Source organism: Erythranthe guttata, chromosome 3 (genome assembly GCF_056151865.1).
Source record: "Erythranthe guttata isolate IM_541 chromosome 3, IM_541, whole genome shotgun sequence".
NCBI classification, from domain to species: Eukaryota; Viridiplantae; Streptophyta; class Magnoliopsida; order Lamiales; family Phrymaceae; genus Erythranthe; species Erythranthe guttata.
In genome coordinates this window covers 11,732,529-11,804,617 of record NC_142535.1, presented here as the reverse complement: position 1 = coordinate 11,804,617, position 72,089 = coordinate 11,732,529, and the positions used below count along the sequence as shown (strand labels likewise).

Below are 72,089 nucleotides of genomic sequence, written 5' to 3'. Positions count from 1 at the left end.
GAGTAATATTACTATGTTGACCGTTCAAAAAAATAATAATATTGATGTTGTTCACAGTAATATTATTGTGTTTACAGTTATTTTACTGTCAACGACAGTAATATAATTACATTAACTTGTCAACAAATCAAACAAAATAAAAAAAAAAACAACAAAAAATAAACAATAATAATATTAAATTAATTAACTGGCAACGGCAGCACAATTACATAAATGTATTGTCAACGGCAGTACAACTACATTAATTAACTATCAATGACAGTATAATTACGTTAATTTACTGTCACTGAGAACACAATTACGGTCAACGTTTAGCGACGGACGTAGAAAAAAAAAAACAAACCAAAAAAAAAAAAAAAAAACCTTAAAAAAACACTAAAAAAAGTCAACGCCGGAGACCGCCGGAAACCGACGAAAAAATGCGGAAGAAAAGAAAAGAAAAAAGATAAAAAAAAAAAAAGTCAACGCCGGAAACCAGCGAAAAAATCCGAAATAAATTTTTTTTTTTTGAAAAGTCAACGCCGGAATCCGACGGCAAAAATTTTTTTAAAAAAAAAATTTCGGGTCAAAATTGAATAATTTGTGAAATTTGGGGTCAAATTGAGATTAAATTAAGTTAAGGATGAAATTGTAGCATATTAAATTATGCTAAAAAAAAAAGTCAAAATTGAATTTTTGTGGTCAAAATTGGATTTTTGTGGACAAAATTGATAAATTGGGGTTACAATTAATTAAGAATTGGGTATAAATGGTTGAAGGTAATATTGGGATATATATGAATGTTTCCTTTATTTATAATAAATATTAAAAGGATGGGCTTATTAGTGAAAGAGATATAGCCCCTAAACTTATAATAATAAACATGCTTGGTTGGCGACTTATGCACAAAAACCCCTAAAAAATATTGGAAGAAAACAAACAATTACAAAATCGCAACAATAACCAAAAAATTGAAGCTCTCAAATTATTTTCAAAATGTTAATTTCGGAAGTTTGAAATGTGATTGGCAACTTTCGATTGTTGATTTGTATATATATGGAAATTGATAATATATTTTTTATATAGTAATTAAAATAAAGAGATAATATGTTTGACACCCCTTAAGTCAAACTTAATTTGATATGAATGACAACCTCAAATGGAATATTTTAACTAAATCCTTAATTATAAATAAAATTTGTACCACATCCTTTGATTTTTATTTAACCCTAAAATACCTTTAATATAATTAGTAAAAAAATAGGGTTTTCTTCTTATCTTCTTTTCCCTCTCCTTTTTCTTTGCGCCGCCCCAACCCACCCACCCCACGCCTTCTCTCTCTCTTTGAATTCACCGTAACCCATTTCATTCTCTCTCTCTCTCACTCTCTCACTCTCTCTCTCTCTCTCTAATGCCGCCCCAAGCCCTCTCCCATTTTCTCTATTTTTGTCTTTTTTTTACAGATCTGAGTGTAAATGGCGGTCGAGCATACGGTGGGTTGATTATAAAGTCGAATATGGTGAGTGGCAACGACTTATATGCTGTTTTGAGACGGATCTTTGCTTGGTTATAGAAACAGTTGTGACGGGTGGTGGACCTGGCCGCGGTGGCTATTGTGATGGTGGGTATGAAACCGCCTATCATGGATGGGCGGGTATGGCGGCGGCTATGGAGTCGACCGGTATAGAGGCGGTTAGAGTGGTTGTGGTTGTGGTCGCGGATATGGTGGAGGGTGGGTATGGGATATGTAGGACGATGGCTATGGCTAGCGGGCTATGATTGCAGATATAGGATTTTGTTTTCTTACTAGCGTTTATGACTACGGGTGTCTACGGGTATCTACGAATTACTATGAGTGTCTACGATGGGTAGCGACTAGGGTTCAAAATGTGAGCTAGGATCTTAAGAGTATGTGACTACGAATTTCTATGATTCCTATAGACGACTACGACCGAATTTTTTTTTTAAATTCATATTTTCCAATATTAATAAACTATAGTATACCATAGTAGATCATAGTATGTTAAACTCTGCTATACTATTTAACAAAAACGTAAAAAAAAAATCGTAATTTTCAATAAAATGTTAAAAATAAGGAAAAATATTAAGTTGTTTAAAATAATTTAGAAAATGCTAGAGTGAAAAACAAAAAAAAATAAAGATAACAAAGTCCGTAAAAAATAAAATAAAATATGTTAGATAAAAAAAATAAGATATAAAATGCATAATAAAAAAATGATAAATGCAGTTTGTATTTTAATTAATGCAAATTTTGAATTTATGAATAGAAGGGTATTTTTGGAATGAATTTAATAAACGATGTGAAACAAAAGTTTAGTTTTACTTGTCATTTAGTTCTAATTAGTTTTGTCACCAAGGACCCATATCTTAAGACCCCTAAAATAAATGACGTGGATATAATTGCACTAAGTGTAATATATTTAATGATGACATGTTTTTTATGATTTATTTCAACCAATCAAGTTGACACATGGAATGAAATTGGGGACATGTCACCTAATAAAATTGACAAACGTCAAACAATTGAGGGTGAAATTCATCTTTTATATATTTTTATTATATAAAATATTTTACTCACCCAAGAAAATATTTTACTCCATATATAAGTATACCAAGGGGCCTCGTTAAACATTTTATGAGCCTGTGAATACCTCTAGAATTGAAGAATAAAAATTGGGAGAAAATGAGTTTCCTAACAATCCTACTAAAATTACAAGTTTAAAAAAGAAATGTAAAAAATTACAAAACTGGAAAGAAATCCTACAAATCCTAGTTTGTCTACTTCACTGGTTAGTTCACATGAAAGCCATAACACTTCACATGTATTTCTCCATCATGTTACCACAAAACATGTTGAACACTGTTCCTTCCATTTTTGCATTCTAATATATATTCTCACAAAAAAAGTATTGCCCATAAACTAGATACCATGTTACAAACTTGAGAGCCCAGAAGACATTGCATCGAAGCACTCATATTTGAAATACCCAGTCGATAGTCTCCGATACTTTTTGTTTTGTTGATTCCTGTGAAGTTAAAACTTTTAGATATAAAATGTTTTAGCTCATATCTATTAAGCTTCTCACAACTAAATTTACGGATGTGATACAATAAGAACGGCTCAAGAAGTTAGAGTGAATTGCATTTTCTACTATAGGAAGAATAGAAGAGGAGAAATAGAGAAATAATAATACGTAATATAATAGAAACCCCATTGTGTTATGCGTTGATTTACATGGAATATATATAGAGAAATAATACGAGGTAATAGAGTTTCACTAGGTAACTAGATCTTAACTAATCTAGGTAACTGAATCATAATAGAATCCTAATATTACAAGAGTTCGTATAATATAATATACTCCTCTAATACGCCCCCGCAGTCGAAACGTGACGAACGTGAAGACTGGACAATCCCTTGCTAGCACGCTCCCGCAGTCGGAACGAATAAATTCCAAACGTGGAGATTGGACAAGAGCCGCGAAACACAACGCTAGAGAAATCCTCTGAGAAAATATTTGCCCAAATGATAGAAAAAAAGAAAATAACATGGAGAGAAGAATAAATTGCTTTTTTTAATCGAGAGAGAAGATATGAGAGGGGGAAGAATAAAAATTAAAAGAATGATACAGATAAAAGAGAGAGAAAAGAAATTAACCGACTAAGAATAAGATGTCGGAAAGAAAAAAAAATATAATAAGTTACCACCACCGGTGGAGGGAGGAAATTGGGGTGATGCTCATGGAAAAGATAGAAAAAGAAAGATAGAGAGAAGAGTACCACCACCGGGGGAGGGAGAAAATTGGGTGGAGTTCATGGAAAAGATAGACAAATAAAGATAGGCTGCGGCTATATGTAATACTCATTCCACTTGTGCAAGACCAAATTAAAGAAATATTCCAAAAGATTCTATTTTATTAAGATGAAATGACAAATGTATTATGTACCCATAAATTAAATTGGGTTTTTATTTTCTCATGCAAGACCAAATACAAATAATGAGGGAAAAAAAACAAAAAAAGAAAACATAGAAGCGTGAATTAAAAAAACAAACAACCCCCCTTCCTGAAACCCTACCTATGCCCACCTTCTCCATCGCCCAAGCTTCACCGCCGATCGCCGCCCCCGCTAGCCCCGCCGCTCAGAATCATGGGTGAGCTAAATCTGCCCAAAAAAAGAGGAAAAAAAAAATAAGTTTGAAACTGGTAAAAATCGACACCAAGGTGTCGAAAAACTATGCTACAAATCGACACTTAATCGTCGAATTTTATAGGTAAAAATCGACATTGCCAAATGTCGAATTTTATACCTCAAAATCGACATCCAAATATCGATTTTTACCTATAAAATTCAACCTGGTACATGTCGAATTTGTTTGCGCGGGATTTGTTTTGGAAAAACGATATTCTAGCTAAAAAAACACATAAATGCATACCTTCTTGGGTTCTTCCACCGTAGAATCTTCTATTTTGATGTCTTCTGACTACATACTTGCCATCTTTATAAGATTTGTTGAGTTATGATTATTTTGAATGTTTAGGTTTTGTGGGTAGGTCTTGTGGGTTTTGGAAGATGGAGAAGATGAGAGTTGGTCTTGTGGTTTTGTGGTCTTGTGATAGGGTTCTTTGTGTTTTTGAATTTTTGGTCTTGCACATTTGGAATTTTCTATTTTTTTAATAAGTAAGGGTCTTATAGTATTTATACATTCAAAATTTTAATTTGGTCTTGCACAAGTGGAATTAGTCTTGCATATAGCCGTAGCCATAAAGATATTAGAGTACCACCACCGGGGGAGGGAGAAAATTGGGTGGTCATCGCCATGGAGAAGAAAGGCGGCTAGGTTTTCACCGCCATGGAGACGAAAGGCGGATAGGTTAAAAAACCTGGTGCTCTGATACCATATAGGAAGAATAGAATAGGAGAAAGAGAGAAATAATAATACGTAATATAATAGAAACCCCCATTATGTTATGGGTTGATTTACATGGAATATATATAGAGAAATAATACGAGGTAATAGAATTCCACTAGCTAACTAGATCCTAACTAATCTAGGTAACTGGATCATAATAGAATTCTAATATTACAAGAGTTCGTATAATATAATATACTCCTCTAATATCTACCCCTGTGAAATTCGCAATTGCGCGAAGCCCCCTATCATAAAAAAACATTGTAAAACACTTGAAATATAATTTTAAAGAGAAAACGTTATTTGAAATTTAATAGATAAAAATAATTACGATAATACAAAAATACAATTTTTAACATATTTTGTAGTATTCTAACAAGTCATTAACATTAAAATTATATTAGTAAAAGTAATTAATATACATTATCATTTATAAACTTATTATATTTTTATGTTTTTTATTTACACAATTGACTATAGATAAATCATGTTATCACTTATACTAATAAAATTCAGAAATAACAATAGTAAATAAAATCTAAGAATTCATCTAATCTCAATACTTATAATCAATCTTAGTCATGCACAACTTTTTGTTCTTATTCCTAGACATATTGATATTATTTTATTATTTTAAATATTCCTTTTTTAACATGATATCTACAATATGAAGAGTTCACCAATTTAAAAATCAAAAGTATATTAAGTTTCTTATTACGTCACTGAAAAAAAAAACACTTTATTATGAGTTTTATATTGAAATAAATTTTAATTAAAATTTTAAGAAAATAAACTTCCACTTATGGATGAAATTATAATACATGAAAAGATAATCATATTACTAATATAGCATAATATAAATATTATTACTGATTTATTTTAAAATAAATTTACTTCAAGTATCATAAAACAAAGGGATTTATTTTAAAATATTTTTTTACATATATATGCTTAAAATATATCATTGGTAGCTCTACAGATTTAGTTTTATACAAATAAATTACATCCAAAATTTTAATATATAGAAATAATTACAATAAGAAGAAAATAAACTCTCATCTTAGTATAAAAATAGCACATGGAAAGACATTTGATATTTAAATTAAATTATTAAGTTACTTAATTTATTATTTTCATTATTGTTATTAAACAATTAACATTAACTAATAAATAGCCTAACTTTTTTATACAAGGCATAATAGGAAGCACATAAATGTTAAGAAACAAAAAAACATTCATGCTTTTAAATAAACAAAGAATTTTATATGTTGATGAAATGTTGTACTTTTTTTGTACAAAAAATTATTATCCATGTCTTTGACCAAACTCCATAGATACAAATTGATTAGGTGAAGTTGGTTGTCCACCTGTGGATTCCGACTGATTTGAGAAACAAATTTAGAGTAGGCAACTTGGTATGTAATTGTTAAAAATATATATAGGAAAATTAGAAGCACCTCCCTCGTTTGAGAAAATCATGTGAGCTAGATCACCTGCACATAATAATTTGAAAAAAATCCATTGCCTTAGATATAACATTCCTATTTCCTCGCACATTTAAATTGCCCAATGTACCCTTCCAAACCCTAATCCTATTACTCCTTTCTCTTTTTTGTTTCGTCTCTCTCTCTCTCTCTCTCTCTCTCTCTCTCTCTCTCTCTCTCTCTCTCTCTCTCTCTCTCTCTCTCTCTCTCCCTTTTTTCGTCCAAATCCTTCTTTTCTCTCACCAGAGCAGGTAGTCGGAGGAAGAATTGTCGGCGCCCCTATCTTCGATGCCCTCATGGCGGCGCTCCAACGAGGTCAAAACCACCGCAGCGAGACTGCCCGGAGCGACAGCAGCGCCATCTCGCCATGAGAGATGACCTATTAATGGCGTCGGAGAAAAAGGAGATACATCTCCATGGGGATGAAATTAGACGGTGTTTTTGTGGTGACGACGGTATGGATGGTGATGGTATGGTGTGGTGGGGGTGTGATGACAATGGGGAGGCAGATCTAGGCGTTGTTTGGGTAAATCGAGGAGAGCATGACATGGGCGGAGAAAATCGCGCAGGTTGGATCCCTAATCGACTATGTTAAGTTTTGAACGACTTTGTTCAGTAGTCGATTGAGGTTTAATCGACTCTGTTCAGTAGTCGATTAATGTTAATTGTTAGGTTTTTTAATTCATTTTTGAATTTTTCGTTATTGATTCTCTATTTTGTCTTGTGTAGTCGGACTTGGGCCACTGAGGTAGTGTGTTTTTTTTCTATCCTTGTCAATCCATCATCCCATTTGTATAAATCAATGAAATTTTTGTATATTTGTTATTATGTTAAAAATAGTTGATTTTCATTTTCTTTTTGTAGTTTTTTTTGTTATTTGTTTCGGTTGGTTATTGTTTGGATTCTTTTGTTGAACTATGTTGAGTTTCATTGACAACATTATGGTTGTCTTTGTTACTTTAGTAGTAAATTTCATTATACAACCACGATTTCAGAAGTCAGTTCATTAATCAACTATGCCCTTTGTCAATTAATATATCCGATAGAGAAAAAAATATTAAAAAATAAAAAATAAAATAAAATTAAAAACTACAATTAATTGAAAAGGGAGAAAACGAAAATGGGGATGTTTGTAGTGGGAAAAATATAGTGGAAGGGCAATTTTGAGATTATTAAGGACGGAAAAGGAGAATGAGTTTATATCAAAGAGTGAAATATGGTTGGACCTCTCCCTATTAAAGGAAGCTTTTAGGGGTTTTCTCAAAGAGCCCCAAAATATATATAGCAAACTCCTGATTCAATTTTCTTTAATCCAAGTGGTGCTTTGGTTGTATAGTCTAACAGCCGCCACACTTTGGATGGGTAATTAATGATTTCGTATGGAGTAATTGTCAATTATGTGCATTCATTATTCCCTTGAAAGTTATTTACTACAAATCCTAAAAAAAGGAAGATAAAAGAGTTTCATACCTGTTTAATGGGATTTTTTTCTTCTTCTATGTTAGTATTACTTCATTATTACTAATCAATATTATCTAATTGTCCTTCAAATATTACCTATGCAAAGGAAATTTTTCGACATATATGAAATGGAAGGAACCACCTTAGAATTCGTACTTTTATAAGTAAGAAAAAAAAAATTAAATAAGTATAGATGTATAGATATATAGATATAGATTGATTGAGGTATCATGAGAATGTAAATAAAACCATGAAATAAAACATAACAATTTTTTTTAATGTGAAAATTGAAAGTTTTTTTCTAGGATGTGTCCACCATAGCAACCTTTCATTTGTTTATACAGTTATTCACTCTCAGGTCAATTATCAGCTGCAACCTCAGTCAGTTTGGTGCAGAATTGTTGCACCATCAGAACGGATACTGTGAATTCTGAAGAAATCAACAAGTTGACCACTGCAGTTCTGGATGTTCACCACTCTGGTTAAGAGCTGCATCTAATTGACCTTCAGGCATTCTTCCTACAGGTACCAGATTGCTATTGCGGTCATGCATGTCGTATAACCTCCACTGCCAGCGTAGCTTTTCTTGACATGCGAGAAACGACAACTATCCCGGCACTCTTTTCGATACATGCTGTAACTATAACCAACACAAGAAAAACCCATCACTGAGCCCCTTGAATGGTGGTTTTATTGAGTTTTGAGCCCACTTGGCACAAAAACTAATGGAACAAACAGATTGGTCACAAGATCCTCAACTTTTTCCACAAGAGCTCTGGCAAATGGTACCTTCTTTGGGATAACAACACCGAGTTCCAAGACCCCGAAAAGTGCATGGATTCCAATGTTGTCGGTAACTAACCCGGCAGCCAAAACGGGAGTCACCGTGGCACATATTTATATCTCGGCCACCATGTCATGGTCCATCCGTTTTGGCCCAGCCCTTTATCAGGTTTCCTTGGGTTGGAGCGGTTAAGTCCAATAATGAGCCCAAAACTTAGCCCAAATAGGGTTAAGCTCAAGTTGTCCAAATGTATATAGACCTAGTAGAGATTCTTAGAGGATTCTAGAATACCTTCTATAACCCTTCCTTTGTAAATATTTTGTAGGAATTCTTTGGAGTGTTCTAGTGAACAACTCATATCCCTTAGATCAAATAGATCTCCACCATCCATTGAGAAGGTGGTCTAGTATAAATAGGAGTGGGAACTTCATTTGTAATCATCCAAGAAATTCCAATAGTTCTATGTTTGTATCTGATCTGGCTGTCGTTTGAGCTGGCTTGTATATGCTCGTTACAATGGGCGTTGATATCAATGTTGTGAACAAATTCATCAAAACCATCTTTGGTCAGTCAGAACCTAAGAAAATATTCACAATATAAACATATACAAAATATACAAAAAATATAGAATACATATTTAATTTTGCTTACCGCTCTGTTGTTTCCAATATTGAGGGAAATGAGCTCCACTAAACCTTTAGTATTCACAAGAAAACCAAGAGTTATGGCCTCTCTAAAAGGAATCTTGCACATGCGAGAAACTACAATTATCTTGACAATCTTCCCGATACATGTTGTTACTATAACCAACACAAGAAGACTCCATTACTGAGCCCCTTGAATGGTGGTTATATTGGTCTTAAGCCCACTTAACACAAAATATAACGGAAGAAATAGAGTGGACACAAGATCCTCCTCTTTTTCGGCAAGAGCTGCACCAAATGGTCCCTCCTTTGGGACAACAACACTGAGTTCGAAGGCCCCGAAAAGTACATAGATTACAATTTCTAGTTATGCCCTAAAGCTAAAGGTCCTAGCATGATTCCTACATGTATTAGTATGTAAAAAAATAGTATATATTATCATGGAGTTTCCTAGGGTTCGAGAGGATTGTACTTCTCCGACGGTAATATATTTACTCATGTATGCACGGAATAGTTAAATTTTAATCCCATCCATTGATTATCTTGTATGACCTAGTATGATCTAGTACGACACTCGGGCTTTAAAAATAAATGTACGACCGCAATAAAAACTCATCGTACACCACTGTACACATGTTGTACTTTATATAAATTACTTAATTAACCTGATAATTTAAAATTAAATTAATTCATTGATTGAGAAATATTTTAATAACAATAATTAATTAAAAAAGTTATACACGTCAATAATATCTTACATGTGATATTTCCCAAACCAAAATATCTGATCGAGATTAAGCAACACCCCTAGACTCTGTGTTACGTCATCGTCTCGCTAGCAGGGGAGCACGGATGGGGGGGAGAATTGCTTCATTAATTCGTTATTTCCTTCTCTTTTTAGTTGTTTCTTGATCGCCGCTAGACTTGAGAAATTTGAACAAGTGATTTGTTGTTCCTTTTATAAAATTCCGTTGCTTATTACTAGAATTGAGAATTTTGATTTTCCATGTTAGATACAAATTTACTCTTAATCAAACAGCTTGCCAAAAGAATTAATGTTTCTAATACTGGGTAAATTTAGACAAGATATGTGTATGTGTGCTTATCAATAACAGTTATAGTGCAAGCGAAGAGAGAATCGATACGGGATGTGAACGTAAGGATGTTGCTAGTGTTCTGATGATGAAGCAGAATCGAGGATCAAGCTCACCATTGTAAAGAGCGAGGGGTAGCTATGGGGTATTCCGAAGCTATGGGGGATTCCGTAGAGTGACCTAAATACCTATTATAATGAAAATCATGGTTTGTCACAAATTTATTCATGATAGAATAAAATAGAAACATAGAAAATTTATTAGGAGTTACATTTCATTGGGGAACATCAATGGATTTGATAGGTATATTATTCTATTCAATTTTGACACTTTCTTTTCTGGAAAACCTCTTTTTATTTTCACTGGAAGCATACACTTGCGTTATAGGAGCTAGAAGCACTGTGCTGTTATTGGAGGAAATTTTAAGTGATGACTACTTCACGATTATTTTGACTTTTAAATAAATGTAGTTGCTGAAGTATAGTTTCTTGGTACTTCTATTTATCATATAATTTATAATCATGGCTTTCCAAATTTGCAGATCCTTCTTGCAAGAAGTGTTTATCGTTTATCCTTTATCATTGAACTCGTGACAGTGCTATTTAGATAAACTACGAGTTCCTAACTTCAAGAAAAATAACATTTTTAAGGTTTGTAATTTACTCATTCATAAACCAACGATAATTTGCAGAAGTGTGCACGTCTTGTCGATTTCAAATTAAGCATCTTTACTTTACTTTGTATTCGATTTTATCTCCAAGTATAGATCTCGATTTCTAACAATTATACATAGTCAGACACACAATGCAATTCTACAACAAATTGAGTATACTACATTCACAACTAAGACCAAGACAATATAACCATTTGAAATATACGAGCAAATTTGTCAACAAATAATTTTTAATATAACTTATGACGACAAATTCGGAAGCAGTAATGCAAATATTTGTGTTAACTGTGCTTCGACGTTGTAACGAAAGTAGTACAGTAATAAACTAAATAAAATCTGGAATCTAGCAACATTAGTTATAGCAACATAATACATCTACATAGAAAAACTTGTCCAATTGCCATTGAAAAAAGAAATCTCCCTTTCAAAGTACTACTTAAATCGACGTGCATATTTTTTTTTTGACTAAAAATTGAAAAAGTACGTCTTCTAGATTCGATTTTTTTAGGCATTATGAGTTTCTTGAAGCTCTTATAAATTTGTTTTAACTCACCCAAGAAGATCAAAACCACTAACCTATGACGAAGACCTGATATTTTCCCGCTATTCAAAAATTCAAGTCTCAACATCGTAGTGCAACCTAATCAGAGGTGACAAATGGGAGACTGTGATTATATTCATCACGCATGCAATGGTGAAGGATAAGACATTAAAGAGGAGCATGGAGACTTTTTACACAAGTCCAAAAATAACTGTGTTATCATTCGAGCATTAAAACAAACACATAATGTGGATTCGACTTGCCAACTAGCATTGAATTTCCAAGGCACCATCATGGCCGTTGATGGTCTCACTCTTAGCGTACGCGGTAACTCGGCTTTCTTAGCATTTAAGTACAAACCCTTGCAGGTATCTTTTCAACCACAACCTTCTTTCCCCATATCTCGTTTCACGTTTCTCTCTCTCACTCAACGCTCGGTTCTCTTCGTCTGTCACTTTCGTCGGATATTCATGCTCTTTACCCACAGCCCCTCCGCCCGACCACCGCCGCAACCCCTCCGCCTTGCGCCGCAATCTCCGCCGCTCAATTGGCGTCGCATACCTTCCTTGAGTCCGGTGGCCTAGAATTACATCGCATGTTGTTTATTTTAGATCCGACGAAATCATCCTCATCCAGAGGGTGGTAATTTGGTCGCGAGTCGTACATTTCCCCAAACCCCACAGATACAAATTGATTATGTAATGACCGTAAAATTTTACTTTTGTTTTATTTATTAATAGTTAATTATTATGTCTTTTAATTATTGTATGGTTTATAGAATTTAGTGATTTGTCTAAATAGAGTTTAAGTAGGATAAGAACCCTAAATTAAGGAAAGGGTTTGGGGGAACAGAAAAAGAGAAAAAGAAGGAGGTGGTTACACGAAATTTAAAACGAAGAGTTGTAGGGTTTGCGTGCACGTTGTTTGACTTTTCTCCAAAAATAAAAGGAAGCAGATGGCGGTTTGAGCAAAAGAGAGAAGAAGACGGCGCCTATTCTGAAATTTTGTTGCGTCCTGTGTGCGTGAGTTAAGTGTGTGAGTTATGTGTCTGTTGGGTTTATGTTGAGGTACTATACATATACATAATTGTGTGTGAACTTTAGCACATGAGTGCTTAAATCCAATCTAGCATGTGTGTCTATGGGAATATATAGTGTTGTGTGTGTGTGTGCACACTCACAATATATATTATGTAATACGTATGTGTGTGTGTTTGAATTATGTTGTGTGTATGTGTTGGAATTATATATATATATATATTATATACTCTTTAGCATACTGTCCCATTAAACTCAATGTTTAGGGGTAATGTGCTAAAAAATGTATTATAATGAAATTGTTTGCTAATATTGTAGTTCGATATAAAACAATATCCTAAATAATGTCATAATCTAAGATATTAGCAATCATAAATGACAAAATCAGAATCGTGTTTCAACCAAATGCTTATTGAAGCTAGCATATGAAATACAACAATAGGGAAGTTGATCAAATTACTAAACGAAAGAGTTTGTAGTGAAAAAATTCGAAAAATCCACTCAAATTGATTCTATATGAAAAGTAAATAAAAGTATGAGTTATGTAATGTATGAGGTAAAATGAAGACATAACGTCAACAATACAATATATATGATGACAAATGAAGGAGCCTAGCACAGACACGGTAAATTATAACAACTTTTTTGCCTCAAATTAATTATGATAAACATAATTAGGTGCAAAGTACATAGATGAGTTTCGCGTTACTCACCATAAGAGCATCCACAGTGGCCTCTCAAAAGGCATTGTTAGTGTCAGATTTCTACCCGTCTCCAAAATTTGGAGAGAGAGTGGTGCTGCAGTGGTAAAATGTGCTACTCTTTGTGACTCTCCAAATTTGGAGAATTGCCAGATGCCTCGCCATATATAGCAATGGTTTAACAAGCATATGGTGGGACCATGTGTGCCCTTCTTATTTTTTTTATTATTTTCTTATTTCTTTTCATATATATTTATTTTAACTAACAATAATAATACTATAATAATAATTAAATAACAAGCTTTGTCAAACAGTGTATTCAAAATATGATAATTTTAATAAAATTTGTAATAGTTTAATGAAAATGAAATCAAGTTTTAAAAATTAATTTATGTATATAAAAAAAAAAAACTAATGCAACTCATAATATAATTAAACATTGTAAAATATTTTGGTTAAAAAAAACATTATAAAATATTAAATAGATAGCATGTTTTAAAGTTTAAATTAATCAAGAATTATATATGATTTATTAATTAGATTACATAAATTTTGATTTTTTAATTCATTTTTTAATGTTAATAATGAATATTTTATTATAATTTAATATCTAGAGAGCTATTTTAAAGAGTATCAAAATCTCTCCATTGAAGCAAAAAAAATTTGGAGACTGTATAAGTGGGACCCATGTCTTAGAGAGGAGTTAAGAGGATGAATGTGGATATGTGGCATGTGAACCCCACAGTTTGGAGAGTGGAGTTTGAGAGCCCCATTGTGGATGTTCTAAACCATTACTTGAATTATAGCCACATCATTCTGGCAAGCATCATCATATTCTTCTACTGCACAAGAAAACCATTTGTTGCAGATTGGTAAATAGTGTTCGGAAGAATGAATGGGAAGCTTGGAGGTAGAGGATTTCCACACTTTGGATGGATAATTAATGATTTCATTATGGAGTATTTTCAATTATGTGTATTCATTATTACCTTGAAAGTTTATTTACAACAACCTTACAAAAAAAAAGGAAGATGAAAGAGCTTCGTACCTGTTTAATAGGATTTTTTCTTGTGTGTGGTAATATTAATTCATTATTACTAATCAATATTACCTAATTTTCCTTCAAATCTTACCTATTCAAAGTTATTTGGACATATATAAAATGGAATAAACCACCTTAGAATGCATATTTTTATAAGTAAAAAAAGATAAAAATAAATAAAAAAATAAGTATAAAACTATAAATATGAATATAGATATAGATTGATTGAGGTATGAAGAGAATGTAAATAAACCATGAAATAAAAGATAACAACATTTGTTAATGAGAAAATTGAATGATGCTTTCTAGACTGTCTCCACTAGAGCAACCTCAGTCAATTATTCACTCTCAGGTCAATTATCAGCTACAACCTCAGCCAGTTTGGTACAGAATTGTTACACCATCAGAACTGATGTTGTGAATTCTGAAGAAATCAACAAGTTGCCCACCGGTCCCAGTTCTGAATATTCACCACTCTGGTTAAAAGCTATAGTTAATTGACCTTTTGGAATTCTTCCTACAAGCACCAGATTGCTATTGTGACCATACATGCATATAACATCCACTACTTCCATGTCATAACTCACCACATTCTCTTGGTATCAAATTGAACCATCCCTCGCCTTGAATTCCGTAACAAACACTCGATCGATCAATTTGTTACCCCGATCAACACCATTCACATCTAGCTGAACCGAGTCTCTAACCATCCTTTGATCCACAACCAAACGGACATTCTTCAAAGTAATTACAGGGTGCTTTGCCATGCGCACTCCATAAAGAAAATCATCGCGGTCATCGTGTCCTCTAAAGAAGAAGACCGTGACGGTGAAGTTGACATTGCTTACAGCTACTTTATACGTTCAACCAAAGCCGCGGTCGATGAAGATGCCAACCGAAGACGGAGCGTGCTCGAGGACCCTTTTGTTCGCATGCCTCAATTCGGCTCGTATGTTTAACTCGAATTGACGATCGATCCTCTGATGCTTGTTAAATGGGAGGATTGTCATAGCCACCTTCTTTCTTCCTGCACTGCTGCAAATGTCGATGTGCATGGTGGACATTGACAAGATTGCGGTTGTTGGACGGACCGAGACTTGGCAAAGTTGCTCAAAATCCTCAAAGGCGACGTCTATTTGATTGGGGTGGGAATTCTTGTTCCACAATGGCTTCCCGTTCTTTCTTGCCTTGTGAACCATTAGTATTGCAGATGATGTTATGGAAAGCTCTAACGATGCTTTGCATCCACACCGAGTCCTTGTTTGTTAACTCCAGTGTCACCTGAAGACTCCATGAGATTAATCAAATGGGGAATGTGTTTTGTGCTCTGAAAACATATTAACAGTCTAAGTTGAGTGTCGGTTTGACTTCTCCCAATAGTTATATGTTTGTATTATGATCTGGATGCCGTTTGAAATGGCTTGTATATGCTCGTGACAATGGGAGTTGTGATAAATGTTGTAAACAAATCCATCAAAACCATGACGGCAAAAGTTTGGTCATTCAGCAGCGACAAAAATATTCACATGATCATACATGAATATGTACAGAATGTACAAAAATTGCTTAATATATAGTTAATTTTGGCTTACCGCTCTGTCTTTTCCAATGTTAAGGAAAATGAGCTCCACTAAACCTTTAGTGTTCGTAAGAAAACCAAGAGTTATGGCCTCTCCAAAAGGAATTCTGCACATGCGAGAAACGACAACTGTCCCGACTATCTTCCTTTTACATGTTATAACTATAACCAACATAAGAAGAACCCATCACTTGCACCCATTTGTCACAAAATATAACATAAGAAACGGAGTGGACACAAGATCCTCCACTTTTTCCATAAGAGCTCCAGCAAATGGTCCCGACTTTGGGACAATATCACCGAGTACGGAGGCCCCGAAAAGTGCAGGGATTCCAATGTTGTAAGTGACTAACCCGGCAGCCAAAACGACAATTAGCATGGCACATATGTTTATCTCGTCCACTGTGTCACGGACCACCAGTTTTTACCCCAACCCTTTGCTATTTTCCGTTGGGTTGAAGAGGTTAAGTCCAAGACATAGCCCAAATATGGTTAGGCCCAAGTTGGCCAAATGTTAATAGACTTAGTATAGTTTCTTGGAGGATTCGCCAATACTTCCTAGAACCTCCCTTTGTTGATATTTTGTAGGAATGTTTTGGAGTGTTCTAGTGAGCAACTATTAGCTCTTTGATCAAATTGATCCCCACCATCCATTGAGGAGGTGGTCTAGCATAAACAGGAGTAGGGATTTCATTTGTAACCGTCCAAGAAATTCCAAGCATTCAAGCAATACAAATACTTTCCTACAAAGCCATCTTGTCTTCTTAACTTCTTTGTTCGTTTTCCATCACATAGCATTCGCAACACATTTGAGGAGGCTGACATAGCTATTGCGAGGGGTGAAAATGATCTAAGGCTACATGATTTGTTGTTCAGTGAATAAATCCGTGACAACCGGCTCACTTTAAGGAATACACCGGAAAATATGAGGGACAAACCGTATACTCACGATCACGAAACCAAATCCTCTCAATAGTACCCACTGTGAAGCAATAGGAGAAGTGTCGCTTGTGTTTGATAATGATGACAACGCAATTTCCAGGGCAAGCAAGATCCACGCCGTCATATCGTTAACAGTTCCGCCGACATGGCGACTCGCCCGACGTCCGAGGTCAACAGCTTCAACTCGGCTAAGATCAAGGCTAAAATAGGGAACGCCGTTATGGATTGCGCGACACCCATAAAAAATAAGAAATGCAACATTACTCACTACTTCTTTTGATATTGTTTTCTTTGAGCGCAAACGACATACATACGCCTACTGCAAACGGCAGAGTAATTTCGGCTAGGGCATTGCTTCTTTTTTTCAGTCTGCCAGAGAGCCCTCGGATCTAGCTCAAGGCCGACCAAAAACACAAAGAATAAGAGACCAAGGTTGACAACGGTATAGAGGACTGTGAGGTTCCGCGATGGAAAAAACTACATGATAAAATTTTTGGTTCCACCCTAAAGTTGAAGCTCCTAGTATGATTCTATATCGAGTACGCTGAAAATTACATATAGTTAGGAAAAGTGGAAGATTGTACGTTTCTTATAACCCAGAAATATTTAAGTACACCACTGTTAATAAAAAATTGTGACCCTAGAATAAATTGAAGTAATTTTCTACAACTCTTTAATTAATTTTTGGATTTATGTTTTACATATATATTTTTTGAATAAATAAAAAAATTGGTGAAAAATAATGTTTTTGCTAAATTAGTTATAGATCACATATGGAAAATTTGCATAAAAAAAAAAAATATTACGGCTTCATACATAGCATATGATTAAGTTCAAGGTATAGTATTATGGTATTGTGCAAAGTTATATGTAGTATTGCATTCCATGTTGTGAATCATTTCATATAACAGGTAAGTTTTAAACCAAAAATTTACAAATTCTGAATATAGTATTAATTGTTTTAAATAATCTTAATTATTTCCAAAATTATCCAAGCATATTGAAACAGATTCCAACTAAATATTCACTAACTAATTTGAAAACAAATAATCTGAAAATTTGCATTAAATAATATATTTTTAACAGTTTAGAAATTTCTAATTTGTATACCCAACAATTATAATATTTAAAATATGTGTTAATTATTAAAATGAATTATAAAAAAAATATCTTTAAAATTCTGAAAAGGGGAAATAAAAAACTTATAATATATCCCATGTCAAATATTTTCAAATACATAAGGTCTATTACAAATAAGCTCATCACGGGCTACTTATCATAAAAGGGTCCACCTAAAAAATTATTTTACAAAAAATTCAAACAATGTGTATAAGTGTGTAAAAGACTAAAATACCCCACAAATATTAATGATCTCCGATTTCATCATTTAATTCAATTTAATCTCAATTTGACACCAAATTTCACTTATGATTCAATTTTGACTACAATTTCGTTCGCGGCCGCCGTCGACCGTCAGTCTCCGACTTTGACTTTTTTTTTGTCTGATTTTTTCCACCGTTTCTGGCGGTCAACGCCGGTCTTCAGCGGTGTTGAATTTTGAAAGAATTCAATGCCTCCGAATTCGTGTAAAATAACACAAATCGATATAAAATCAGAGATTTCTTTCAAACAATAAACAAAAACTTGTGTTGAGAAAGATTATGCAGCCTACTATAAGTAACATGAGTTTTAAATGATTATCCACAAGTATATAACTTGTGTATGTGCTTTTATAGGCGAAAATCTCTATTAAAATAATATTCAAAAGAATACAAATGAGAAGTCAAGATCTTCTCTTCTAAGAAGAAATCACAAATTAATTTCTTCGTAAACCAATTCTTAGAATCTAGAAAATATTGCTTAGCAACACTCTAGGAATACAAACAATATTCAATGAGAGAATCGTAAGGGAAACGAGGTGTTATAGGAAATGTTCCAACACTCGATGCTCTGGGCTCTCAACTCTCTGCAGAAAATGTAAGAAATGAACTGAGTTCTTCTCCTATTTATGGAATCCGATAGCTCATTGCCCTGCACAAAATTAACATACTAGGAGAGATAATGGGTTAGTTAGATAATTAACCATGTACTTAAATAACTACCCACTAAGTTAAAAATAACCACCCACTAACTCATAATAATAAATTCGATAATTATTTAAATAAACACATAAAATTGGATTAGTAAAGGCAAAAAATTAAATTATATTTGACTTTAATAGTCAAATATCCAACAATCTCCCCATCTTTTACTTTCTGATGAAATCCAATTTTAAGCAACTCCCCATGCATGAAATAAATTGAACTCCCCCTTCATTAAGCACTTCAACTCTTCAAATTCCATATTTATATGAGACCAGATACAATACGTTTAAAACAAACATATATTACAGGAGTTTAAGCGATAAGAAGTTCAAAACAAATGCAAGTACAACAATATAATCCAACAAGTAATACATCCTACAAAAACAAGTGCAATGAAATGCACTAAAACTGAACTCTTTCAAAAGTTCAAAATAACAGACGATAATATATTGTACAAAAATATAGTAGGAGTTTAAAATTCAGCACTTGAATCATTACTGGAACCAGTAATACATCCTACACAAGCATGTATAGGGAAATGCACTAAAACCGAACTTTTTCAAAAGTTCAAAATAACTGCCAATAAGATATTGTACAAAAAGATAGCATGATTTTGAAATTCAACACTTGAACCACTGCTAGAACCGGGTCCATCATTATCTCCTCCTTTTTGATCAGAAAGATCCTACTCCAATATTGCAATCATTAAATATAATTATGGTAAATTACACCCACACCCTTGAGGTATGCTAAAATAACTTTAAGATCCCTGTGGTATCGGTAATTACATCACCCCCTGAAACATAGTTAGAAACGCTAATGGGATAATGCATTAGATACGTTGTTCCAATAGTATTCTAACGCACTATTACTTTTAGTAAGTGGTGGAGACAGCATAGAATTAGGGGGTGACGGGGCTCCCCGAACATTTCTTAAATCACCCATAGCACTATGTTGTCTCTACCACTTCCTGAAACTAATAGTCCGTTAGAACTCTATCAGAATAACATATCTAATGCTTTATCCCATAAGAGTTTCTAACTATGTTTCAGGGGGTGAATGTAATTATCGATACCACAGGGACCTTAAAGTTATTTCATTATACCTGAGGGGTGTGGGTGTAATTTACCCATATAAATAATAGCACAATTAAAAATTCAGCAGAGCAAAATAATTAGTAGCTCAAATTAATAAATTTAATCAATAACTATGATAATCAAAGTTCTAAAATTAAAATTCGAGGCCAACACTCATGATTTTAGCAAGATAGATATTAAAAATAATTTAAAAACCATGAAACAACATGAAAATCTCACTACTTGCAAGAGAAACAAGTCTGAAAATCTTATCCAATCTTGGATAAGTATATAATAATCTTTTTTTTTCAATAAAAATAAAAATACATGGATTATCATAAATACTGATAACATTGAGAAATGCAATTCAGGGCTTTTATTTATTTCCGCATTCTTTGTTTTTTTATCCTTTTATATTATTGTGCAACAATTGATCCATTTTTTTTTTGGAGAAACACTACTTTTATTTTCAGGTTTAGAATATTTACATGGAACATAATTAAGGGTCAGCTTAAAAGATTCCTCAATTACTCATTCCAACTATCAAACTAGAGGAGTTTAACTCATGCTTCTGTGAAAAGATAGAGAAGCCATAGTGTTTTTTCTTAATTGAGAAACAAGCTGTTGCACTAAAATCTTAAGAGGAACAGAAACTCAAAGGCCAACATGCAAACCTCAGGGATACCAATAATATAAACAATGATCCAAAATGAATCACGTTACAACTATAGATGTTCTTATGAGTGTTGTAACATGGAGTAGAATATTCTACGTAGTGCTCATGCCAAGAGATCTTCTGAGTTTAGAAAATATCTCATAGTCAAGAGCTTTACTATATATATTTGCTAATTGATTTTCTGTAGACAAATATTTCAAGCATATAATGTTAGTTTCAACTATATCACAGATACAATGATGTTTAATATCAATATGCTTAGTCCGTGAGTGTTGAACAGGATTTTTGGAAATGTCAATGGCATTAGAATTATCAGAGTACATGGTCCATGTATCACTATATAGGCCATAATCATTTATAACAAACTGATTAAGTTCCTCATGTATAACATTAATAAAAAAATTATCTTTCAATGCTTGTGCGACATTCTTAGGGTCAATGGAGGAAACAAATCATTATGCATAGCTACTCATAATTCTTATGATAAACAAAAAGAATTAATAAAATAAATAAGAAAAACTGTGCTTGAGTTTTCGTCGATCTTCGTTCTTCGCCTTTTGTGGTGTAAAATTTCGTGCTTATAGTGTTGAGATTTGTTGTTTTTATAGGCTTTTCTTGATATGATTCTGTTGGCGCCATATTTCCGGCTATTGAAGATCGAGGAAATCCGCCAAGTTTTGGAATTAAAAGATTGGCAAAGATTTGTTTTCCATATTTATTTTGGAATTTATTAGAGTCCTATTCTTATAATACTTCTATTAGGACTTAGATTTATTTCCATGTATTGTATTCTAGTTAGATATCTTTTGTACTTATCTAGAATAGAAGTAGAAATAAACTAGGATTCTATTACCTAGTTAACTAGATTTCTTGGGGCTCAAGTTAGGTCTTACGGATTATTTTCGTGGCTATATAAGCCTCCAAGACATACAAGAACCGTGGGCATTATTTGGGAGAAAAACCACTTCATAGCATCGAAGTTTTGCCAAGGCGTGCTGCAGAGCAGGACTATGCCATCGTTGCACTGTGCCAACATATACAGATTTGTTGTATAGATCTCAAGGGAGATCAGCCGCGTTTTGCGAAGGGAGTTCAGGCTTGAAGAAAGTTCAAGGCACGCGGAGTGGAGCTGCTGTAGAGAGAGACACGGAGTTCGAGTTGTGTACAAGAACGGCGTAAAATAAAAGAGGGAGTCTTTATTGTTTTTAATAAGTCCTATTAATGTACACTGTAAATTTGAACTAGTGAAATCGTGTTTGCAGGTCCACGTGGATGTAGGGCACATTTGTGTCTGAACCACATTAATTTCTTGTGTTCATTTATTCTGCTTTTAGTAGATTTATAACTGTGTTAACACAAGAATTATAGTTGTAACTGAATACTGTTTCCACAACTTAACTGTTACAACTTAGGTTAATTGATTTCTATAGGCATATAAATTAACAATTGGCATCAAGAGCCTCTCACTAGATAAACATAGTGTGTGATTTTGGGAATTTGATTTATTTGCCATTTATCTTTCATAGGAACTATGAATGCTCATATGGAAGGCGGTTCCACGACTCGCCCACCACTGCTTACTGGAACCAATTACTCTTATTGGAAGACCAAGATGAAGATGTTCATCAAGTCAATGGATGAAGATGCATGGTGCACAGTTCTGACTGGCTGGAAACGACCAGTTGCCACATATGAAAAAGGAATTCAAACTGAGAAACATGAAAAAGACTGGAGCAAAGCTGAACAGTTTGCCGCAAATATGAATTCCAAAGCATTGAATGCCATATTCAATGGAATTGACATCAATCAATTCAAAATCATCTCAGCATGTGTGTGTGCCAAAGAAGCATGGGAAAAATTACAAACAGCTTATGAGGGGACAACCTCTGTTCGATTATCAAAACTTCAGATGGTCGCTACTCGCTTTGAGGATCTTCGAATGGAAGAGAATGAAACCGTAAGCGATTTTAATTCGAATCTATGCGATATCTCGAATGAAGCTCATGGGCTTGGTGAAACCTATCCTGAAGTCAAGCTTGTTCGTAAAGTGTTGAGATCAATGCCAGACCGATCGCATACAAGGTCACAACTATTGAGGAAGCAAGTGATGTGGACTCATTACGGCTTGAAGATCTGATGGGAAATTTGCAGACATTTGAGAACAAGTTGAACATCAGCAAAATAGATAAAGAAAGAAAAATTGCTCTACAAACAGTCGTTGTTACAACTTCATCAGTGCCCCCAATTCCCATGACAGCACTCGAAGTCAAGCTAACAAAATCCATGTCTCTAATAGCTAAAAACTTCGGAAAACTCGTGGATATGAATGGACATCCTACAAGTTTTGAAAGAAAACCCAGAAGTTCTACAAATAAGCAAGAAGTGAGGAATGGGATTCGATGTAGAGAATGTCGCGGCTATGGTCATATTCAAGGTGAATGTGCAAACACTCTAAAGAAGCAAGGAAAATCACTTGCCACAACCTGGAGTGACAATAACTCTGAATCTGATGATGACAGTGAAGCAAGTGATGCTGAAACAAGTATTGACTTCTGTGGTACATGCAGGGTTACTGGTGTGACACAGGATGATGTCTCATGCACTGAGCCGCCACACCTCAGGTATGCTACTCGTAATCTCGAGAATCATAGAAATTTAAACACAATTTTTTTGCCCACAGGAGAAGACGATTCAGAGGATGATGAAGAATGCTCCATTGAGATGATTCAACAGCAACTGAATGATCTTCTAAAGCAATGTCATGAGGTTGGTGATGAAAACAAGCGTTTGAAGGAGAAAGTAAAGGAACTGGAAGAGGAGAATGAAGCAGTTAAAGTTAACCTGAAGGCCAAAATCGATGAGCTTGAATTGGAAAATGAGGTACTGGAGGTAAAACAGGATTTTGCTTTGAAAGATATTGACAATCTAAAAGAATTGCTGAGACATTTGCGAAACAACGATTGCAATAAGACGAGGCAGATCAAGAAAAATCCTCCTCCAATGAAAAATGCTGAACCCTGCCTCAACCTGAAGTGTGACAACTCCCCTGTCGCAACAACGTTAGAGGCATCAGTCAGTAAGTTAAATCGCACTACGATTCTTCCTTCAAACAGGTTAGATGAAATTTTAAATGCTCATCCCTCCAATCCTGATAAACTTGGTCTTGGCTATATTGGGAGTAAGTTCGATGGTAAACCTAATCCAAATCGAAAAATTAATTTTGTGAATAATACTGTCAAACCTACTCAACAACATGTTGCCTCACAGTCTTATACAAAAAAGTTTCTGCCAACTTGTCATTTATGTCACAAAGTAGGACATGTTAGGCCAAAATGCTTTAAAAGATGGAAATTGATAAATAAGAGTTTAGCATATCAATCATCCAATTCCGCTGCATGGGATCACAATTCCCAAAGAAGATACTCTGATAATAAATGGATGAATAAGTATAATGCAAACTGCTTTCCTGCTATTCTTTCTTTAAAAGCATGTACTACGAACTCTTGGTATTTTGATAGTGGTTGCTCCAAGCATATGACAGGTGTACCTAATTACTTAAAGAACCTGCATAATGTGTCTGGTGGACAAGTTACTCTTGGTGATGGAAACAAGGCATTTGTGAAAGGAGAAGGTAACTTGGATGTTGGAGGGTTACCTAACCTTGACAACGTTCTGTATGTAGAGGGTTTGAAATCAAACCTACTCAGCGTCAGTCAGCTATGTGATCTATACGACTCAGTGTTGTTCACCAAGCGTAAGTGTGAAGTGTTTGATCGAAACCACAGGTGTGTTCTATCTGGTTATAGATCATCTGATAATTGTTATAAAATTGATCAAACTGACCAAGTTGAACAGTGTCCCCTCACCACCTCTGATATCACAGATATGTGTTATCATCGACTTGGGAATTTGAATTTTCAGGATCTAACACGAAATATCAATGCAGGTTGTGTGAAAGGTGTTCCCCAACTAAATTTCAATACACCAGATTTATGTGGCGAATTTCTAATGGGGAAACAAACTGAGAGCATTGGAAGCGAAATACCAGAAGACAAAATCACAGAAGTATCAGTGCCGACATCTTATGTCACAACTGAAGATGTTACCACTGGTAAAGAAGGTATGAAAACTTGCAATAAGCCCAAGGTTGACTACCAGGAAATGGTTAGGTATGTCTATCTCACTTCCACTGTTGAACCAAAAAACATCAAAGAAACAATTATTGATGAATTTTGGGTGTTAGCCAAGCTTGAGGAACTTGAGCAGTTTCCTCGAAATGACATGTGGGAACTGGTTCTGAGCAATGACAAGGTAAAACAACTAGATGATGAGATATTTATCTCACAGAGCAAATATGCCAAGAACGTGGTAAGTAAATATGGGTTGAAAAAGGCAAAGCCTTTAACAACACGAATGACCTCAATTGAGAAGTTGGGACGAGATTGTGACGGCACAGACGTTGATTCCACACTATACAGGAGCTTGATAGGAAATTTGTTTTATCTTTCTGCTAGTAGATATGATATTTGTTTCAGCGTAGGTATTTGTGCTAGGTACCAAGCAAGCCCTAAAGAGAGTCATTTGAGTGATGTAAAGCGCATTATCCGATTTGTTAGTACAACACCCGAATTGAGAAAATGGTATTCAAAAGATACTAACAATTTTCTTGCAGGGAACAGTGATGCTGACTGGACAGGAGATGTGGATGACAGAAGAAGCATCACAGGAGGTTGTGTCTACATAGGTAACAATTTGGTATCTTGGTACAGTAAGAAACAAAATTCCATTTCCTTATCTAATGTTGCGTGTGAGTACATAGCTGCAGGTAGTTGTTGCACTCAACTTCTTTGGATGCAACATATGTTAAATGACTATGGCTTTCATGAAAAACTCTTGCATATCTTCTATGATAATGAAAGTGCTATAAATATCTCAAAAAACCCTGTCCAGCATTCTCGAACCAAACACGTAGATCTTCGACACCATTTCATCAGGCAATTAGTTGAGCAGAAACGTGTGACTATAGATTATGTGTCCATAGACAATCAACTAGCTGATATTTTCACAAAGCCTCGTGATTTCCTTAGGTTTTATTCCTTGCGTAAAGCGCTTGGAATTTGCCATGTGCAAAACTGAATTTTCTATGATAGTGCAATTAATACTTGTGTCCGGATTGCACTTGATTTTTCTCGGACATTATATGTGTCACCTGCTCAAGTGACATCATTTAATTTTGGGAACAGTAATGATGGGAGTTTTCATTTTGACTAATGGTTGTGTGTTAGTTTTTGTGAATTAATTTTTATTTCCATAGTTAGCCATGATAGAAGTGTGCTGCCCCCTCTATCGGGAGTGATCAATGTCTATGACCTCATTCATCTCAAAGATCATACCTCTATTGGAAGAATTATTCTACCGCATATGCATTCCTGACTTCTATTTAAAAGCTATGTGGATTCTTAAGGAGGTTGCCCTCCTAATGTGTGCTTGAACATCATGTCAAAAAAAAAAAGGAAGGAGAAACAAAGTTGTCCGAATCCAAAAAAATAAAAAAAAAATAAAAAAAAAGAAAAAAAAAAGAAGAAGAAAAAGTTGGGATGATATTCAAGCATATATTAGCGAAATTCTCCCTGAAGTTCACGATCGAATTGTTGTGCTAATCGCATACGCATTTATAACCCTAATAAAATTACCTAATTTATGGTTTCTTGAGTATGGTCGTGGGGTTATAGTTATATCGTGCATCCAAGAGTTTGCTCGGTGGCCTTCTATTGTGATTCGCTTTAAGATTATCAAATTAATTCATGAAAACGAAGCCCTCAACTTTTAATCTTGTGATCTTCTTGATTTTCTTTTCCTTAAAAAGATGTGATTTTTTTCTTTTTTTTTTAAAAAAAAAAAAAATTCTCTTGTTTTTTTTGGGCTTTGTTAATTTTTTGGCTCCTAGTTGTCTTTGGCCACGTGGCTATGGCCATGTCATCTGTCTTCTCTATTTTTTGATGTTTCGTGTGGAGAATATCTTGTTTGTTATTGGTCACGGATTTTGTGGGATCTTCTTCTGATTTAAAAAAATCCGGTATTTGAAGAGTCCTCTCTTTTTCTGCCTATTTTCTCGATTCCTGTGCTTTAAATATCTGCCCCTTCTAGGGTTTCTGAGTTTATTATGGCCTCTGGCTGACTGTTGACACATGGCTGTCTTGATACGTGATCTGTTTGAATCTCTGAAGAAGCGTGTGGGAATAGACTTCTGTTTTATCATGATGTTTGTGGGATCTGTTATCATCCTATCTTTTGGGCTTCTAGGATTTCTCAATATTTCTTATACTCGACCTCTCGCTCCAATATCTCTCTACGTTTTTCGAAAGCTACTCGTCTCTTCTCTTTTCTGTGCTCCACAGATTTACTATAGAAAGAGACAAATCGGTCGAGGGGTCTGAAATGAGGAAGCACAAACAACTGTGCATCGCCATCCGACAAGAAGTCTGGAAAAACGTCAAGGTCTGTGACGACAACAGTGGTCTCTGTAGTTCCCATCTCTCTCATGGCAACAATACCGGAGCCCATACACATGTGCAGTCACCAGCCCCAAGCTCCAAATAAGGTGTTGTCTCTGATCCGCTGGACAATATTCTGGTTGAAAGTGATCATTCCATGTCTAAGCCAGAAGATGTTGGTGGTGAAGACCATGTTGCAATTGAAGAAGCTACTTTCAGCGCCCATGCGCAGCTTCCCCGGCCTCAAAGGAAGTTTGAGAGCAATTATCGTCTTGAGGATGAGTCATACGCTTCGAGTGGCCACCAATCTCTTTCTGAGCAGACCTATGCTACCTTTACTGCCGTACATCCAACTAGATCTGAGTCATCAGAATCTTCACCAGAGTTCTAACTTTCTGTTGATTCTCCATTGTTGGGTCTCGCGGTTACGTGCGAAGGGAATTTTTTTCAATATGGCTCCTGAATTGAATAAAGATTTTTACTGGTGTAAGAATCAAATCACTGATAAGCTCTTTGTGTCAATGACACCATAGTTGTTGTGATCATTGTATGTTGGGTTTCTCTGAAGCGTCATTCATGCTGTTTTTATCAACATTGGGGAGTACATCTTTGCTCAAAATGGAGCTCTTGCTAACTCTTGCAGAAAAAGTTGGAGTGATGCCTACCTTTTCCCTCGTTGATCTAACATTCCTTGTCACCACATTTCTTAGAGGATGCTCTCAAGGCGAAGAAGAGTTCACTTAATGAATCTGGGCCCATGACATCTGGTTGCTCCTGAAATTGGTTGTATCAATGAGAATTTTACGAAACTTCACGTAAGCATTACATCTGTAACTCTTGCTTTGAGTCCAAACGAGGTTACTTCCAAACTTATGTTTCCAAAGATACTCTGGCCTCTGTTCTCACTGCCAAAGTGTTGAAAAATGGCCTGGTCCGAAATCTGCTTTTCATGTCTCTAAGTTGGCTGAGCTGTATTCGGTCCTGTTCAAGATAGGCATTTCGAACTGGTTTCCCAGTAACCACAATGCCACTTTCAATCCCACCCAAGCTGAATTTTTATGGTGCATCACTCATGACCATAAAATCAATATTGGTGATTTGATTTTCAATCAGATTGGTGTGTTAGCCAATTCCCGAACCGAGCGTGAGCATCTGCCGTTTCCTTCTCTGATCTATCAGCTCTTGATCAAACAAGGCCTGCCCACTCGTGATGCCACTCTGTTGGATCCTCCTGGCCGTCCAATCACTATCCATGGTAAGGTCATTTCTGAACATTTTGTTGATCTGCCTCCTGTCGATCCTTCTGTTGTTCAGACGGTCCCTCGTGCGAAGAAGGCTCCCGTTGTCACTGTCTCTATTCCACCGCCAGTTGATGTAGTCACCAAGGATGAGCTCACTCGTTTTCAGGAGACTATCCAGGCTCAGCTTGCTCAAGGATTTGCGTCTATTCAGGACCAGCTGCTTAAGACTTTGGCACAGTCTGGTCAGAAAGGGGGAGTAGCAAAACAACTCCAGATGCACCAGCAAAAACTGCCATACACAAGGGAGAAACTTCAATGATGAAGCAGCAGTCCACAACCACAAGGCAAAGCGTCCAACAGTTCTCATGATAATGATCAGCTCTCCGACTATGATTATTAAGGGAAGTCTCTTTGAAAAACCTTTTTGTTGTCCTTTTTGAACTGCTTAAATTTATGTCTTATTTAGGACTGTTATAGTTATGATTACTTTCCTGCCTTTTGGATATCACCTTGGTTATCTTTATTTTGTGCCTTGGGCCTGTTTCGGATAACTTTGTGCTGCAGGAAATTTCTCTATTACTATGTGATGAAACTTCTGTTGTACTAACAGTATGTGATGCAGGGGGAGTTAATCATTCCTGCAAAGAGAGAAAATCTCATATGCAGGGGGAGTTCTTGTTAAATATGGATTCTGACCAATCTATGCCAAAGGGGGAGATTGTTGGCGCCATATTTCCGGCTATTGAAGATCGAGGAAATCCGCCAAGTTTTGGAATTAAAAGATTGGCAAAGATTTGTTTTCCATATTTATTTTGGAATTTATTAGAGTCCTATTCTTATAATACTTCTATTAGGACTTAGATTTATTTCCATGTATTGTATTCTAGTTAGATATCTTTTGTACTTATCTAGAATAGAAGTATAAATAAACTAGGATTCTATTACCTAGTTAACTAGATTTCTTGGGGTTCAAGTTAGGTCTTAGGGCTTATTTTCGTGGCTATATAAGCCTCCAAGACATACAAGAACCGTGAGCATTATTTGGGAGAAAAACCACTTCATAGCATCGAAGTTTTGCCAAGGCGTGCTGCAGAGCAGGACTGTGCCATCGTTGCACTGTGCCAACATATATAGATTTGATGTATAGATCTCAAGGGAGATCAGCCGCGTTTTCTGAAGGGAGTTCAGGCTTGAAGAAAGTTCAAGGCACGCGGAGTGGAGCTGCTGTAGAGAGAGACACGAAGTTTGAGTTATGTACAAGAACGGCGTAAAAATTAAAGAGGGAGTCTTTATTGTTTTTAATAAGTCCTATTAATGTACACTGTAAATCTGAACTAGTGAAATCGTGTTTGCAGGTCCACGTGGATGTAGGGCACATTTGTGTCTGAACCACATTAATTTCTTGTGTTCATTTATTCTGCTTTTAGTAGATTTATAACTGTGTTAACACAAGAATTAAGTTGTAACTGAATACTGTTTCCACAACTTAACTGTTACAACTTAGGTTAATTGATTTCTATAGGCATATAAATTAACAGATTCAATTGCCGCCACTTTGCCCCAGCAGGATTTGTTCTTCGACTTTGACAATGTGACTCGAATGTGGAATGTTTCGTGAAATAAGAACTATAACCCGTGCAAATAAATAGCTTTCCAATGCCGCTAGACTCAGGTGATCTATAGTTCGTATAAGAGATATATGATCGAAATAGTGGAGACTGCCAAAGCTGTTACGATATTCTTTCTTCCAATTTTTTTTTATTTCCTTATTTGCAACTTTTTCCTTTCTTTTTTATCACTAATCCTTCATGATCATCTTATTCTCGTTTTAACCTATATATGAAACACAAAATCTATTAATTAAAGCACAAATATAATTAAATTTAAACAAAAAATCCATGTAAAGTAAACGTATTGAGTGTCGAATCTACACTTAACAAGTAATAAAAAAGGAAAAAAAATAACGCGTAGACTAAACAATACTACAATACTTGGTGTATTTATTAATTAATTAATAATAATTTACTTAATTGTCATTCAAATTTTATGAAAGCAAAAGACATTTTTGTCCATGCACAAAATGGAAGAAACTACTTATGTTTCACACTTATATATATATATATATATAATATATATATATATATATATATATATATATATATATATATATATATATATATATATATATATAAATATATATATATATATATATATATATATATATATATATATATATATATATATATTAAATAAATAAATAAATAATAAAACATAATAATAGAATATTTCTTCGTGTAGTGATTATAAATTTATTTGACATTCGCTTTCCTTTTCTTTATAAATATTTTGCTTTGAATATAGGGGCTATTCCATAAAAAAAAAAATCCCTCAACAAAACTTTCTATTAAAATGGTGCAATTTTTTATAAGTCCTTCAATAAGGGATTTTATATCTATAAATCCAACTAATAAAACTTAATTTTTAGTAAATTTATTATTTTTAATAGGTCAAAATTACCTCTAACAATATATGGAAAGAAAAATCTCCAAAATAAATATTCCATATTTTTCTCATTGCAGTTAATCAACCTATTCCAAAATTTCACGTATTCTCAATCTCTAATTCTATCGCTCCCAAGAATCGATCTCATCAAATGCCAGTGCTCCAAACATCGATTTCATCAATATCAAACCTAACCAAAAACCGCATTGAGTCCGCCATAGGTAGGGTCCTCGAACCGTTTGCAATTTACAAAATTTCGATTGTTGTTTACGTTGAGGAATCAAATTTTTTTTTTCTCGTTTGCTATTTGGAGATCGTTTGTTGTTCAAAGACATCGTTTGTTGTTTCTTCATTTATTTTTTGTGATTTCTGCAATGGCTCAAACACGATTTAGTCTCGGTAAGCGATACTCATATTAAATACATGTACATATGATTGTTCGATTTTTTTAATACTCATTCAAAAACCTGTTTTTTTTTCTTCAGACATCGAACGGGCGAGGATGATGAATTCGAATCCCCGAGAAATCAGATTTAAATTGCAGAGTTTGTTGATGTTAGTAGTCTGTTTATGTTTTTTTTTAATGTAACTATATTTTAAGTTTGCATCTTTAATTTCTTGAGATTAAAGATTTGATTGTTGCTAGTTTGAATTCACTATACCGAGTTTACATTTTGCTGTTTCGAGTTTATTATTAAGAGTTTGTATTTGCTATGTTGAGTTTGTTTTTTGGTATTTAGGTAACCTTATGAAAATTTTGGTTTGCATTTAGTTTGAAGTCTACAAATTTTAGTATGATTTGGGCTTTGCTATTTTGGGTTTGCACTTAAATTTTTAGTATGAGTTTACATGTTGTTGTGGTTAATTTAGTGTGCATATTACTAGGGACTACATCTAGTTGTTTTGCAATTGGATGAGCATTTCTAATTGCTGTTTGCACTTGCGATTCTCTATTATAATTGAAGTTGTTATTGGTTGTTTGCAGTTCATGTTTGATCTTAATAGAAGTTCTTAGTAGATGTTTGCAGTTTGTATTTTGCAAATCTTGTTTGAACTTGCATATGTTGTTTTCACTTTTTTTTTTTTTTTTTTTTGCTATTTTCCTTAAATTTGCAATTAGTAAATTGTGGTTAAAGTATGCAATTTATTTTTTGTAGGTTCAAGATTGTACTGTTTATTCTATCATGGGAGTGCTTCAACTCATACATGCCTGGGTAAAAAAGAATGAAGACCATTTTCGGTTGATGTCGCTGACATGAAGAAGTTTTTCGATAGTGCGAGTGGGCAAAAATTATTGTTTAATGATTTACATTCATTTTGCTGTTTGAAGTTTAATTTATTGTTGCAGCAAATATAGTTTTATTGTGAAAATATTATACTTTTTAGATTGTTGTTGCACATCCTATAATATTGTTATAATTTTTTTATTTCAATTTGCATTTTTTTATTGCAAACATATTTTGTCGTTTTAAATAACTTTGGTAGTTTATTGAAACAATATCAATTAGAAAATGCAAATAAAAATTATAATTCGGCTATACATAAATACAAAGGAGACATGGGAAAAGAGAGAGATGATATGTGGGATGAGAGAGAAACATGTGTGTGTGTGAGAGAGAGAGAGAGAGAGAGAGAGAGAGAGAGAGAGAGAGAGAGAGAGAGAGAGAGAGAGAGAGAGAGAGAGAGAGAGAGAGAGAGAGAGAGAGAGAGAGAGCGTAAGAGATGTGGAAGAGGAGAGATGAGAGAGAAATGATAGATAGAGTGATATGTGGAATTTATTCCCTTATTTAAATAAATAACTATTTTCATATAAATATTAATTGAGGGTATTTATGGGTATATACTAATAATTTTATTTTATTTAAATTAATTTTATTGACTAAATGACATATACATATATTCATCTAATGGAATGGATCTCTACGTATATAACTCCGAAATAAGGGTGTCTAGCAAATTTCCCCTAAAATAAATCCAATTTTCTATTCGAAATTTTACATACACTCAAATTATCTAGAATGCCCCAACTTTTACTAAGGGGTCTTTACAAATAAGCCCATCAATGGGTACTTATTCATAAAGAGATCCAGACAAAAAACTCATTTATCAATAAGTCCACACATGGTCCAGATTTTTGTAAAGGACTAAACTAACCCCTCATACTTTAATATGCTCCAATTTCATCATTAACTTTATTTAACCTTAATTTGACCCCAAATTTCACAAATTATTCAATTTTGACACAATTTTTTTTTTTTCAAATAATTTTTTTTCCCGCCGGATTCCGGCGTTGACTTTTCAATTTTTTCTCTCTTTTTTTTTCTTCCGGATTTTTTCGCTGGTTTTCGGCGTTGACCGCGGGTCTCCGACGTTGACTTTTTCGAATTTTTTCTTTCTTTCTTTCTTTCTTTCTTTCTTTCTGTAACTTTTTATTTTCGTTTAAACAACAATATTGATGTCATTGACAGTAATATTAACTATATTACTGTTAAACATAGTAAAATTAACTAAACTACAGTTTAACACAGTAATATTGCTATATTAATCTCTAGCACAGTAATTTTAACACAACAAAACTCATTATTATTGTGTAATAGAGTAATATTACTATGTTGACCGTTCAACAAATGTAAACATAATAAAAAAAACCAAAAGAATTAATATTACTATGAGTGACAGTAATATTACTATAACAACAGTAATATTACCGTCAACCACAGTAATATTACAATAATAGACAGTAATATTATTACGTTACTCCGTGAATAACTCAAACAAACAAAAAATCCAAACAAAATAATAATATTGATGTGGTTGACAGCAATATTACTATAACAACAATAATATTACCGTCAACCACAGTAATATTATTATGTTTACAGTAATATTACAATAATAGACAATAATATTATTACGTTACTCCGTGAATAACTCAAACAAAACAAAAATCCCAAAAAAATAATAATATTGATGTTGTTGACAGTAATATTATTGTGTTTACAGTTATTTTACTGTCAACGACAGTAATATAATTACGTTGACTTGTCAACAAATCAAACAAAAAAAAAAAAAAACAATAAAAAATAAAAAATAATTTACATAAATGTTAACGGCAACACAATTACATAAATGTATTGTCAACGGCAATACAATTACGTTAATTAACTATCATTGACAGTATAATTGTGTTAATTTACTGTCAGTGACAGCACAATTACGGTCAACGTTTAGCGGCGGACGTAGAAAACTAAAAAAAAACCAAAAAAAAAAAACTCTAAAAACACTAAAAAAAATCAACGCCGGAGACCGCCGGAAACCGGCAAAAAAATCCGGAAGAAAAGCCAAAAAAAAAAATTTTGAAAAGTCAGTGCCGGAATCCGGCGGCAAATATTTTTTTTTTTTGAAAAAAAAAACAATTTGAAAAAAAACGTTTTTTGTCAAAATTAAATAATTTGTGAAATTTGGGGTCAAATTGAGATTAAATTAAGTTAAGGATGAAATTGTAGCATATTAAATTATGGTCCAAAAAAAAGTCAAAATTGAATTTTTGTGGTCAAAATTGGATTTTTGTGGACAAAATTGATAAATGTGAGTTACAATTAAGAATTGGGTATAAATGGTTGACGGTAATATTGGGATAAACATTAATGTTTCCTTTAGTTATAATAAATATTAAAGGGATGGGTTTATTGGTGAAAAAGGTATAGCCCGTAAACCTAGAATAATAAACATGTTTGGTTGGAGACTTATGCATAAAAACTCTTGTACTAATACTAAAATCGAATAAAATCAAGCGAGATTTGCAAATCCGGCCAGATTAAAAATTCATAGAAATTTCTTTCAATGCCAACTAATATGAGTAATATTATTGTTTTGGCATTCAATATTACTATTTCAGACAATAACTTTGTTGTTAATACAATAATTTAGAGAGGAAAAACATTAAAAAATAAAAAAATCAACGCCGGAGAGAGTAATATTAATTCAAATAACTTTTTTTAAGGAAAAAAAATATAAATTCAACACTGGAGAACCGCCCGGTCAACATCGGGATCTGGCCAGAAAAAACAAATTCAGAAAAAAAATTATTTTCTGAAAAAAAAAATCAAAAATTATTAAAAAGGGGGTAAATTTGATATGTTTGTTTAAATCCGGGGTCAAGGTGTAATATTGAGAAAATTATATAATGGATGAAATTGATGAGAAAATATATTATGGAGGGTATTTTACGCAAAATATATGAGGATGAGTTTATTTGGAAGACTATGTTTTGTCCCTTGTCATGTCACCTTTTGTCATTTGTCCAATAACTATTCGTAGAAAATATAATTATTAATAAATTAATTTACTATAGTTATTTAAATTTTAGGTATTTCATCATAGGATAAGTATTCATTTAAGTTCGGCCCGCAAGAGATAGCGGTTGGAGCAAGTGAGCATTTGTCAGTTGATCCAGGTTTAAGTCCTCTTGCCAATTGTCGTTAGGTGGAACTTTTCACACATGGTTAGTCTAGTATGGTTTACGTCTCTCATATGGTTTGCAAACTATTATACGAGAGTGTACCCTAGTATAGTTTACGTCTCTCATATTGTTTGCAAGCTATTATATGAGAGTGTAGGTTACCATGGGTTGGCTGCAGGTTCCGTCATTACAAAAAAAAAAAAAAAAAATCATTTATGTATTTTCTTTCTTCCGTGACGTTAGAGTGTGCTTAAGTTTTAAATAATATTAATTTTATATTAAATAGATTCAAAATCTCCTAAATGAAATATCATTTACACAATATTTTAAAATTTCAGTTGTTATTATACATGAAAAATGATAAACTCGTTTTAATTAATGAATATGAGAACTGAAGACATGAAACTGGAAGTTACCTCTATTAGAGCGAAATCACGTTCATTTGGAGTTAAATTATTCTTCCAGGAATATGTTTATTAAAATGTTGTGGAAGATAAGCAAAAGTAGATATACATTTCTGGTATTACTCTTGTAATAAAATACCAATTGAAATATTTATTATTCATTATAAATAAACAAAAAGTGAATTTTATTTTGGGGCAATTTGCTAGAGGTCCATCTATATTATAATTTATGTGTACAAATCCAAGTCAAAATTTCCATATTTTAATAAATTAATAATATTTATTGTGTCAAAAATATCCTTAACCAAATCAAATCGAATCCCCTAAAAATCTCTCTATCAAAGCAAATTTCCAAACATCTCTCTTGCAAATATTAACAAATAAATTAAATAAATTAGTAAAAAAAATATACTATTTATTCTACAAACTCATACTCTAAAATCGACACCGTGTCTCCGTCTGTCGTGAACTGCAAATAGCAAACTAACGCCTATGACTCTGTGAACTGCAAATAGAAAATGACGCCTATGATTCCGTGAACTGCAAATAGCAAACTGAATATTAGAATTTGTATTACTGAATTGCAAACAACAAAATACCAATTATTCATCCAGAATTTGCATTATTGAGTTGCAAAAAAATGATTACATCTGACTTCTCCAAATAAAAACATCAAACTGAAGAAAAAATTGAAAACGAGAAAAATATGTAACACGAAATTGCAAAATGCAAAATGAAAACAATTAAAGAAAAAAAAACCGAGGTGCTCACCCCAAATCCCTTGCCGCCATTCTTAACTCCGTCACAAATCCTAGAGCCGCCGCCGCCGCCGCTGTAATGAACCCAATCAATTGAGTGCAACCAGTCAAAGCTCTCGGCGAGGATCGTAGGGACCGAGACGGAGATATTGTTGGGGACGAAGCAGATGGTGGATTCCGAACACCGGTGAAAAGATGCATCAAAATTTCATGGATCGATTGCCGTAGAACCACCACCCAAGATTGGGGCGAGAATCTCCTGAATTGCCTTCCATCATAACAACTGGAGAAGTAAAAATTAAATACAAACAACAAACAAGGTCTCCAAAATAGCAAACGATTTTTCGAAACAAAGAACAATCAACATATCCCACAACCAAAAAAAACGAAAAATATTTGTTTATAGTTTGTTGAAGGTTCTAGCTATGGCAGGATTCAAAAGGGAAGGGAGTAAGAAATTATCAGATTTTTTCTTCGAAAGATGCTTATCGAAAGAAAAAAAACAGAACGGAACAGAAACACGATGGAGAGGCACGAGATAGAGAGATGAGAGATTAAATATAGGTGGAGAAAGATACGTAAGTTTGGAGAGAGAGGGAGAGTGATATATGGGATTTACTTTCTTTTTAATTAAGGGTGTTTATGTAAATGTACTAATTATTTTATTTTATTTATATTATTTTTCTTTATCAAAGGATCTAGACTTATATTCATCTAACAGTTAGGATCTCCACCTATATAAGTCCAGAATGAGGGGTGTATAGCCAATTTCCCCTTTTTTTTTCCTCAAAAGAACTTCTTCAACAAAAAAAAACGACTTTCATTGAAAACAAATGCAGTTACTGATGTTTTTCCAAAAGATGAATTTTCAATAACCTTTGACTGCAGTCACAACAATTTACAAACATTAATTTTTGGCTAAACAATATTAAAATTTTAAGAGAATTAGTGAGAATGTTTTTCCAAAAGATGAATTTTCAATAACCTTTGACTGCAGTCACAACAATTTACAAACATTAATTTTTGGCTAAACAATATTAAAATTTTAAGAGAATTAGTGAGAAGGTGAAATGTAATTTATGTATGGAAAATTGGTTAAAAATTGAGTCATGAACAATTTTTTTATCAATGTTATTGTACGGTCTAATTGAGTATATAAATGAATTTTGGATTAGAACCAATTTTGTGGTGAATGAAAAATTACTAGTCCAAAATATAAGGAAAGGGGGATTTTGAGTTATCCCACATTGGAAAAGTAGAGAAGTACTGAGCTGTATATATATCAAAATATTGGGACACAGGGTCACGCCTTTTGGGCATTCAACTTTGTTTGGGACAAAGGCTTATATGTTATGTGTTTCAAATCGTGCCCACACGCGCGCGCGCACTGCCGCTGTCCGACCGGCCGGCCGGCTTGGCTCGCTCGTTCGTTCGTACGGATCGGATTTGGATTTGGGCTCGGGCCCAAATCACTACATTATTTTTTTGGGCCAAAAACATTAGGTCATGGGCTTTAACCCATTGGGCCCTGATTACTCGAAGCCCATCTCGATTGGTCTGACTGGTCTGAATTGGTGCGGCCGAACCAATGCAAACCATTCGGCTCAACTCGAAATGGTGCAACTACTCCCAATTGGCTCAATTCGAAATGGTGCAACCATTCAAACAAAAGGTACCTTTTTACTCCAAAAGGACACTACTTTTCGAACCTTGTAAATAGACCCTAACTTTCCCACAATTACTCACTTCAATAAAAAACAAGCCTACTACATATTAAGCCTACCCTTCACAGATTCTCTCGAAAAGTTCTACACAAAGTACAGTTCGTCGTACTTGAGATTTGGAGTGCTCCTATTCCAAGTTTTGCCGTTATATCCTGGGAGACGATTTCCATTTAATCCGTTAGCACCGTTGCGGGGAAATTTCGTCTTAAGGACAGAGTCAACTCACCTCGGCTAATCTTTTCGTATTTTCACTAATTAATTTGTTCAACCAATTTACTAAATTCACTACCCGTTGTATGTATCGGGAACAACAATCTTAAGACGATCTTGTGATTTACTAAATTGTGTTTTCTGCACACGTTGGTAAACGAGATGGAGAAGAAGATAGTCTGCCAAAAATCAAGAAGTTACAAAATACAATTGGAGAATGTTCATTTTCGGACATAACATGAAGTCCACATTCTTGCCCATTTTCGAAGGTGTTGAAGTCCGAATATCGCAAATTAACATTTCACAGAAGTTGTAGATAATTAAGTTAGCTTTCCATAACATGTTAAATCATCACAATCGGAGATCGTACGGGGAAGTAATGATGAAAACACGAAAGGGTGGCAGAACTGCCGATGCACCTTTTCATGAAAAATACAACCGTTCGTGACCAATGCAACTCGTCGCATATTAAAGCATCACCAATGTCCAATGCACGAAATTTTGGTGAACGAAGACTGAATCGAAGATCAATAATGAGGTTTTCTATTATTTTGATTCATGAATATTATTTAATATTTTTTGTTCCATTGTAGGTGCAAATTTAATTACAGCACACCTATTCCGACTTCGAGGCTTATTTTGATCATGATCCAGTCCGAATCTCAGAAAACGTAAAAGATAAAAGTTGTAGAAAAATTTGTTGGTTGTTCGGATCATATTGAATCAACAAAATCGAACTTGGGACGGAAGAGATATGAATAAATCATTCTGCACTGCCATAATATTGACACGATTTGGTGCTACCCACAAAATCTTGAATTGACGAACATAAAATCTATCGGGTACGCTTTTTAATCATAAGATATCTATTTGTGAAATGCTATATGATATAATGGTGGATTATTGCATAATAGTTTAATTTTCTATGTGGAAGCATGGTAAACCATATACAATATATATGCTTAATGGATGTTCATTATGTTTGTGTATGTACATTAATAATAGAAATATTTTATCCCAAATAAAATAAAGTGATAGCGTATGTGCTAATTATTTGAATATGTTTATCATAAACCGCATGATAAGTGCTATACTAATGACATTTCTCATGAAAATGCAATATTTATCTGCATAAATTGCTTATAGTTTGATATGGGATTAACTTTCTCCCAATTTTCATTTGATGTGGAACTGTCCGGTTGACTGATTTTCGAATATGTGAGTACGTGATCTTATTAACATTTTTATTATTGTCATGATCGATTAGACTTGTCCCGTATATTAAGTATGAGTTACTTAGTAAGAGGAATATTATTATACATATTATTATTTGCGTAAGCCATACTAATTCCTTAGGATTGTGTTATTGCATGGACATGCATTGATTACGTGCTATAGAATTTTTATCAATTCATTATGTTGGACATGAATTTATTTATGCCATGAAATAGTATGTTCAAATTTGATGTTATATGTTGATATAATATGCTTGATATATTGTTTCTTTCTATGATCAACTAGTATGAAAGACGTGCTCACATGTCAAATATTATGTTTATTATAATATTGATGTACATATGTTTTATGTATGAATCATACTACGATTTAATTAAAAGCATGATTTGAAATAAAATAGAAAGAAAGAGAAGCTCAATTCATGATAACACATGAGTAGTTCTTGTCTCAAGAACATAAAAGAAGATCGAATCGTTTGTTTGATTTGATGAGATCGGATTTTGATTTTTCAAAGATCCGAAATAGTTGTAAACAACAATGGATGTTTTGTTGAAATAAAATTCGAGCAGTTTACTTAAGAGCTCGTTTTGTAGAATTAAATCGTTGGATTTGGCTGAATGTTGAACAGCATGTTTAAGACATACAATCTTAAATTATGAAGGATTAAGATTAGAATTTATATATTCTAACTTTAATGCTGAATAGTGGAGATCAACCACCATTTGAGGAGATTAATATTCTCTTGTTTATTGACAAGATTTAAGTATCTTGACGAGTTTTCTCTTTTGAGGAAAAAGAAGAAATCTTATTATCTTAATTGTTGACAAGATTTAAGTATCTTGAGAAGATTTTTCTTGTTGTGCTTTCTTGAGAGAAAGAAAAACAATACTTTGTAATTAAATCATATTGGTGATCCAAAATATTTTTCTATCTAAAGAAGAAATGTATTTTGTTACATTGTATCCTTATTAATAAAATAAAAATAAGGATTTCAAAGCATTTAAATGTTATGTGAATGAAAGTTGGAAAGTGTCAACTTTGACAAATGAATTAAACATGAGAACCAAAACTTTTGGAAAAAGTTTATGGATATTATATTGATAAATTCTAGAATACATACTCTAGAATTTGTGGGGGAAATTAGATATCCCGAGCTATCACGTTAATATTTAGAAATTTGGGGGTCTTTATATTTTCTTGTAAAATAAGAAAATAAATAAGTTCTAAATAAGAGAACTAATAAATGTCTAAATGGTAAATCATCAAAGTGATGAACAACCAAGTTAAAATATGTGTGATTGGTAAATCATCAAAGTGATGAACAACCAAGATACAACAAGATGACAAAGAAAATCAATATGTTTGATTTTGATTTGATTTTATAATTTATGAGTTATAAAATGAACAAAGGACAATTATTGAAATATTGTCTACATTGGAAGAATGTATGTGGAAGTTAGTTTGTCTTCTTCCAAGTAGTAAACCATTAAGGTTTTGATGGACTATTCAAAGGAATGATTAAGGGTGGTCCAATAAAACTAAATTAAATAGCTATGGAAAAATCTTGATTATTTATAACATTGTAATATCAAGCTAAATTAAATAGCTATGGAAATATTCTAAAGTAATATTTGACAAAATTGTGTTAGTAATTCTCATAATAACGAGTGTGGCCAGTGTGTTTATATTAAAAGCACATGGAAGTATATGTCTATAGATGACATTATAATAGTGATCATGATACTATTTTGAACGTTGAGAAAATATTGGAAAAGTAAAAATAAAATTTTTGATGTCAAAAGACGAGGGTCTAGACGATGTAATCTTATAAATCAAAATCACTAAGACAAAGATAGTCTTATTGAAAGTCTCATGTTGAGGCACTACTAGAAAAATTGATCTAGTTATCTAAAGACCAAGGGTTTACCTTGCCAAAAATAATGATGAACAATGGTTCAATCACAAATATTTTTGGATAGTTTGGCAGCATAATGAATTGCAAACTAGTAAATATGTAATTCCAAAATAAATAATCATTCAATGATATTATAAGGGTTCTTAGGTAATCTAAGTATCGCCTTTAAATGGATTACATTAAAGAAAATATCCAACTGTATTAGGAAAGTACATTGGATGTATGAGTCCACTAACATTATGTATCTTGGAAATCCTCAAACAAAATTGAATAGCTCGATTCATGGACGAATTCAAATGTATAACTTGAGATAAGGTTAGAAAAGAAGTTGAATAAACTTCATAAAATTATTGGAGGATGTTCCGTGTTGGATTTAGTCGGTGTCTACAATTATGAATAAATTGTGATAACCAATCGGTTACGTTAATGGCACAAACGACATATATAATGGCAAGTATCGATACACTCGTACACATAAGACCATTAGGCAATTGATCTCAAAAGAAATAATATAACATTGATTATGAAAATCAATGGTTAATAGCGGATCCGCGACTAAAAGTCAACTAAAGAGATCAAACATATTTCCTATCTAGGGGAATGGGATTAAAACCCATAAATTAAGGACAATCTTGGTGGTAACCCAACCATGCTGACTGGAGATCCCAAGAACTGGTTCAAAAGGGACAACTAAGCTAAGAAAGTTCAATTGAGCACTAAGGAACTCATTCCTAACTCATTCCCGCGAAAGATAATAGTGCTACCTGCAGAAAGGGTAAAGGATAAGCTAACGCTTTTAATGATTCCAAAACCTTATAACAAAAGGTGAGGTATTGGCAGGATACCTTTAATAGGAGATCACCTATGTAAGTGTATGAAGTGAGGGCCGCTTCAAAACTTGACAAACACTTATGAATCCAAGATGTGTGTCCATGGCCAAAACGGACACAATCATGAGAACTAATGAAATGTGAGAATTGTATTGTGTGGGTTGCATTGTCTTGGTTTACACGAACGGCTGACAGTTCAAGACATCGCGTTCACTACTCAACCTAGTAAATCCGATGTAACTCCACTACGGAAGGTTTAAAGCTATATGCTACCTATCCCGATGCAATACTATTCGTGGGAACTCTAGAGAGAATCGACGCCCTCGTTTTCATTCATGTGGGGGATTGTTGGGAAAATTGGTTAAAAATTGAGTCATGAACAATTTTTTTATCAATGTTATTGTACGGTCTAATTGAGTATATAAATGAATTTTGGATTACAACCAATTTTGTGGTGAATGAAAAATTACTAGTCCAAAATATAAGGAAAGTGGGATTTTGAGTTATCCCACATTGGAAAAGTAGAGAAGTACTGAGCTATATATATATCAAAATATTGGGACAAAGGGTCACGCCCTTTTGGCATTCAACTTTGTTTGGGAGAAAGGCTTATATGTTATGTGTTTCAAATCGTGCCCACACGCGCGCGCGCACTGCCGCCGTCCGACCGGCTGGCCGGCTTGGCTCGCTCGTTCGTTCGTACGGATCGGATTTGGATTTGGGCTCGGGCCCAAATCACTACATTATTTTTTGGGCCAAAAACATTAGGTCATGGGCTTTAACCCATTGGGCCCTGATTACTCGAAGCCCATCTCGATTGGTCTGACTGGTCTGAATTGGTGCGGCCGAACCAATGCAAACCATTCGGCTCAACTCGAAATGGTGCAACTACTCCCAATTGGCTCAATTCGAAATGGTGCAACCATTCAAACAAAAGGTACCTTTTTACTCCAAAAGGACACTACTTTTCGAACCTTATAAATAGACCCTAACTTTCCCACAATTACTCACTTCAATCAAAAACAAGCCTACTACATATTAAGCCTACCCTTCACAGATTCTCTCGAAAAGTTCTACACAAAGTACAGTTCGTTGTACTTGGGATTTGGAGTGCTCCTATTCCAAGTTTTGCCGTTATATCTTGGGAGACGATTTCCATTTAATCCGTTAGCACCGTTGCGGGGAAATTTCGTCTTAAGGACAGAGTCAACTCGCCTCGGCTAATCTTTTCGTATTTTCACTAATTAATTTGTTCAACCAATTTACTAAATTCACTACCCGTTGTATGTATCGGGAACAACAATTTATTTATGGTATAGTTTAAGAAGAAATTGCATGACAACAATCTTCTTTGCAAAAAAAAAGAGATACTTTAGTAGACTGGAGAATTAGTGAGAAGGTGAAATGTAATTTATTTATTTATGGTATACTTTAGGAAGAAATTGGATAAAGAGAAATAAAAACACAACCAATTGAGACTGGAGAATATTTCAAATAATTAAAAAGTTTCTTGCAAAAAAAGTAAAGGGAAAAAAGGTCGAAATAAAAAATTACCAAAAAGACGAACTTGGTGATTAATCCAAAGTTTTTTTTATCTTCTTTTGGTGGTAATTTTTTTTTTTTATAATTTTATAAAGTTGTTGTAAATAACCTTTCGGTGGAATTAGGGGTGCAAGTTGGAACGGATTTTCCAATTTCCGCCGCTTCCGATCCGAAAAGTTCCGATTTTGGAACAACTTTTTTCATTCCAACTTCCGAGATTCCGATTTCCAAAATTTCCGATTTTTTTAGATTGGAATTGGAATTATATAAAATAAATTTGGAATTTCCGATTTCCAATCCGATTTAGTTCCGAAATTAATTCCGAAAAATTCCGATTTTTTTTTCGAAAAATACACCTAAAAATAGTATATATTATATAATACTTATTTTCCGAAAAATAAACCTATAGGTTTTGTTTTAGGATTTTGACATAATGAATTGTTATTAGAAGTTTTATTGGATATTATGATGTGTTTATTTTTATTTATTTTTTTGAACTGAATTTAGTAGTTATTAGTTTTACTTTTATCGACGTGGATGCTCTTATTTTCGAAAAATTATAAAAAATTTAGAAAATTTCGGCTAAGTTTTGAAATTTTAAAGCTTGTGTGATTTTCGATTTTTTTCCGAAATTCCGAAATTTCCGGGCTTTTTGGAATTGGAATGAATTTTTAGATTCCAAAAATTTTGGGATTGGAATTGGAATTGATTTTGTACTTCCGAAATTTTTTGGAAATTTTCCGAAAAGGTTAATTCCGATCCAATCCATCCGACTTTCACCCCTAGGTGGAATAATGAGTAGACATAATTGACAATTACTGCATAATGAAATCATTAATTACCTATTCAAAGTGTGGCGTCTATTAGACTAGACGCCCAAGATGCAGAAGACGTTAAATATCAAAGCACCAATCTTATTAATTAGTAACACGGCTTCTGACAAATACTCTACTTCTTTTTCATGATAAGTGGTGATTAATCCAAAGTTATGACCATGAAAAATTGCATGAAGAATTGAAGTGCAAAGACAAACAAAAAAACAATCAAACTAGCAAGATGAAAAAGAAAAAAAAGAGTAATTAAATCATGTGGATATCGACACTCAATTTTGATTTTAGTTGTATTATATGGTACTGTAACATTATTAGTGCTTCAAAATACTTTAAACATTGTAATGCTTAATATTATTGTTTCAATAAAACTAAATCTAATAAAATCGGAAAGAAAAAAAATACTAATTCAATATGTGCAACAAATGTACACCTTTCTAGGAATATGTTAACTCCGTGAATGTATGAAACTAGAATTGCATACCTAATAAATAAAGACAATCTCAACTACAATTGTATGAACTTCCTGAACGCAAATATCATGAAAGAACATTTACTTAATTAATTATTTATTCATCTTACTGATAAAAGAACATTTACATTTTTTTTTATTCAGATATGTGGTGTATAGTGTATACTCGGTATGATTGAATTGTCCAGGACAACAATAAATAATACAAGCATCAATGCAAATAATTAGATCTTCCAATTATATATTATATTTAGAGCAACTCCAATGGAGGCATTAAATGAGGTATCAAACTAAAAAACTACCATTTTGATGCTCTAAAATTAAAAAATCTTCCTCCAATGGAGGCATTAAATGGGGAATTATTTTGATACTCAACCAACCCGAGGTGCAAAAATAATCCCTGGAAAATGAGGTATCAAAAATGTAACCACTTCATTGACCTATCACTATTTGACACGTGGCATTTAATAATATAATTATTCATATATTTCAAATTTGATAATCTATTTGATACTTGTGGTTGGAGTGAATTTTTTTTCTAGAAGTATCAAAGTATTATATCAAGTATCAAATGAATGTTTAATGCTCCATTTTGATGTCTCTCCATTATATAAATGGGACTATTAGTGAGAACCCCCTCTAACATTATTTTAATAAGGATGGGTCCAGCTCATTTTTCTTTATTAGTGAGAAACCCATTTTTTTTGTATTCTCAAATTTACCCTCCCACTATTCACTACTCATTATCCATTAGTTTGATATATTTTTTTATTTTTTATATTTTAATTTTAATTTTCGTTTTTTTATTTATTTCTTCTTTAAAAAATAATATTTTAAAAAAAAATTATGTTTTTTTTAATATTTTTCTTTAAATATTCCTTTTCTATATTATTTTAGTTTTCAGTTAAAACAACTATATGCCAATAAAACGACTATTATTAAAACGACTATTATTAAAACGACTATTATTAAAACGACTATTACGAAAACAACTATATTACTGTACGAAAACAACTATATTGTTGTACGAAAACAACTATATTACTGTACGAAAACAACTATATATCTGTAAATAACACCAACACAATTTCAACAAAAAACAAACATCCAATATACTATCGATTGAACACAAAATTAGTCTTCAATATAAGAATTCAACCAAAATCTCCAACTAAGAAAACTGAGATTCGAGAATTGGGTTAAAAAAATCAGAGAAGAAGAAGAACCACAACAATCAAATAATATTGGCGGTGGTCTCTATTGAAATCTCAAACGCAATATCGATCAACCCTAGCGCTGCTGCGTAGTCTCGTCATTCTCCCTACCGAAAACCCTAATACCGTCCATGACGAGAGAATTCCAGGGGTGGAGACCGCCTTCTTTTCGCGGCGGTGGAGGGAGGAACACCGATGGGAGAGAGTAGACGACGACACAGAGACAGAAGATGGTTGGATGGCAGCATCGACAATGCAGAGATGGGGAGGGTTGGAGGCGGCGGTTTATAGAGAGAAAAGGGAGAGAGAAATAAGATAAATAGATATAACGTAAAATAGGTTTGGTTATTTTAAATATAACATAGAAGGACAAATTAGGTATATTAGTAATGTTAAATATAATATTAATTAAAAAATAAATTATTTAATATAAGGTAGGGGGTTCTCACTAATAATGAAAAAGAGGTTATATCCACCCTTATATAAGTAAATGAATTGGGGGGTTTTCACTAATTATCCCTATATAAATATACCAAACTTAGCATAATTCAAATGAAAATTAACATGACATGCTTAGTGTTCACAAAAATAGTACTCTATTTATTCCATATTATTTGTTTTTTTGTTTTTTTTCCCCAAAATTATTTGTTATTTTAGAGTTCCAATAAAATATTAATTGCATTTTTATCAATTTTGCCGCTAATCACTCTTAATTAGTTAATTAAATAATATTTAATGACAAGTGTATATTAGTATTTATTATGCATATTTATTGAGTTTCTTAATATGCGGGAAACTACCCAAATATAATATGGGGAGGAAGAAGTATATACTATTATTATTGGAATTGTAATATTATTATTATTATCACAAAGAATTACAAAGAGATAGTGAAAAAGAAATTCGACAATTTCTGAACAACACGTGGTTGACTGAGTGGTCCGAGAAAATTAACGATTAGTCTGGTAAGAACGACCACCATGCATATATGTACAAATATGGGTATGGTACGGATATGCTTATTTTCTCACACCACTCAGCCAACCAAGCGTTGTTTCAGAAATTATCGAATTTCTTTTCACCCTTTCTTTGTAATTCTTTCTATAATAAAAATAATAATAATAAAATATTTCCAATAATGAATAATACAGGGAGGAATCATACTGGGACCTTCAGCTTTCAGGCGGATTGCGACCTTGGAATATACCGTTGGAGTTTGACTTTGTTTATTGTTTGAAGAATTATATATCAATATCTCTCAAATCTCACATTTCTCTCACCCTATATTTAATCTTTCCTCTCTCTCTCTCTCTCTCTCTCTCTCTCTCTCTCTTCTATTTCTTTTTTATTTTTCTTTGTTTTCTATTTCGTAAGGAAATATTATAGAGAAGAAAAAAAATGATCTTTTTAGATTATGAGATGATTTCCTAGGTGAAAGAATTAAAGAGGACGATAAACATCCCCTCCCTCTCCCAATTTTTTTTTCAGAAATCCAAAATTCGCATTGTGTCTTCCATATCTAGATGCTTCCCATCGTTTGTTGTTAGCAATTTCTGTTTGCAGGTTGGTTTGACTTTGTTTATTGTTTGAAGAATTGCGTTTGATGTTGTTGGTGGTAATACCTACACGCAAGTGCACGTATTGTACAAGTAATATAGTGGACTTTTAAGTCCGAATATCGATCCCACAGAGAATATTTAATTACTTAATCCTAGATGTTAAATCCTAGCAATTATTATCAAGCCTACACTACACAGTCGAAAGATGAATAATAAATTAAATTAACTAATCTAAATTAAAGCAAATTAAAACAATAAAAACAACGAAAGCAACTAACACGGAGATAAATCAGAGAAAACAAGCCTATGATTTTATTATTCCCCATATGTGATTAATAATTCCCCAATTTTTTCAATTATGTCAGTAATTAACTCGGATTATTAGCCTAAGATGCTAAATTAATCATAATTCGCTTCCGCGTGTATTACAATTCTAATACTCTAGATTCAATTATTGTATTCCTACGCAATTAATTCTAGAACACAACATGAAGCATAAATCTCAATAACGGATACCTAAGAGATTAACTATATTCTTATGTTAATACCACAGATGATCTTCTACCACAGTTCTAATTACTAACCCGATCTTCCGATTCATGCGATTAACAATAACATAAAAGCACATAAGGTGATCAAGTTCATGCACTTAATAAAACAAGTAGAAGAAATAATCCGGAATTAAAACTTGCATAAAATCATAGAAAAGGGTTCATAAATCCCACATAGGGTTCGAAATAAAATCCTAGAAATAAATAAGTTGCTACTCATGATTAAAGTAAAAACAAAATAATAATTTATGAAAAGATAAACTATGCTTGTAATCTTCGAATTCTTCCTCTTCGTTATTGCTTCGTTGCTCTTGAAATTGCGTAAAAGATTGATCCCCAATTGTGTGTTTACTTGGTCTTATATATGGTAGAAAACTTGAAGAAGAAGGTAGTTTCCTTGTACAATTAGAATTTCTTTACGGCGCTTCTACGTCTTCTCGGACGGCCGTTTGGATTTTCAGCTATAATTCCAGACGGCCGTCTCAATTCTAGAGACTTATTCTTCAACAGCAGCATTTCGGTCGTCTGAGATTTAAGTGTATTTCTTAGACGGCCGCCAGGGCTATAATTCTTCAGATTTTTGACTTCTTCACTTTTCACCCATATTTTCTCTAAAATTGCAGTTCTAACCCCCTATTTATCCAATTCATAAATTTGAACCTAAAACACAATAAATCAACATTTTAAGCACCAATCATCAATAAAACTAGGAGTGAGTTTGGGACGAGATTTTGGTATTTCGGGATATTCGGGATCGGGATTTTGGGATTTGGGATAGGAATTTTAAATCCCAATGTCGTCCCAAACTTTTTAATCCCGAGTGTATCGGGATCCCTAAATATTTCGGGAATTCGGGATTGGGACCGGGAAATCCCAAATTTTGTCTAAAAAATAGAAAAATAGAGTTTTTAATTTATGCATTCTCAAAAATAAAAATGGATGGAAACATGTCAAATTGTTGAAGCAATAATAAATCCATTCACCATTAACAAAAACATAAAATATGTTTGCACAAGTCAAACATAAACACCACAGCAAACTCTATGGATACAAAATGCAAAATGCAGATTCAACGGTAACCCAAAAAAAAACATATCATCCTATGAAGACCATTTCCCCTTGAAATTTCAGAACTCAAAATTAAAAGAACTGAAAAATGGAAACAACGAAGAAAAAAAAGGTAACATTTATGGGTTTCTGATTTTCCTTGTGAATCAATATGCGAAAAAAATAGTGAAAGAAAGATGAGAGAAAAGGGGTAGAATGACTGAGAAAAAAAAAAAAGAAGAAGAAGAAGAAGAAGAAGAAGAAGAAGAAGAAGAAGAAGAAGAAGAAGAAGAAGAAGAAGAAGAAGAAGAAGAAGAAGATTGGGGGAGAACGAGTGAGAAAAAAATAAAACTAAAACTACATAAAACAACAGAGGGGGAGAACAAGAGTAAAGAGAGAAGGAGAGAATGAAAAGAGAGGGAGAACAAAGAAGAATAGAGGCTTGTGAATAGCAGCTCATAGTGGTGGGGTGGGGATTATGAGTATTTATATTAAGGTTATTTATTTAATTAATTGTTTATTGGGGTCTTAAGAGATAGGTCCCTGGTGACAAAATTAAATAGAACTAAATGACAACCTCCACTAAACATTTGCTTCACACCCTTTATTAAATTCATTCCAAAAATGCCATTTCACTCATCTTTATTTTATTGTTTTTTATTTTATCATTTTTTACATTATTATAAACAATTATTTTTTTTTCCGTTTTTTGATTTGAAAATTATGAATTTTTCTTTTCGTTTTTATTAAAAAATAAAGCAGATTTTAAAAACTACTATAGTGTACTATGATATACTATGGTACACTGTTGTATTATAGATTAAAGTATTATTAAAAAAAAATCATTTTTTCTACATAATATTGAAAATTAAAAAAACAACGTGTTTTTCGTTTTTTTTTAAATTCAAAGTACATTTTTTTTAATTTTTTTAATTTAATCTATTATTTTTTCAATATTGTAGTAGACTATAGTATACTGCGGTGTACTACAAAACCCTAGCAGCCAACAACACAACTCTCACCAACCCTAGCCGTCAAACCCTAGCCGCCTACCTTCGCAGCCGTCGCAACCATAGTCAACTACCGACATTGAGAAAACCTAGATTTACCATTTTTAACCCAAATCAAACAAAATCTCTTGAAGATCAAGAAAGTCAGAGGCAATTAGTAAAGAATATACTCTCAATTAAATTTCCACCATAACCACATCCCTCACCGCTTCATCGACCTCCACAGCCCCCACCACGGCCGCCACAACCACCATAGCGGGACAGCCCCATGGCCATCGACCTCCACAGCCCCCACCACGGCCGCTACAACCACCATAGCGGGATAGCGCCCGTCGCCGCCTCGACCACTATGGCGGGACAGCCCCCGGCTCGCATCGACTATCAAAGCCCCCTGCCGCCACCTCCACCACCACGACCCCGCGCTGCCGTCTCGTGCACCACAACCCTTTGCCTTGTGCTACAACTAGAGAAGAAAGTAAGAGAGACATAGAGATGGAAAGGTGATAGAGAAAAAAAACGAGAGAGAACGTGTGAGAGAGAGAGAGAGAGGAAACATGTGAGAGAGAGAACGGAGAGAATACCGAAAGAATAAAATAAATCTGAATAAAAGAAACGTGAATATATGTAGGTTAGAGAATTTAGGGTATAAGGGCAAGATTGAGATATAAAAAAAAAATTAGGGTTGTGGCTCATATATTATTTCCCATTAAGGATTTAATTAAAAGAATGAATTTTGACTTGTCATTTAGTTCAAATTAGGTTTAGTTTGAGGGACTCCTAGCATATTACCCCTTGTTTTTTTTTGTATTATTTAAATTATTTATTTTTATTTCATTTATGTTTAAATTTAAATATATTTATTGATTTATTTATTGCAAACAAAATATATTTGATTTTCATTTAAATTTTATTTAAATAGATTAAATTAAATTAAATTTAAAAAGAAGGCTCCAATGTTTGCCATTGGAGTGAAAGCATTTTTGTGAAGCTCCAAAACACTGAAGCAAGCCCCATTTGAGTGTTTGGGGTCTTCAATTTGGGGTCTCCCGTTGGAGTTGCCCTAAGAAGTGTTTATGTAGCCTCTTTGTCCTTGAACAACATGTATCATGTGATCAAATGTCCTCAAGTACATATCATTTTTGTACCAATCATCCACATAATCCTCTAACTTGTACCTCTTCTCAGCGATGCAAGCCCATGCATGAGCACATGGGTAACCATTGAGCTGGAATATACAACAAGTACAACTCTTATCAGCCAATTTCACAATATAAGTATCTATGATGTGTTCAACCTCAAACTCATCCCTCTCACACAAAGTTGGAAAATAGTTTCTTGATGTTCTTTAGAAATGGCTGATTTTCCTTAAAACGTTTTGACAAATTGTACTTAACCATTCTGCAGCTTCGCCATCAATCTTCTGCATTTCAGCCATCTGTCTTACAAATGCATTCTCCAGCTGAGGCAGCTTTCCATAACAGTGTCTTCATATCACGGGATGACCACTTCTATCTGATATTTTGGTATATATGCCTCACACAAAATTTGTGAGTAAAACCAGGAGCAAGATCTTTCAATGTCTTAAGCAGCCCCTTCTGTCAATCGACCTTCACTTGGCATTTGCGTGTGTATTGACTTTCACTTTACAGCAATGCGTGCTCACCTTAAACAGTCTTGATCTGCAATATAGGTAGATAAACAAGTTCTAATGTTAGAAATAAATTTTCATGTTATAAACAAATTGTAATGTTGTACAAGAATTCTAATATAAACTATATCTGAAATAATGGACCACCCTGAACTATTAATGCATGAATACTTCAGTTACATCCCTCTGCCTTACACTTTGCATCCAGTCTTTAATTGCTCAATGCATGTTGCATTACAGTTCATTACAATCTCGTAGATTTTAGGTGATAGCCAATTTGCAGGAGTCTCGAACATGACCAGTCATGACTACAGGCCATGTGAATTCACACATTAATTCGTAAAAAAAACTCTTCATGATTCGACAATGTGACAACTATCGTACATTTGACACACTTCCAAGACATACTTATATTTCAAATAGCAAATTCAGAAATTTGGAAATTAAACGAGCTTTGTGTGAGTTTGACTTATGATCATCGTCAACATAATCCACAAACTTTCCATCTTCCAAGGATGCACATGAATAAAAAAATCCCATGTTCGTTAGACCTTTATGATAATCATAGATGTTGTTTATACCATTTACATGGCTGTCTGTTGGTCATGTGCTAAAACCTAGCTAGCAAATTTACTGCAAACACGATAGTAGGTCGAGTACATTGAGCTAAAACAGTGTGCCTATTGCATTTATGTAAGGCACTTCATGTCCTAACACTTTGTCGTCATCCTCTACATGAAAGAAACGGAAGAAACATGAAATGATATCTTGCCCCGCGTATGACTAAACCCAAGGATAAGGATCGCCGCCGATTTCTTGTGAAAGAGACACGGCGTACTCTAGAAAAATGTTGTCTAAACTAGCCCAAACAACCGATGCGTTGTTAATGTCGTTGCTTGCACCGTCGACTAGCCTTGAAATAGCCACCGCCATACCCTAGCAGTAGGATCACCATCGACCACCCTTGAAATAGCCGCCGCCATACCCCTAGAAACATGTTGTCGTCTAGCCTAGCATGAAGAGCCACAATGTCGCTGATGTTGCTGCTCTCACCATCGCGAATCCTAGCCGACACGTCTCTCTCCTGTAGAAGAGAGGAAATAGAGAGTGATAAGATCCAGCCATGCATTGAAGTTAAGGAGGATGATACAATCCAGCTTTGTAACCAAATTAAAGTCGAGCTAAACAAAATGCAAACTCCCATTGTTCATTATGATGAGATGGTGGTGTCGATGTTTGATGTGTTGGGGCTTCGAGCTACAAAACACCCACATTCGTTTACGCTGCAATGGCTAATAGATGATATGTTCTGCGATGTGATGCAGAGATGTGTTAGTTTGCTGCCAAAGAGGGAGATCGATCATGAAGTCGATTTTGTTTGTACTCCTTCTGATATTTGTCCGGATTCGAGGACGAATCCTTTTAAAGAGGGGGAAAATGATACGATCCACACAAGCTCCAAGACAAAGAATTAGAAGAAGAGAAAACAAGTGAGATTAATGGAGCCGTTCGTGTTGGGATTGAAGAATAAAGGCTTGAATCAGGCCTTTGAAGAGTCTATGGTTTGGAATTGGAAGAAAAGAAAGAGAAGAATTCGTTGGGCAAGTCGAATTCCATGCATCCGTGATTCTCGCCTATTCTGGCAGAGTTTACCATTCGAGTTATAGCTCTCGGATCTGAAGTCCATTTAAGCTGATTCAAAATGATTTGGAAAGCTAACTGAAAGATCTACAACTTTCATGTTTTGAGCGAAGAGATATTGGAAGTGGAACGGTGTCGAAATTGAGCTTTAATTGCGTGCACGTGCACAACCCAATGTCGCGAGTTAAGAAGGGTGATCGAGAAGTCGACTAGAAGATCAAGTTATTTATTTTACTTATTCACGTTTTCAATTTAGGATTTATTATGTTTTTATTATTTTAGAGTCTTTTATGGTTAGGATTTTCTTATTTATAAGTTTAGTTATTATAGTTTAGGTAGGAGTCATTTTCCTTGCGAAAAAGGAGTCTTTTTAGACCTTATAAATAGGTTGCCAATTTGGCTTATTATATAAGACGAATTTTGATGATTTAATTGAGAATATTTTCTTTGGTTCTTTAAGAACTCTTCGAACATATCGGTGGATTCCGTTTGTTCACCCCGACTTATCAATCAATTTTTAACAATCGATTGTGGCGTCTTCACATACCACGGTTCTTGCCTCTTTATAGGCAACGGGTCGCGGTTCCACCCTTCGAATCTTTGTTTTTGGATGTCTTCGATCTTGCTTCCGCGTAAGGTATTAGGGTCTCGTAACGAGTTCTACGGGGTTCGTATCAGTTGGTATCAGAGCCAACATCCAAAACAGGTTTCACCTATCTTTATTTTTTTTGTTGTGTCTTCTAGTTTGTCTCAACTTTTTTTGAGTTGTGTCGTCTAGAATCTTCGTATAAAAAAAAAAAAAAAAACGAAAATCGAATTTTTGCTTTTATTTCAAGTTCTTTTCGGCCCCAAGATAGGGTTTGTCCGTGTCAAAAAAAAAAATCGAATTTTATTTTTTGTTTAGATTTCTTTTCAACCAAATTAGGGTTTGTTCGTGTCAAAAAAAAAATTGAATTTTGTCCCTATTTAGAGTTCCTTACAGCCCAAGTTAGGGTTTATTAGTGTCAAAATAAAGAGAAAAAAAAAAGAAGAAAAAAATTGTTTTGATCATGTCCGAGAAGGCCGGTTATAAAGGAGAAAGAATTGAGCAGCGTAGGATGTCGTTAATGAAAAAACGGTTCCAGGAACTCCAAGATCAGATGGAAGGAATTGTTACCCAACTAAAGGAACTTAACAAAGATCAACATGTTCGAGGGCCATACCTACAACGTGATGTTCACCAACCGGTTCTACCTCATTGTGATAAGGAGGTTTATGGTGATGGAAGATATGGTGTAACTGCTGCAACACCAAGAGATGTTTATTTGCGGCGAGTGGCTCAGTTCGATCGACCAAGACGAGGTCATTCCGATTATTACGAGCGAGAGTTAGATGATTATCCTAGATCAAGTAAGTACTCGGTTCATTCATCCTATGCTACTGAGTTAAAAGAAAGGAGATCGTCGAGTCGAAAATCACGGTGGAAATCTTCATCAAACCGAGATAGGGAATCAATACCGAGAGAGGCCACATTCGATCCTCCATATGAGACTAAAGAAAGAGGTTATTATTCTTCTCAATCTCGTTCAATTAATGATACCAAATCTTTTTGGTGTTTGGGTTTTGGTCATGTCGCTTCAGATTGTTTGGATAAGCCATTCATGAATTTGCGGTCGGACTACGAGGAATTGAAGAGAAAGGGTGATTCTTAATCGCCACTTGAAAAGGAAGATACTCGTCAAGCTTTTGAGAATCAGAACATTGTAGGCGATTCAACAAGTGATAAACCGCTCCTTGAGGAAAAGTTAAGTGAGAATGTTGAGGTCGAGTCCAAGGGGGAAGAAAATTGCAAACCAGCGCCACCACTTGAAGAAAAAGAAGGTTCGGATTCGAGGACGAATCCTTTTGAAGAGGTGGAGAATGATAAGATCCAGCCATGCATTGAAGTTAAGGAGGATGATACAATCCAGCTTTGTAACCAAATTAAAGTCGAGCTAAACAAAATGCAAACTCCCATTGTTCATTATGATGAGATGGTGGTGTCGATGTTTGATGTGTTGGGGCTTCGAGCTACAAAACACCCACATTCGTTTACGCTGCAATGGCTAATAGATGATATGTTCTGCGATGTGATGCAGAGATGTGTTAGTTTGCTGCCAAAGAGGGAGATCGATCATGAAGTCGATTTTGTTTGTACTCCTTCTGATATTTGTCCGGATTCGAGGACGAATCCTTTTAAAGAGGGGGAAAATGATACGATCCACACAAGCTCCAAGACAAAGAATTAGAAGAAGAGAAAACAAGTGAGATTAATGGAGCCGTTCGTGTTGGGATTGAAGAATAAAGGCTTGAATCAGGCCTTTGAAGAGTCTATGGTTTGGAATTGGAAGAAAAGAAAGAGAAGAATTCGTTGGGCAAGTCGAATTCCATGCATCCGTGATTCTCGCCTATTCTGGCAGAGTTTACCATTCGAGTTATAGCTCTCGGATCTGAAGTCCATTTAAGCTGATTCAAAATGATTTGGAAAGCTAACTGAAAGATCTACAACTTTCATGTTTTGAGCGAAGAGATATTGGAAGTGGAACGGTGTCGAAATTGAGCTTTAATTGCGTGCACGTGCACAACCCAATGTCGCGAGTTAAGAAGGGTGATCGAGAAGTCGACTAGAAGATCAAGTTATTTATTTTACTTATTCACGTTTTCAATTTAGGATTTATTATGTTTTTATTATTTTAGAGTCTTTTATGGTTAGGATTTTCTTATTTATAAGTTTAGTTATTATAGTTTAGGTAGGAGTCATTTTCCTTGCGAAAAAGGAGTCTTTTTAGACCTTATAAATAGGTTGCCAATTTGGCTTATTATATAAGACGAATTTTGATGATTTAATTGAGAATATTTTCTTTGGTTCTTTAAGAACTCTTCGAACATATCGGTGGATTCCGTTTGTTCACCCCGACTTATCAATCAATTTTTAACAATCGATTGTGGCGTCTTCACATACCACGGTTCTTGCCTCTTTATAGGCAACGGGTCGCGGTTCCACCCTTCGAATCTTTGTTTTTGGATGTCTTCGATCTTGCTTCCGCGTAAGGTATTAGGGTCTCGTAACGAGTTCTACGGGGTTCGTATCAGTTGGTATCAGAGCCAACATCCAAAACAGGTTTCACCTATCTTTATTTTTTTTGTTGTGTCTTCTAGTTTGTCTCAACTTTTTTTGAGTTGTGTCGTCTAGAATCTTCGTATAAAAAAAAAAAAAAAAAACCAAAATCGAATTTTTGCTTTTATTTCAAGTTCTTTTCAGCCCCAAGATAGGGTTTGTCCGTGTCAAAAAAAAAAATCGAATTTTATTTTTTGTTTAGATTTCTTTTCAACCAAATTAGGGTTTGTTCGTGTCAAAAAAAAAATTGAATTTTGTCCCTATTTAGAGTTCCTTACAGCCCAAGTTAGGGTTTATTAGTGTCAAAATAAAGAGAAAAAAAAAAGAAGAAAAAAATTGTTTTGATCATGTCCGAGAAGGCCGGTTATAAAGGAGAAAGAATTGAGCAGCGTAGGATGTCGTTAATGAAAAAACGGTTCCAGGAACTCCAAGATCAGATGGAAGGAATTGTTACCCAACTAAAGGAACTTAACAAAGATCAACATGTTCGAGGGCCATACCTACAACGTGATGTTCACCAACCGGTTCTACCTCATTGTGATAAGGAGGTTTATGGTGATGGAAGATATGGTGTAACTGCTGCAACACCAAGAGATGTTTATTTGCGGCGAGTGGCTCAGTTCGATCGACCAAGACGAGGTCATTCCGATTATTACGAGCGAGAGTTAGATGATTATCCTAGATCAAGTAAGTACTCGGTTCATTCATCCTATGCTACTGAGTTAAAAGAAAGGAGATCGTCGAGTCGAAAATCACGGTGGAAATCTTCATCAAACCGAGATAGGGAATCAATACCGAGAGAGGCCACATTCGATCCTCCATATGAGACTAAAGAAAGAGGTTATTATTCTTCTCAATCTCGTTCAATTAATGATACCAAATCTTTTTGGTGTTTGGGTTTTGGTCATGTCGCTTCAGATTGTTTGGATAAGCCATTCATGAATTTGCGGTCGGACTACGAGGAATTGAAGAGAAAGGGTGATTCTTAATCGCCACTTGAAAAGGAAGATACTCGTCAAGCTTTTGAGAATCAGAACATTGTAGGCGATTCAACAAGTGATAAACCGCTCCTTGAGGAAAAGTTAAGTGAGAATGTTGAGGTCGAGTCCAAGGGGGAAGAAAATTGCAAACCAGCGCCACCACTTGAAGAAAAAGAAGGTTCGGATTCGAGGACGAATCCTTTTGAAGAGGTGGAGAATGATAAGATCCAGCCATGCATTGAAGTTAAGGAGGATGATACAATCCAGCTTTGTAACCAAATTAAAGTCGAGCTAAACAAAATGCAAACTCCCATTGTTCATTATGATGAGATGGTGGTGTCGATGTTTGATGTGTTGGGGCTTCGAGCTACAAAACACCCACATTCGTTTACGCTGCAATGGCTAATAGATGATATGTTCTGCGATGTGATGCAGAGATGTGTTAGTTTGCTGCCAAAGAGGGAGATCGATCATGAAGTCGATTTTGTTTGTACTCCTTCTGATATTTGTCCGGATTCGAGGACGAATCCTTTTAAAGAGGGGGAAAATGATACGATCCACACAAGCTCCAAGACAAAGAATTAGAAGAAGAGAAAACAAGTGAGATTAATGGAGCCGTTCGTGTTGGGATTGAAGAATAAAGGCTTGAATCAGGCCTTTGAAGAGTCTATGGTTTGGAATTGGAAGAAAAGAAAGAGAAGAATTCGTTGGGCAAGTCGAATTCCATGCATCCGTGATTCTCGCCTATTCTGGCAGAGTTTACCATTCGAGTTATAGCTCTCGGATCTGAAGTCCATTTAAGCTGATTCAAAATGATTTGGAAAGCTAACTGAAAGATCTACAACTTTCATGTTTTGAGCGAAGAGATATTGGAAGTGGAACGGTGTCGAAATTGAGCTTTAATTGCGTGCACGTGCACAACCCAATGTCGCGAGTTAAGAAGGGTGATCGAGAAGTCGACTAGAAGATCAAGTTATTTATTTTACTTATTCACGTTTTAAATTTATGATTTATTATGTTTTTATTATTTTAGAGTCTTTTATGGTTAGGATTTTCTTATTATAAGTTTAGTTATTATAGTTTAGGTAGGAGTCGTTTTCCTTGCGAAAAAGGAGTCTTTTTAGACCATATAAATAGGTTGCCAATTTGGCTTATTTTATAAGACGAATTTTGATGATTTAATTGAGAATATTTTCTTTGGTTCTTTAAGAACTCTTCGAACATATCGGTGGATCCGTTTGTTCACCCCGACTTATCAATCAATTTTTAACAATCGATTGTGGCGTCTTCACATACCAAGGTTCTTGCCTCTTTATAGGCAACGGGTCGCGGTTCCACCCTTCGAATCTTTGTTTTTGGATGTCTTCGATCTTGCTTCCGCGTAAGGTATTAGGGTCTCGTAACGAGTTCTACGGGGTTCGTATCAGAGAGAGAAAGGGAGAGAGAGAGAGAGAGAGAGTGAGAGAGAGAGAGAGAGAGAGAGAGAGAGAGAGAGAGAGAGAGAGAATTTCAGCCGCCAGGAAAACCACCTTATAGAAGAGAGAAACGAGAAGAAGAGATGTGCAACAACTGATATGTTTTGAAGGTATTTAGTTGCAAAATCCTCCAAACATTGAGTGAAAAAACATGGTGGTAGTTAACACTCAATGGCGCGCCACCGAGGAAAGGGTCCAGTGGCGAAACCAAAATTTTTATCACCTGCGGGGTGAATATACATTAAAAAAATAACGTAAAAAAATAAATCATAACAATGATAGTTTGAAAAGTGGCGAGTGTAAGATTTGACTACAGGGTGGGTTAAAATTATAGAAGTTTTAGGGACATAACCCTTGAGAAAAAAATATTATTTTGTTTTTTTTTTTTTTTTGTTTGACAAAACCAGAAGATAGGAAAAGAAAAAAAAAATAGGACTTCTTTTTAATTTATTTGAATTTTAGGTGGACTAATGTAGAAAAATTGAGTAGACTAAATAAATATAAATATATAATATAGTGGAATGTTTTTCAATTAAGATATTGTACAAAAATATAGTAGGATATTAAAATTCAGCACTTGAATCATTGCTGGAACCAGTAATACATCCTACAAAAGCAATTGCAGTGAAATGTACTAAAACAAAACTTTTTAAAAAATTCAAAATAACAGTCAATAAGATATTGTACAAAAAAATAGCATGATTTTGAAATTCAGCACTTGAACCACTGCTAGAACCAGGTTCATCATCATCTCTCCCTTTTTTATCGGAAAGATCTTACTCCAATATTGCAATCATTCAATATAATTAACAGCACAATTAAAAATTCAGCAGAGCAAAATAATTAATAGCCTAAATTAATAAACTTTAATCAATAACTATGATAATCAAAGTGCCAAAATAAAAAATAGAGGCCAACACTCACGATTTGAGCAAGATAGATATTAAAAATAATTTAAAAACCGTAAAGCATGAAAATCTCACTACTTGCAAGACATACAAGTCTGAAAGTCAGGATAAGTATATAATAACCTTTTTTTCTTTTTTGAATAAAAATAAAATACACAGATTATCATAAATATTGGAAACATTGAGAAATGCAATTTAGGGATTTTATTTATTTCCGCACTCTTTGTTTTTTATCCTTTTATTTTATTGTGCAAAAATTGATCGAGCTTTTTTTCTTTTTTCTTTCTTTTTTTTTTTTTTTTTTTGAGAAACACTACTTTTATTTTCATGTTTAGAATATTTACATGGAACATAATCAAGGTTCAACTTAGAAGATTCCTCAGTTATTCATTCCAACTATCAAAATGGAGGAGTTTAGCTCATGCTTTTGTGAAAAGATAGAGAAGCCATATTGTTTTTTTCTTAATTGAGAAACAAGTTGTTGCACTAAGATCTTAAGAGGAACAAAAACTCAAAGGCCAACATCCAAACCTCAGGGAGACCAATATAAACAATAATCCAAAAAGAATCATGTTACAGTTATAGATGTTCTTATGAGTGTTGCTCATGCCAAGAGATCTTCTCAGTTTAGAAAATATCTCATAGTCAAGTAGTATATATATTTGCTAATTGATTTTCTGTAGACACATATTTCAAGTAGATAATGTTACTTTCAATTATATCACAGATAAAATGATGTTTAATATCAATATGCTTAGTCCGTGAGTGTTGAACAAGATTATTGGAAATGTCAATGGCAGTAGAATTATCACAGTACATGGTCCACGTATCACTACATAGGCCATATCATTTCTAACAAACTGATTAAGTTCCTCATGCATAACATTAATTAAAAAATTTATCTTTCAATGCTTCTACGACATTCTTAGGTTCAATGGAGGAAACAAAACATGATGCATCATCAACAACACATATGGTGGAAAAAGAAGGCAGTTTTACCATCTCTCTGTAGTTTACATTTTTCTTACCGCTTGTGCAAATTTTATCAAAGACATTTCCACAACTTGTGAGGTAGGATGATTTTTTTGAATTATGCTAGATGGCTCTTTTCCGCACACACCTGTCCTTTGATCATCTGTATCATAATTAGATTTATTTGTATCTGCTGAAACTGGGCAGGGTGTTGTTGGAGGTAGTGTTGCACTTGGATCAACACTTCCATTACTACTCACTGATCTTGTAGTAGACTTGTCCTTGTTTGATACATCTTCATCATTGAATATCACATACTGTGTCATTATACAACTTGTTCTCAAAATAACCACATGATAGAACACTAAGTATAGGTCAAGTGTTGGCTCTGATACCAATTGAAAGAATTCAATACCGCCGAATTCGTGTAAATAATATAAGTTGATATAAAATCAGAGATTTCTTTCAAACAATAAACAAAAATAATTTAGGAGTGAGTCATTGTTGAGAATCATGAATTATGTGTTGCTTTTGTTGATTTTTTTTTTTTAACATGGAGTTAATTTATGCTATATCATACCCACATAGGTTCAAATAAAATCCTAAAATAATAAAATATTAGATACTCGTAATTCTTATGATAAACAAAAAGAATTAATAAAATAAATAAGAAAAACTATGCTTGAGTTTTCGTCGATCTTCGTTCTTCGCATTTTGTGGTGTAAAATTTGGAGCTTACGGTGTAGAGATTTGTTGTTTTTATAGGCTTTTCTTCATATGATTCAATTTCCGCCATTTTGCCCTAACAAGATTTGTTCTTCGATTTTGACCATGTTGGAGTCCGAATGTTGGGATGTTGCGTGAAATAAGAACTATAACCCTTGCAATAGCTTTCCAATGTCGCTAGACTCAGGTGATATGTAGTTCGGATAAGAGATATATGCTCGAAATAGTGGGAACTGCCAAAGCTGTTACGGGATTCCTTCTTCCAATTTTATTTATTTCCTATTTTGCAATTTTTTCCTTTCTTTTTGATCAACAAAACTTTTTATTAAAATAAATCCAAATTTTTATTCAAAATTTTAGATACACTCAAATTATCTAGAATGCCCCAACTTTTACTAATTCTAAAATCGAATAAATTAAGCGAGCTTTGCAAATCTGGCCAGATTGGAAATTCATAGAAATTTCTTTCAATGCCAACTAATCTGGCTCACACTTTACCCCCCACCGCGCCCCCATGGCGGTCGTGCTTTTATGAAAAAATATGCAATTAAAATAATTTCTAATCTACAAATTATGGATTAAAGCGTGAATTTTTAATGTACAAATAATTTTAATCTGCTATCGTATATTGATTAAGCGTGACTAAAAATAACAAAAACAATCATAATATTGTCAATGAAACCCAACACGATTCAACAAAAGAATCCAACTAACCGAAACAAATAACAAAAGCAACTACCAAAAAAAAAATCAATTATCTTTTACGAAACAACAAATGTACATAATATGTATTGATTTATAGAAATCGGATGATGGATTGACAATAACATAATAAAATCACACTACCTAAATGCCTCAATTTGAATTTTTGGTTATTAATGCCCTATTTTGTCACGTGTGTACTTGGGGCATCGGGGTAGTGTGTTTTTTGTTCTGTCATTGTCCATCTACTATTCGATTTGTATAAATCAATAATATTACTGTCTGAGACAATAATTTTACTGTTTAGGACAATAATATTACTGTTTGGGATAGTAATATTAGTAATATTACTGTTTTGTATTCAATATACTATTTCAAACAATAATTTTGTTGTTAACACAATAATTTAGAGAGAAAAAACATTAAAAAAATAAATAATAAAAAATCAACGTCGAAGACAGTAATATTAATTCAAATAACTATTTTAAATGAAAAAAAAATTCAAAAAAAAATAAAAGGTTCAACACCAGAGAACCGCTAGGTCAGCATCGGGATCTGGCCGAAAAAAAATTATTTGGTGAAAAAAAAATATTTTTTCAAAAAATTATTAAAATGGGGGTTAATGTGATATATTTGTTTACATACGAGGTCAATGTGTAATATTAAGGAAGTTGGAGTATAATGGATGAAATTGATTAAAAAATATATTATGGAGGGTATTTTAGGCAAAAGATATGGGATGGGTTTATTTGCAATATTGGTTTTTGTCCCTTGTCATGTTATTATTTGCGATTTGCCCAATAACTATTCGTAGAAATTATAATTATTAATCAATTAATTTACTATATCTATTTAGATTTTAGGTATTTCATCATAGGGTAAGTATTCGTTGAAGTCCGGCCCTCAAGGGATGACTTAGCGGTTAGAGCAAGTGAGCATTTGTCAATTGACCCAAGTTTAAATTCTCTTGTCAATTGTCATTAGGTGGAACTTTTCAGACATAGTTAGCCTAGTGTGGTTTACGTCTCTCATATAAGTTGCAAGCTATTATACGAGAGTGTACCCTAGTATGGTTTACGTCTCTCATATTGTTTGCAAGCTATTATATGAGAGTATAGGTTTACCATGGATTGGCTGCAGGTTCCGTCATTACAAAACAAAAAATCATTTATGAGTTTTCTTTCTTTCGTGACTTTAGAGTGTGCTTAAATTTTAAATAATATTAATTTTATGTTAAATAGATTCAAAAGCTCCTAAATGAAATATCATTTACACAATATTATACATGAAAAATGATAAACTCATTTTAATTAATGAATATGAGAACTGAAGACATATGAAACTGGAAGTTACCTCTATTAGAGCGAAATCACGTTCATTTGGAGTTAAATTCTTCTAGGAATATGTTTATTAAAATGTTGTGGAAGATAAGCAAAAATATTTATACACTTCTGGTATTACTCTTGTAATAAAATGCCAATTGAAATATTTATTATTCAATATATATAAATAAACAAAAAGTGAATTTTTTTTCCTCAAAAAGACATCTTCAACAAAAAAAACGACTTTCATTAAAAAAAATGCAGTTACTGTTGTTTTTCTAAAAGATGAATTTTCAATAATTAAGATGTTCCTCGCAAAAGAGAAAAGGGAAAAAAGGTCAAAATAAAAAATTACCAAAAAGACGAACTTGGTGATTAATCCAAAGTCTTTTTTATCTTCTTTTGGTGGTCATTTTTTATTTATTTATAATTTTATAAACATGTTGTAAATAATCTTTGAGTGGGATAATGAATAGACATAATTGACAACTACTCGTAACAAAATCATTAATAATTCATTCAAAGTATGGCGCGTCTATTAGACTAGACGCCCAAGATGCAGAAGATGTTAAAAATCAAAGCACCAATCATATTAATTAGTAACACGGCTTGTGAAAAATACTCTACTTCTATTTCATGATAAGTGGTGATTAATCCAAAGTTATGACCATGAAAAAATGCATTAAGAATTGAAGTGCAACGACAAACAAAAAACAATCAAACTGCAAGATGAAAAAGAAAAGAAAAAGTAATTAAATTATGTGGATATATATCGACACTCAATTTTCATTTTAGTTGTATTATATTGTACTGTAACACATTATTAGTGCTTCAAAATACTTTAAACATTGTAATAATACATAATATTATCTATATAATATATAAAAGTTGAATTCCATAGCTAATTGATTGACATTTGACAATTTCAATTGATGACATGTCCTCAATTTCGTCCCAAGTGGCGAATTGATTGGTTGAAATAAATCATCAAAAAACATGTCATCATTTTCCAAAATTAAAGCTAATTAAATATATTTTATTATTTTATTAATATATTTATATCCTACCATTTATAAAAGGCTCTAAATATATCAACTTTCTTGGAAATCCTAAATAAATTTATTTTTTAATTTAATTTCATAATTAATTTAATTTGAATTTAGTTAAATTCGATTTAAAATCTTCCCTTATTATAATTGCATGATTGATGGTGTTACGATTTTTTTTAATTTTAATTAATAAACTTGGATTTATTAAAAAAAATATTGCAGAATAAATTAAATTATTTGATATTATGCATTTTATATGAACATGACTAGAGAATATGTATTTTTTTACTAATTTAATATCATATATTAATATTATCTGTAAAAAAAGAAATATACATGTTTGAATTTACTATCTTGCGAAAATTCACATTCTTTGTTATGGTATGTGTAGAGTAGTGTACTCCCAATTATTTACCATATTGAAAATTATACTACATGAATTTCATCTTATTATTTAAATAATTATTTTTTCTTCACTGAATCCAGTGACAATAAATTTTACGATTGATTTAACTTTTTAAATTATATACTAATTAAAATACAAATCTTATCATGATTATACACTAATAAATTGAATAACATAAGTTTAAGTTTAATCAATTGATAAATAAACAAATTGATTTTATATATTTCAAAATATAAAATTCTAAATCTTTGGTATTAAATTCGTTTATCCACTTTATTTAATGGCTAACATTAAGAATATCAATTGTTTGTTTAAAATGTATAATGATCATATATACTATATATTGTATTCCACTAATAAGTATTTCATTATAACTCGAATAAATATAATTAAGTAAATATCTACTGCAACTCCAACCCAAAAGTATCAAAATGAGTTTGCAAATATTTATGTGCTATTTAATATTTTATTTTGATATTTATCTAAATGTATTTTCTCCAACCATAGGTATTAAATAGTTGTTAATTAAATATATCTAATTGCCACATGTTATTTTCTAAATGGACACTGAGGTGATTAAATTCATAACTCATGTTTGATATTTTATTATGCGTAATAGCTAGCTAGCATAATGTATTTTTAGATTCTGAAAGATGAAATATCAAAATACCTCATTTCATAAATCTATTAGAATTAAAAATTACTATTTTGGAGTATAAAAATGGTGGGTAAATGTTTTAATAGCTCATTTAATAATCCCACTCGAAGTGCTTTTGCCGTAAATAGTTTATATTAATAATTCCCCTAATGTTTGTTTCCGTCTTACATCGACCCCCTTATGGTATGAATTTTCAAGGAATTTTTTTATTACGTGGAATATTCCAATAATGCTTATTATACCCTGCACACACGACATTACTTTATGGTACTTTTTAAAGACAAAAATTACCCTCATGTGAACTTTACACGAAATCTTTATTCTTTTAAAATAACACTTTCACAAATTTTTATTATTACCATGACCACCCCCGAGGGTAATTTTTGAGTTTAAAAAGTACGATAAAAGAAAGGTCATGTATGCAAGGGTAAACTCCATATTTTTTGGGACATTACATGGAATAAAAAAGATTCCGTAAAAAAATCACACCATAAGGGGGTCGTGTAAGACAGAAACAAACATCAGGGGGATTTTGGTAATCACCGATAAGTGGGGGTGTTTTCTGTAATTTAGCCTAAGTTCATGAGGATTTTCATAATTTATCTTATTAACAATGATTATTGTACTTTTACGTCTTAACGTTTGCTTATACCCTTATAATATTTTAAATTACTTTAATGTCAGTTTGATAATATAATTAAATATTAATTTCTAATATATTTAATATGTGTTTTTTTATGGTTCGGCTACCACACATAAGAAATTTGATATAAATGTTCGAGATTGAATTATCCTAAATAATAGATCATTGCAAAAAAAAAAAATTGTTGCAAAATCAGAATTTATGCTTAATAATGTATTAGACTTATAATTATAATTAAGATTCTTTGAATTAGTATTAGTATTAATACTAGAAATATGATTCAGATTGTAATTAGAATTAATATAATATTAGAATTATGATTAATATTAGTATTAGAATTATAATTAAAATTATGATTATGCTTAGTACGATAATTAGTGACATGCATTAGTATTAGGATTATGATTAGCATTAGGATTGTGATTAGAATTATAATTAAGATTATAATTAGAATTAATATTAGCATTAGCATTAGCATTAGCATTATTAGTATTAAAATTACTAGGCTTATGATTAGTGTTAGAAATAGGATTATGATTAGGATTACGATTACAACTATGATTAGTGTTATAAATAGAATTATGAATACAATAAGGATTTGGATAATATTAAAATTACAACTAATTAGCAATTAGCATAATATAATTAGCATATCTATATTAGCATTAACATCAAAATTAGTATTAGCATTAACATTAACAATATTAACATATTAGTATTAGTAATAGTATTAATAATAGTATTAATAATAGTATTAGTATTAATATTAGTATTAGTAATAGTATTAGTATTAGTATTGGTATTAGTATTAGTATTAGTATTAATATTAATATTAGTATTAGTACAAATATTATTAATAACATAAGTATAAGTATCCGTATCAATATTATTATCGGTATCATTATCAATATCAGTATCAGTACCACAATATGTATCAGTACCAATATGAGTACCAGTATCAGTATATATCATTCTTAGTTTCGGTATCAATATCGCTATCAATATCAATATCAGTATGAATATCAGTATCAGTATCAATAGTATCAATATCAATATCAGTATCAGTATCAGTATCGGTATCGGTATCATTATCAGTATCAATATCAATATCGGTATCGGTATAAGTATTAGTATCAGTATCAATATATGTATATGTGTTACATATCATTAGCATTAGATCATTAGCATTAAAATTAGTTTTAGCATAGTATTAGTATCAATAGTAGTATTAATATTACTATTAGTAATAGTATTAGTATTAGTATTAGTACTAATATTAGTATTAATATCAGTATAAGTATCCGTATCAATATTAGTATCGATATCAGTACCAGTATCAGTATAAGTATCAGTACAGGTATCAATATCAATATCAATATCAATATCAATATCAATATCAATATCAATATGAGTATCAGTATCGGTATCAATTTCAGTATCACTAACAGTATGAGTATCAATATTAATATCAATATCAGGTGCAGTAACAATATCAGTATAATATTAATATTAATATCAATATTATTAGTATAATATTAGTATTAGTATTAGTATTTTTATCAGCATTGTATCAATATGAGTAACAATATTAGTATCAGTATTAATAGAGTATCAGTATTAGTATTAATATTAATATTACTATGAGTATCAATATGACTATCAGCATCAGTATCATTATTAACATCAATATCAATATCAGTATCAATATCAGTATCAGTTCACTGTCAGTATCAGTATCAGTATCAGTATCAGTATCAATATCAATATCAGTAAGTATTTGTATTAGTATTAATATAATAATATTAGTATTAATATCAATATCAGTATTAGTATTAGTATTAGTATTAGTATTAGTATTGGTATTAGTATTAGTATTAATATTAATATTAGTATTAGTATTAGTATTAGTATTAGTATTAGTATTAGTATTAGTATTAGTATTAGTATCAATATTAATATCGGTATTACTATTATTATTACTATCAATATTAGTATTATTATTAGTATTAGTATTAGTATTAGTAGTAATATTAATATTAATACTATTAATATTAGTATTAGTATTTATATTAGTATTAGTATTAGTATTAGTATATCATTATTAGTATAATTATTGATATCAGTATTGGTATTATTATTGGTATTGGCGTATACATCTTATCTCTTTTGCAATATTTATAAGTTGTGTTGTTGTTTGATTAATGTGCATCACTAATTGAATGTTGTTAGTGATAAATTTGCAGGTTATTTGAATATCTATCGTGTTACCTCCATGTTAAGTTAGTTATTTTGTAGAGGATTCACATGGTGTAGTAGATTGCATTCCATCAAATAGAATTATACCATATGTTTTAAATTATTTCACTTAATCTTCATATCGTGCTTTGCGCCATTCGCGTATTTTTCTTTGTAATAGTATTAGTATTAGTTTTAGACTTTTAGTATTAGTATTAATATCTATATTAATATTAATATTAATATTAATATTAATATTAATATTAGTACCAGTATTAGTACCAATATTAGTATTATTATCACTATTAATGTTAACATTAGTATTAGTATTAATATTAGTATTAATATTAGTATTAGTATTATCATTAGTATTAGTATTAGTATTAGTATTAGTATTAGTATTAGTATTAGTATTATTAGTATTAGTATTAGTATTAGTATTAGTATTAATCGAATTAGTATCACTATTGGTAACAATATTGGTATCAGTATTGGTATCGGTATTCGTATCAACATTGATATCAGTACTGGTAGTGCGTATACATCATATCTCTTTTGCAATATTTATAAGTTTTATTGTTGTTTGAGTGATGTGCATCACTAATTGAACGCCATCGGTGATAAACTTGCAGGTTATTTGAATATCTATTGTGTTACTTCTCTGCTACCGTGTTTGTTGTTACCTTAGTTATTTTGCAGAAGATTCACATAGTGTAGTAGATTGCAATCCAAGAAATAGAGTTATACCATATGTTTTAAATGATTTCACTTAATCTTGATATTGGTTTTGCGCGCTTCATGTTTTCTTATTTGTAATATTTAACTTAATTTCATATGTTACAACTCTAAATTAAGAAAAAAAGTTTATGTCTTTTATTTCGTTCCATTTTGTTTTTCTTGAATTGATATTATTATAAAGAGATAGTCATTTACGTAAGTTTATCTTTCTCATTTTGAAACTGACATCCGTGCAACGCACGGGTGAAATACTAGTAGTTTCAATAAAACTAAATCTAATAAAATCGGAAAGAAAAAAAAAGAATTAATTCAATACGTGCAACAATGTGCACCTTTCTAGGAATACGTTAACTCTGTGAAACTAGAATTGAATACCTAATAAATAAAGACAATCTCAACTACAATTGTACGAACTTCCTAGACGCAAATATCAAAGTTTTCTTATGAAGAACTTATTGGCACACTTTTTTAATTAATTATTTATATTACTGATAAAAGAACATTTACAATTTTTTTTTTTTGTTCAGATATGTGCTGTATACTTGGTATGATTGAATCGTCCAGGACAACAATAAATTATACAAGCATCAATGCATGCACGTAATTAGATCTTCGAATTATAAATTATATTTATATAATTATACCAAACTTAGTATAATACAAATGAAAATTAACACGCCACGACGCACGTGCACCTTTCTAGTATTTACAAAAATAGAACTCCATCTATCCTATATTATTTGTTGTTTGGGTTGTATTTTTTTATTTTGTCCCAAATTATTTGCTATTATAGCGTTCCAAAAGCATTAATTGCATTTTTTTCAATTTTGCCGCTAATCACTCTTAATTAGTTAATTGAACAATAACTAATGACAAGTATATATTAGTATTTACTATGTTATTTTTGGTATACTCTATGCATATTTATTGAGTTTCTTATATGCGCACAACCACCCAAATATAATATGGGAAGAAGGGAGTATATATTATTATTATTATTATTATTATTATTAAAAAGAATTACAAAGAGAGGGTCAACAGAAATTCGATAATTTCTGAAACAACACGTGGTTGACTAAGTGGTCTGAAAAAATAAACGATATGTTTGGAAAGAACAACCACCAAGCATATATGTACACCGATATGCTTGGTGGTCATTCTTATCAGATTACTCCGCTTATTTTCTCATACCACTCAGCTAACCACGTTTTGTTTCAGAAATTATCGAATTTCATTTCACCCTTTCTTTGTAATTCTTTCTATAATAATAACAATAAATAATAATATATTTGCAATAATGAATAATACATGGAGGAATCATACTCTGACCTTGGAATACACAGTTGGAGTTTGGCTTCTACATTGAAAGCCGGCATATATTAAATAGTTTTTAGGTTGGCTGGAAAGCTAAGGGACTATGTAAACTGTGTATTTATTTTCAGACTTGACAAGTATTATATAGAGAGTAAGGGGAAAAGTGTTAGATAGATTTAGGAAGAAGAGAAAGATTGTGCGTGAACGGGAAATACTTATCACACAAAGATGGTGGTCTGCAACAAGTGCTGTTAATAAAATATTCTAGACTAATTTAAGCATAAAACACATGTAAACAAATCTCTATGAAGGTTTTGGTAATTTTCTGACAACTCTTTAATTAGTTTTTGGGTTTATCTTTTACATAATATTAATTCCACTTTGCACCCTTGAAATATACCATTTTGGCATTTTTCACCCTCAAAACAAATTAATAGCACTTTACACCTTCGAAACACATATATTATGTATAATGCACCCCACGTAAATTTTTAAAACTAATAAGAGTAATTTAATATTTTTAGTGGTATTTAAAAATTATATTTTTTATTACAAAAAAAAATTACTAAGAAAAAAAGAAAAAAAATCCCTCAGCTATTTCATTATCAAGTTATCTGAAAATCATATTTTCTTCCAAATATTTCAACCTAATATTTCCGCCAATTACAAAAAAAAAAGATCTATCAATCGAATAATTAAGTGATAAAAGTTTCTTTGATTTTATTTTGTATGCAAATGTAATTTTTATTTTTTCACCAATTGTGCGCTCGAAATTTTTTATTTTCAACCCTAAAAAAAACAATAA

At 32.8% G+C, this 72,089-nt stretch overlaps 1 pseudogene; it reads right to left on the bottom strand.

Moving 5' to 3' along the window:
* Positions 1 to 14,726: 14,726 nt before the first annotated feature.
* Positions 14,727 to 71,128, bottom strand: LOC148771793 (cation/H(+) antiporter 18-like; annotated as a pseudogene).
* Between the last annotated feature and the right edge of the window lie 961 nt (positions 71,129 to 72,089).